This window comes from Vicugna pacos, unplaced genomic scaffold (genome assembly GCF_048564905.1).
Source record: "Vicugna pacos unplaced genomic scaffold, VicPac4 scaffold_190, whole genome shotgun sequence".
Lineage (NCBI taxonomy): Eukaryota > Metazoa > Chordata > Mammalia > Artiodactyla > Camelidae > Vicugna > Vicugna pacos.
In genome coordinates this window covers 679039-751127 of record NW_027328869.1, presented here as the reverse complement: position 1 = coordinate 751127, position 72089 = coordinate 679039, and the positions used below count along the sequence as shown (strand labels likewise).

General features: G+C 32.9%; 1 protein-coding gene and 1 pseudogene across 1 annotated transcript; both read left to right on the top strand.

Moving 5' to 3' along the window:
• The first annotated feature begins 12925 nt into the window (after positions 1 to 12925).
• Positions 12926 to 14788, top strand: LOC140695201 (heat shock transcription factor, Y-linked-like). Its single transcript, XM_072958059.1, has 2 exons — positions 12926 to 13518; positions 14471 to 14788. The coding sequence occupies exons 1-2, from the start codon at positions 12994 to 12996 to the stop codon at positions 14678 to 14680; spliced, it is 735 nt and encodes a 244-aa protein (XP_072814160.1). The 5' UTR covers positions 12926 to 12993; the 3' UTR covers positions 14681 to 14788.
• A 21211-nt stretch (positions 14789 to 35999) lies between these two features.
• On the top strand, positions 36000 to 48936 carry LOC140695205 (heat shock transcription factor, Y-linked-like; annotated as a pseudogene).
• Positions 48937 to 72089: the final 23153 nt, after the last annotated feature.

Sequence of the window (72089 nt, the reverse complement as noted above, 5' to 3'; positions counted from 1 at the left end):
AGGAGGCAAGAAAGTATAATGAAATAGAGAGAGACTCTTCAGCAAATGTTGGGGAAGCTGGACGGCAGCATGTAAATCAATGAAGCTAGAACACTCCCAATGAAGCTAGAATACCATACAAAAAAATAAACTCGATGAATCAAAGACTTAAACATAACAAAAGATACAATAATCCTCCAAGAGGAAAATATAGGCAAAAAATTATCTGACATAAGTCTTGAAAATTTTCCCATAGAAGAAATAAAAGCAAGAATAAACAAATAAGACCGAATGAAACTTACAAGCTTCTGCACAGTAAAGAAACCGAAAGTTAAACAAAAATACAACCTACCGATTGGGAAAAAAAATTGCATATGAAACAGACAAAGCCTTGATCTTCAGAGCATATAAGCAGGACACCCAACTGAATAAGAAAAAATAAACAACCCAATTTAAAAATGGGCAGAAAACATGAACAAGTGATTACCCAAAGAAGACATACAAATGACCAAAAGGCGCATCAGAAAATGCTAAATATCACTGATTATCAGAGAATTGCAAATCAAAACTACAGTGATGTATCACCTCACACCAGTAAGAATGGTCATCATTCAAAATTCCGCAAATGACAAATGCTGGAAAGGCTTTGGAGAAAAGGGGACCGTCCTTCACTGCTGGTGGCAATGAAATTTGGTGCAGAAACTGTGGAAAGCAGGATGGAGATTCCTCAAAACTTAGGAATAGGCTTACCATATGGCCCAGGACTCACACTCCTGGGCATAAATCGAGAAGGAACTCTACTTCAGGATGACACCTGCACCCCATTTTTCATAGCCAGCAATATTTACAATAGCCAAGAAATGTAAACAGCCTAAATGTCAATTGACAGTTGACTGGATAAAAAGAGGTGTTATATTTATACAATGGAATACTAGTCAGGCATATAAACTGACAACATAACATCATTTTCAGCAACATGGATGCTTCTGTAGAAATTCAGTCAAAGTGAAGTAAGCCAGAAAGAGAAAGAAAAATACCATATGACATGGCTCATCAGTGGAATCTAAAAACAAAACTAAACAAAACAAAAAAAGCACAAATACAAAACAGAAATTGACTCACAGACATAGAACACAAAGTTTTGGTTTCCATGTGGCTGGGGGTGGGAAGAGATAGACTGAGAAGTCAAAATTGTAGAATAGGTAAACAGGATTGTAGTGTATAGCACAGAGAAATATGTAAAAGATCTTACAGCAGCTGACAGAGGAAAAAATGGGACAAAAATGCATATATTTTCATAGTAACTGAAAAATTATGCTTCAGGCTGGAATTTGAGAAAAATTTGTAAAATGACTTTAAATCAATAAAAAAGTTATAAAAAGAGAAAAATATTACCCTAAATATTACAGGTGTAAATATAAATTATACAGAAAAGAAAACTATGCAAAAGAGTAGTAAAACTAAAGATTTAGTTTTATGTTTTTTGTAAGATATACAAATCAAAAAACCTGCAGCCAGGTGCATCATGAATAAAAGAGAGATGCTCCAAAGAAATAAAGTAAGAAATAAAATAAGAGAAATAAAAATTGTTACCTGAGATATACAAAAGAGGGATCATTTTGTCAACACTTACATGACAATAAACTTGTCAACTTAGAAGAAATAGACAAATGTCTAGAAAAAGACAGAGATAGGGAGAAACAAATAATTTGAACAATCTGTTTACTAGAAGAAACATAGAATATGCATTTAAAAAAATCGTTAAATAGAAGTTCAGATTTAAACAGCTCCCGTGGAGAACTGTACAAAAACAGAAAGCAGAACTTATACTCTTCAAACTATTCAAACATAGTGAAGATGTGGGAAACAACAAAATTTATTCTATGAAACTATAATCACCCTGATAGCAAAGTCAACAAACAAAGTACGGGCAAAGAGAACTTCAAGGCATTATATTTGTTAGATTTAGAAAAGAAAATTCTACAAAATATTTTTAGCAAACTAGATCCAGCAATAACTGAAATGAATCATATACCATGATCAACTTGGAATGACTGCAGGGTCACAAGATAGGATCAACATACACAAATCAATCAGTTTGACACACTGAATTATCGAAAGAAAAAGAGAAAATTACATGGTCATCCCAATAAATCCATAAAAAGCATTTCATAAAATTCAACGTTTATTCATTAAAACAGCAACAACAGCAAAAACAGCAACAACAACAACAGCAAAAACGACAGAAACGTCTTACCAAAGTAGGATTCAGGAAATATATCTCAACATAAATAAAGTCTTTAATTACAGGCCCACAGACAACATAATATGCAAAAGTGAAAAACTGAAAGCCAAATTAAGGAAAAAGACTAGGATGCTCACTCTCACCATTTGTATTAAATACAGTATGGGAAGTCCTAGCAACAGCAATTGGACAAGAATAAAGCTATTCAAGTTGGATTGAATGAAGTAAATCTGTTATTATTTTTGATGACTTGATAATCTATATAGACAACTCTAAAGATTCTCCACACCAAAACAACTAAAACTAAAAAAGACATTTAGCAAAGTAGCATGATTCATGATTAATATACAAAAACTGTCACATTTCTTTACACTAACAATTAAATATTCCAAAATTTTAAAAAATCCATATGAAATCAGATCAAAAAATGAAAAACCTATGAAAAAACCAAGATAATAAAATCAATAGGACACTGATAAAGAAATTTGAAGATGATGCAAAAATGGAAAGAAATCTCAAGGTCTTAGTTTACAAGAATTAATTTTGTTAAAATATACATACTACAAAAGATGTCTACACATATAAAGTGATTCAGATCGAACTACATGTTATTTTCCACAGAACTAAAAACAGTCCTATGATTTGTATGGGAGTGCAAAAGAACAAGAACTCCAAAAGTAACAATCAGGAAAAAAAACAAAGTTGGATTCATAATCCATAACCCTCCCAGATCTCAGACTATATTACAAAAATACAGTAATCAAAGCAGCACAATGCTGCAAAACAAACAAACATCTATATCACTAGAACAAAACACAGAGGCAGAAATAAAACGTCACACCTATGATCATCTAAACTATGACAAAGGAAACAAAAATATACCCTACCTAAAAGACAGTCTTCAGCAAGTGATGTTGAGAAAGCTAGACAGCTACATGTAAATCAATGAAATTAGAACACTCCCTCAAACTGTACAAAAATAAATTCAAAATGATTTTAATATCTGAATCTAATACATGACACAATAAAACTCCTGGAAACTAACATAGAGAAAACAAGACATATATTGTAGCAAAATTTTCATATATCACACTCCCAAGCAAAAAACAATAAAACCAAATAAACAAAAAGATCCTAATTAAACTTAAAAGCTTCTACACAGCAACATAAACAAAATGAAAAGATGAAATTCCAATTGCAGAAAACATTAGGAAACAATACAATCAACAAGAGGCTAATTTCTAAAATACACACATCGTTCATAAAAATCCATTTCAAAAATTTACAAACAACTCAGCCAAAAAATGAGCAGAAGACATTTCTCTAAAGAAGGCACACAGATTACAAACAGGAACATAACGACATGCTCACGTTGCTAATCATTATACAAAGGCAAGATAAAAATAAAATAATGTTTTACCTCACAATATTGAGAAAGGATGTCATCCAAATGTCTACAAATAATAAAGACTGGGGTGGTTGTGGAGAAATAGGGACTTACCAACGCTATTGGTGGGAATGAAAATTGGTGCAACCACTTTGGAAACTGTATCGAAGTTCCTTTAAAAAATAAAAATAGATACTACATATGACCCAACAATCCCACTCCTGGGGATATAAAACATATACCCTGAAAACAAAGAATCCTAGGGTAAAATATAAGAAGTACACTCTGACATCGGACTTAAATTGTTTCTACATATGTCTCCTCTGGCAAGGGAAGCAGAAGCAAAACTAACAAAATATGATTGTATCACTCTAAACAGATTTACACTGCAGAAAAAATGATCAATAAAATGAAAAGCCAATCAACACAATGGGAGAATATATTTTCAATTGATATTTTCAAATCAAGTGTTAATATCCAAAATATATGTCAAACTCTTTCCCCAAAACAACAACAAAAAAGACCAAACAGTCCAATTAAAAAAAGTCCATAGGAACTGAATTGATAGATCTAAATCAATTCTCTGTAGAAAACATAGAGTAGGCTAAAGAAAAAATGAAAATATTTTCAGAGTTATAAATTATTACAAAAGTCATAAACCAAAAATGAGACAAGAACTCACACTTGTCAGAAGGTTCTCATCAAAAAGAAAAGAAATAGATGTTTGTGAGATAGTGGAGAAAAAGGAACATCGTGGACACTGTTGATAGGAATGAAAAGTATTGATTACATTTCATATATACTTCAAATTTTCTTCATCCACTTTTCTGTCAAGGAATTTTGGGTATGTAGGTCCCTGTCTGAAGGCTCTAGAGAATAAGCCCATGGGCTGAACTGATAAACAAGCTGTGAGGAATGTCACATATCCAGGCTGGAGAAGAAATGGCCTAATCAATGTATCCAATATGGATGGCTGGATAGCCTATGCTGGGTAAGTTTCTCAGAGGAGGACAACCTAAGACAGGCACAGCTGCCTGGATAAGAGATGGCCTACTTAATGAAGTTCCATGGTGAACTTTAAAACAATCCTTGATAATTTAACATTCTGTGCTTACTGCAAGAGCATGGGGACATAAATTGCTTAAGATTATCAACATTGTTATAACTTAGATGATATGTGAGGCATTGTGCATGTCCCATATAAACACTTTTTCTAAGAATCAATAAACAGAGAAATACTCCGCTTTTCTCCACACAGTGTTTGTGTGTATAAGATATCGTGCCACTGACAGGGTTAATTTAATTTGATGGGAGTATCTTAAAAGGATGTTGCATTATACAGAATGCTGTTTCTGCACCTATTGAGATGATTATGTGAGTTTTATTTCTCATTCTATTGGTGTGGCATGTCACCTTTAGTGATTTGAATATTTTGAAGTATCCTTAAACCCAGGGATAAAACCCTTTACTCATGAATGTGTATGATACATTAAATGTGTTGTTGAATTCATTTTGCATGTGTTTTGTTGAGAAATTTGGCACATATATTCATCAGGGATAATATTCTATATTTTGCATATAATGTCCTTTCTAGCATTGTTATGCAAATAAAGCTGGCATCATAAAATAAGTTTAGAATCTTTCACCCCCTTCAAATTCTTGGAAGATATGGGGAAGAATTGATGAAAAATTGTCTTCAAATGTATGACAGAACTCACCAGTAAAGCCGTCTTGTAAATTTTTTCTGGTTTCAGACGTTTGGATTATTGATTTACTCATACAAACTTTTGCTATATTTAAATTTCTTATTACTTCTTGATTCAGTATTAGAAGACATATGTTTCTGGGAAATTGTCTTTTGTTCTAGGTCATTCAAATCTTTGGCTAGTGGTAATTTCCTATGATGTTTTGCATCTCTACAACATCAGTTGTAAAATCTTCTCTTTTATTTCTTATTTTATTTGAGTCTTTATTTTCTTAGCCAATCTAAACTTTTGTCCAGTTTATGTTTAAAAGAAACAGACTTTGGTATTTTTTTTTATCTTTTCAATTGTTTCTCTTGTTATTTACCTTACACTCATTCATTGAATTTTCTTCTTTATTCTTTCTGTTTTCTCCTGGATTCATGAGGTGTAAAGATAGTGTGAATATTTGTATTTTATTTATAATTAAATATTTTTTATTTCTTTATTATTTATTTATTTATTTATTTATTTATTTATTTATTTATTTACATATTTATTCATTTATTAATCATTGAAGAACTGCAATTTACAATGTGTGAATCTGTGGGTTTATCACAGTGTTCCCATACATGCATATATTTGTGTGCCTAGTAAATATTACTTCAGGATATTTAACTTACTGCCCTGTGTTATAAAAAATAATTTTGAAAAAATATATCTTTATATATAGTGGATAACATTTATAAATCTACAGCTCCCAGATTTATCCTCTTGTAGCCCTTTTCCACAGTAATTATAAATTTGTTTAGTAGATCTGCGACTGTGTTTCAGTTTTGTAGAAGAAGCCATAGTGTTCTCAACCAATTTTTTTTTAAGGTTCCACATATAGCATGTCATGTATTATTTTTCTTTCTCTTTCTGGCTTACTTCAATTAGAATGACACTTTTTGGGGACATCCGTTTTTCTATAAATGTCATTGTTTTATCATTTTTTATTGCAGAATATTATTCCATTGTGTAAATACGACATAACTTCTGAATACTGTCATCTGTTTTTGGACAATTAGATTGCTTCCATGTCGTGGCTGTTGTATATAGCCCTGCTAAGAACATTTTGGTGCCGATGTGTTTTTGAATTAGAGTTCCCTTTGATATATACCCAGAAGTGGTATTGTTGGGTTGTATGTTGTCTATATTCTTTAGAGGAATCCCCATCCTGGTTTCCACAATGAGTGAACCAAACTACATTCCTTTCAACAGTGTAGGAGGGTTCTCTTTCTCCACAGCTTCCCCAGCATTTATTGTTTGTGGAGTTTTGAATGATGGCCATTGTGACAATTGTGAGCTGATACTTCATTAATCTTTTGAATTGCCCTTCTCTGATAATGATGGTGAGCAATTTTTTTTCATATATCTTTGTGTCATTTGTATGTCTTTATTTGAGAATTGCTTCTTTAGTGCTTCTGCCCATTTTCAGATTGGGTTTCTTGTAGTTTTTTTTTTATTATTAGGTGGTATGAAGTGTTTATATTTTGGAAATTAAGCCTTTGTCAGTTGCATCACTTCTAAATATTTACTTTAATCCGGTAGGTTGTCATTTTGCTTTCTTTATGGTTAAATTTGCTGTGCAAAAGCTTATAAGTTTAATTCGGTACCATTTATTAATTTTTCTCTTACATCCATTACCTGGGTAGGCTGTTCTAGGACATCATTGCTGAGAATTATCTCAGAGTGTTTTCCGTATATTTTCTTCTACTCTGTCTTGCCTTAAATTTAAGTCTTCAAGCCATTTTGAGTTTATTCTTGTGTATGGAGTGAAGGAGTGTTCTATCTCCATTGCTCTGCATGCTGCTATCCACTTTTCCCAACACCAGTTGGTGAAGAGATGGTCTTTTCTCTCTCAAATTCTTGGCTACTCGGTCAAATATTAATTGAACATAGGCCTGTAGATTTATTCCTAGGCCCTCTATTCTGTTCCATTGGTCCATATGCCTGTTTTTGTACCAATATCATGTCATTTTGATTATTGTAGCTCTGCAATAGTGTATGGAGACCTGGTTGTTTATTCCTCCAGCCTGTTTCTTTTTCTTGAATATTGCTTTGGAAATTCTGGATCTTTTATGGCTCTGTGTAAATCTTAGGATCATTTGTTTCAGTCCCAAAAAGAAATGTTCTGCAAAATTTGATAGGTAATCACATTAAGTTTGTGGATTGCCTTGGGCAGTATTGCCATTTTAACAATATTGTTTCTTCCATTTCAAATCCATTGAGTATCTTTTCAATTCTTCTAATCTTTTTTGATTTCCTCAATCAATGTTTTCTAGTTCTCTATGTATAAGCCATTCACCTCCTTGGTCAGATTTATTCTTAAGCATTTTATAGTTTTGGGTGCAGTTATAAAAGCGGTTGTTTCTATACTTTGTTTTCCTGTTGATTGAATGTTAGTGTAAAGAAATGAAATTGGTTTTTTACATTAATCTGTGTAGCTTGACCAGTTCCTTTTTTAGCCTAAGTATTTTTTGTGAAGCTTTTACAGTTTTCTATATATAGTGTCATGTCTGCATATCGTGGCAATTTTACCTCTTCTTTTCCAGTCTGAATACTTTTATTTCTTTTTCTTGCCTGATCATTGTGGCTAGGACTTCTAAGACTATATTGAATTGAATTTGTGAGAATTGGCAACCTTGTCTTGTCTCAGCTTTTTGTGGGAAGGGTTTCAGTTTTTCACCATTGAGTAATTTGCTGGTATATGTTTGTCATAAATAGTTTTCATTATGTTGAAATATGGTCCCTCTATGCACACTGTGATAAGAACTTTTATTGCAAATAGGTGTTAAATTTTATCAAATGCTTTTTCTTTATCTACTGAGATGATCATGTTGTTTTTTTGTCCTCTCTGTTGTTGATATGGTGTATCACAATGGATTGATTGATTTGCATATGCTCAACCATCTTTGCGTTCCTGGGTTGAACCTAAATTGACCATGGTGTATAATCTTTTTTTTCATGTTGTTGGATTCTGTTTGCTAATACTTCCTTAAAGACCTTTATATCTATGTTTATCAATGATATTGGCCTATAGTATTCTTTTGGAATAGTGTCTTTGTCTAGTTTTGGTATCAAGTTGATGTTGGCTTTATGATGTGAGTTTGGGAGTACTCTCTCCATATCAATCTTTTGGAAAAGCTTGAGGAAGAGTCATATGGATTTTTCTTTCTATGTTTGGTCAAATTCCCCAGTGAAGCTAGTTGGGTCTGAATTTTTGTTTGCAGAGATTTTTTATTTTATTGATAATTCTATTCCATTTCAGGTGATCTGTCTGTTCAAATGGTCAATTACTTCTTAATGCAAAAATGGTTGGCTGAATGTTTCCAGAAACTTCTGCATTTCTTCCTGGTTATCCAGTATGTTTCCATAGAGTTGCTCATGGTATTCCCTGATGGTATTTTGCAAATTTGTTGTACTCTTTGTAGTTTCCCCATTGTCATTTTTTATGATATTTGTGTTCTCTCTCTATTCTTGTTGATGAGTCTGTCCAGAGTTTTGTCAATTTTGTTTACTATTTCAGGAGTTTGATTTTTTCTATTGATTAATCTCTACTTCAATTATTCCTTCCTTTATCTTTATTATTTCCCTCTTTCTGCTGACTTTTAGTTTTGTTTGCTCTTCTTTTCATGATTAGTTTACATAGGACTTTAGATTATTTATTTGAAAATGCTCTTCTTCTTTGAGGAGGGCATTGTCACTATGATCTTCCCTCTTAAGCATGCTTTAATTGTATTCCATAAACTTTGCATAGTGTTTTGTCATATTTCTGAAGATATTTTTTAATTTCTTATTTTACTTCATCAACTCCCCTCTTGTTTTAGTACCATGTTGTTTAATCTTCTTGCTGTCATTTTTTTCTCCCTGTTTTTCTGTGATTGATTACTACTTTCATGGTATTATACTCAGAAAAGATGCTTGAAATAATTATTATCTTCTTAAATTTTTTGAGGATTTTTCTGTGCCTGAGTACATAATCTTTCCAAGAAAATGTTTCATGTGCACTGGGAAAGAATGCATATTCTGCTTTGGGGAGAAGTACTGTTTTGAAAATATCAGCCAACTCCAATTATTTTATCTTAACTTTTAGTATCTTTGTTCCCTTATTAATTTCCTGTCTGAAAGACCAGTCTAGTGATGGTAATGGGGAGTTATATTCTCCTTCTGTGATTGTGTTCCCATCCATTTCTCCCTTTTTATCTATTAGTATTTGCTTTATGTATTTAGGTGCTCCTATATTGAGGGCATATATATTAATGAGCATAATACCCTCAGTTTTTACTGCTCCTTTAATCAGTATATCATGTCTTTGTTTATCTTTCTCTGTGGCCTTTGTTGTAAAGTCTATTTTGTGTGAAGTCAGTACTGCTAGTCCTGCTTTCTTTTCATGTCCATTTGCATGGAATATATTTTTCAATCTTCTGACTTCATTTATGTGTGTTCCTCTTACTAAAGTGGGTCTCTTGTATCTTCATTATGTAGGGTCTTGTTATGTTATCCCATTTGACAATATTTATCTTTTTAATCAGGCACTTTGTCTATTAAGAATTGTGATAATTAATGATAGACTGGTGTTTATATCCATTTTGAACTTCATTTTCCTTTTGATTTTGTATTTCCTTTTTGTTCATTTCTTTTTCTTTTGTGGCTTGATAATTTTTTTATTATCCTGGTTTCTTTTTGGATTTGTGACTTCACTGTAAGCTTTTGACTTATGGTTGACATGTTTTGTATGTATATTGACCCATTACTATATCTATTTATTTTAACTGACAGGAATACAAATTCTAACCCATCCTAAAGAGAAGAGAAACAAGAAGGAAATACTCTGTATTATACTGTTTCACTCTCTTACACTTAAAAATTTTGATGTCCTGTTTTACAACATCATGTTTATGCTATTGTAAGTCATTGTAGTTATTGCCTTTCTAATTATGCCTTTCTCTTTTCTATAACATCCTGCTTCTTTTTGTTTTAGAGTAGATCTTTCATTATTTCTTTTTCTGTTGCTAAATTCTTCTATATTTGTTTTTTCAGAAGTTATTTTTCTCTCCTTCTATTCTAAAGGATAGCCTTGCTTGATATATTATCTTAGATAACAGCTTTCTTTCATTCAGGACTTTGAATATGTCTTGCCACTGCCTTCTGCCTGTTGTAATTGTGTAGGAACGTGTTTAAAACTATAATATATGTAATTTTATGTATATGTAAAGAATAGTTAGAAATGAAGTTATCAATTGAGATGAAAACCTATACATTAAATTATAGAAAACATTGATGAAGGAAATTAAAACTGATCCAAAGAAATGAAAATATCTCTTATGTTAATGATGTGAAACTATTTGGTTGAAACAACAATACTACCCAAAGCAATCTACATTTCGTGTGATTCATGTCAAAATAACCATGAGATTTTTCCATTAAATTGAACAAATAATTTCAAAATTTATATGTACCCACAAAAAACATGAGTTGCCAAAATAATCTTGAAAATATGTATTAAATCTAATAGTGAAAAGTTCTCTGACGTTAAACAGTCCTACAAAGCTTTAGTAATTTAAATAACATGATACTGACTCAAAAACAGACACCAAACAATAGAAGAGAATAGAGCAACCAGATATAATCCCTCACACTTATGATCAATTAACCCATGAAAAAGGAAGCAAGAGTATAAAATGAAGAAAAGACATTCTCCTAAATATGTAGTGCTGGAGAGATTGAACATGAGAAATATAAATTAGAGTATTTCCTCACATTGTATACAATCCATGCACACAGAATATCTTTTATTTATTTTGTTTACTTTTATTTCTTACACCTGTAATTTATTGATCTATGTTTTGATCTTTTATTTCACTTATCAAATTTATTCCTATTTTATTCTTTTTAGTATAAATTTACACACAATTGTTTTCCCAATTTCTCTTTCTGATAATGAGTTCTTACTATATAAAATTACAACGGATATTTGTATATTGATTTTGTATTCTGCAAGTTTACTAAGTATGTTCATTATTTCTAACAGTCACTGGAGGAGTCTATGGAGTTTTCCATCTATGTATAATTATGTCATCTGTAAAAATTTTACTGCTTCTTTACAAGTTGTATGCATTTTATATTTTTTCTTGACTAGTTGTTCTGGCTCAGACTTCTAGAAGTGTAATTTAGGACTTGTGACAATGAGCTACTTTTTTTATTACTGGACCTGAGATAAAACTTTCTGTATGTTAACATTGAACTTGATTTTATTCATGGGTATTACATATATGCCTTTTACTATGTTTAGTTACATTCTATCTAAAGTGAATTTGTTTAGAATACTTTTATAGAAAACTTAAGATTAGATCTGTCAATAAATTTCCTACAGTTCTTGAGACTGTTATTACTGAATTCTCTGTTTTTAAAGGGATGGTATCACATATATTACTTTGCGTATGTTAAATAATATTTATGAATCAGAACTAAATCCCTCTTAACTATAGTTTATAATACTTATAATATGCAATGAATTCAGGTTGCTAATGTTTATTTTGAATGGAATATACACATACTGAATGAGAAATTTACATTGTAGCTTGAGTGTAGATTTATTTATTCAAAAATTTTGTCCCTCATTTTGAATTTGGTTTATGTTTAATGGATTTAATGTCTTATTTAAGAATATAAATTTTGGTTGAACTTGATTTACTACAGTTTACTGATTAGAACATAGCTATTATTTACAATTAGTGAACAAAACACTTGCCTTAAAATGCCATATTTTACTAACAATGACAACTGTTTCAGGACTGAGAAACATATTGCTTCCTAAAATGCATTACCTGGTCTTTTCCACCCCAACCCACGTATTCTCTAATTTCTTTGTATTTTGATTTATTGTTTTCCCCTAAATGGAGGTAATGCTTATTGAACCCAAGATCTTGTGCCTAAGTGTATTTATCAACATCAATTTAGAACACTTAACAGAAGCCACAAGAGTATTTATTATAAAGATGACAAGAAAATTTATTCCTTCTAGGGACTGAAAACCTCTGAGTGAAAGAATGGCAAAAATAAACATTTGTAAGAATACTGTAAGATTTTCTCTTGTGTAATTTTAAAGTAGTATACTAAACTACATTTATTTTACTTATAGCACTGAACTACAAATTAAAACAAAAATTCCCCCCTTTAGAATATCTTAAATTTGATTGATTATTTTAATCTAATTTTATTTCATAAATATTTACCATTTATATATAAACATAACAAATAAACTAATATTTATTCTGCTCATGTGTTGAATTTTGTGATTTTTTATTCTCTGTTCACAAATCTGGTATAAATTTGTGTACAAAAGGATGGAGATTGGTTTTATTTCTTAGACACCAAAATTAAATTATTTAAATAGATTTTGTGGGGATAAAATTTGCAGATCACCGTATAAAATTAAGCATCATATATGCTTCACTTTAACTGAATGAATGAGAAGTAAACACTGGCTGAATGTTACACTTGAGTTGCTAGGAGACCAGTTGATTGTGATGTCACAGCTTCTCAAGTTGAGAACCATTGTGATGGCCTCGTAGTTTATCTGTGCTCGCCCACCAAAGCAGCATTTGAAGCTGCAGTGCTCAAAATTATGCAGATTAGAAAAGTAGTTGTTGAAAATGTTATTTGAGATGGCACATGTTTCTACAGAAATTCAAGTTGTGTCTCCTAAATATGGACCAACTGCTTCAGGAATGTACAGTAGATCTCTATTGTGTGATCAAACATTCTCTGGGGACTTGGACTTGAGGTCTATGATTGAGGAAAATGTTTTTCAGACTTTGTCTGAAGAATCCCTGATAAAAAGGCCATGTTACAAACATTGTGTCTCTGAACCAGATGAAGATAATGATTTTCATTCTCTGACATATCCAAGAAAACTCTGGAAAATGGCTGGGAATGACCAATTTAAATCCATCTGTTGTGATGATAATGGAACTTCCATAGTGATGGATGAAGATGCCTTTATGAAGGAAGTTTTGGAAAGAAAGTCTCCTTTCAGAATATTTGAACCTGGAAGTATGAAAAGTTTAGTAAGACAGCTTAACCTTTATGGATTTAATAAAGTGCAGCAGAATTTTCGAAGATCTGCTTTTCTAGCTGACTTTCAGGCAGAAGAAAAAGAAGTCTCTGTTTTAAGCAAGGTATTCAGAAATTTTAGTTACCACTTGGTAACTTATATATAAAATTTTATTTTGTACATCAATCTATGGTAATATATATGTAAAATTAGATTTTGAAAATTGTACAAAACTATTAAAGCTAAAATACTTTATTTTTCAAAAAAATGAGCACAGTGTCTTATGTAGTCAAGATTATGAGAATTTGCTTACAACTATGAATCTTACCACAAATTTAAATAAAGGTATTAAAACTGCTTTTAAAAAGTGGCATTCACCATTACTGCAAATGCTAACTTCATAAATTTGATGACTATAATTCTTAAATGGTATTTTCCAAATAAGGAACTTCAAAATATCGTCAGCAATGTTCATATTTTGATGATAATATCTTTGCATAGTAAACGTGAATTCTGAGGTTTTATAGGTTAGGCTTATTGTAGTCTTGTATTTCGGTTTAAAATATTACTAAAATCTTTCTCCTTTGGTTGTAGCAGCAGTTCTATCATAATCCTAATTTTAAACTAGGCTGTCCCCTGATTTCAGTGAGAATAAAAGGAATAGTTGGGATTAAAAATGCCTCTCTGGTATCTTCATTGGCTGAAGATTTCAAAAAGAAGCACTTAAAGCAGGGGGTAATGTGGACACTCATAGTTCAGATTTTGTGGCTGACAACAGAGGAGAAAGTGCATTTTTACCTTCTGCAAATTTAAACATGCTTCTAATAAGAAAGCCCTCTACTAGCCACATAAAAGTTGATACGAATAGCCTGATCAGAGGTGATTTTTCTCCTCTATGATCAATGTCATTTAGACATCCAGAACAAATTGCAGTGGATCAATGTGCTATTTTAAATCAGTTGACCACTATCCACGGGCACTCTCAAAGCAGCTACAATGAAGCAAATGGCCGTGTTGTGAACTTCATTACAACTACAACTTCTAATTCTCAGTACAGCACCTTATCTCCCATACAGTGCAATTATTTTGGACTGATGGAGGAACCTCCTACTTTTCCAAATGGATATCACAAAATATCTGCCAGTGAAGGTCGTTTTTCTAAACTTCAACCAGGTAGCAACCCACAGTTTCCAGTGCCAGAGATAGCCAATACATCAGCTACTTCTCTTTCAAGGCCAAATCATCAACCATCTTCAGCTTATGAATGTCATCCTAATTACAACTGATCTACCAGAGGACTACCAGATTATGCAGGATAACAAAGATTAAAATTGATGTTGGCAAATGTTGACAAATATCTGCAATATTCTTATTTGAACAATAAACATAGATGTGTACCTGTATTTTCCTTATTTTTTTTAAGTAGACATAAGTGTTAAATGGGAGATTAAGTTACCATTTAAAGAAAAAAAGAGATATTTGATTCATATGATCATTTGATGGAACAATATAGGAGTAAATTTAAATAATTTCTTGTAAGAAATAAGAGAAAATGGAAGAATTTGGGAAAAGACTAAAACATGGAGAGAGGGAAAAGTACTAAGTGGCTTCTGGTTCATCCTGGAAAGTATCAAAAGTGATAAGTTAGGATATGTTGAAATAGGAGATAAATGCCGGAACCAGCCCAGGGATTATGTCATCCCTGGAATCATAAAGGACACATGATGTAGTCCCAGATGGCACATTCATCATGTGGTAGAATTTAAGAAGCAATTTTATCTATGGTGTTCTTTGTGCTGTTCTCAAAGCATTCCAATTGGTGCTTTCATTTCCTGCCCTCAAGAGTCTACACTATATCTTCTAGTCAATACTTTATGTTACTTTTATGTTCCAGCCAAATACAAGCTTATGTCCTCAGGGAGGCACTGTACGCCTTTCTAAATCTAACCCCAGAAACTCAACTTAGTTTTGTTATTTCTTTATAAATTCGGCATCTGAGTACTTTGGCATATCTTAATGTTTCACTGTATCTGTAGATACTTCCAGGCAAATGCTTGTCAACTATGTTAGCTGCAACCTCACCACTTTTGCTTCAGCTCATCCTTGTGCTTAGGGTGTTCTCATTTTACCTACTTAGACTTTCCCAGTCTCAGCACAGAAACCACCTCCTCCAGATGTTTTCTGTCTATCCCCCCTTCCTTGTCTAACTTGGATACTGGCACAGATAGCACAGCACATGCCACAGAATGCATTTTATTATTTAGTGAATGAAAAATACATGTTGACTTTAAGCAAAATATACTTTCCTGAAACAACAAAACTCTCATGGTTTTCAAACTATTTCGTTATGGTCTTTACTCTTCACCACAAACTAGCTCTTTTCATAGCCCAAGGACTAGTCACTCAAGACAGTAAGTGGATGTAGGTACAGGAGACAAAGTATTATTTTCTTCTTAATTCAAACCTCCAGAAGCCAAAAGCACTAAATTCCCATTTGCTGCATTTTTTCCTGTCTCTTCATCACCCACCCACCCCAAAATTGCTGATTCTCTTCCCCATATGAATAACTATGCTGACTTCTAATAAATTTATTTCTTAGAATCACAGCTTTGTCCAGAAGAGACAGTGCCATTGCAAACATTTAATGTAGGTTTATACACCGGCATAAATTGTGCCCCTTCTAACATTCACACAGTAAGTATCTAAGTGATACTTGCCCGTTGGTTGGAGTGGTCATATTCAGTTACCAAATTGCAATCTAAAATGTGTGGACTCAAAGGAGGTGAGAGTGGTGGAATTAAAAATTTGTCCAACTGCAAGAATACCAAATTTCTGCAGATATAAAGAAATATAAAATATTCACAGAAGACTTTGTCTATTTCCCATTAAATTAAAATAAAAGTGAAGCATTTTCAGAATGTGAAATGCTGGAAAACTTTTAGGCAGGGTCAGGGAGCCTAAGGCTTCTGCTCACAATCATGCAGCAAGTGTCATCTGATAAGACTGAAATGGCAAGTTTGAGTCCTGAAAATGTGTCACCAGTTGTGAAGAAAGCCTTTGATAATCTGGAGATTATCAAATGAGCCAGGGTATGTTCTAGCAACATGCAACCATTATGACCTTTACCAAGAGAATAAAAAGGCCCACTTGCAGCAGGAGAACTGTGTCTGCACAGCACCTGTTGTTCCTACAAGAGAAACATCAAGCTTTTAAATTTGTCAGCTCAGCTCAGATGGTGGCTATGTTTTTTTTGCATTAGCAGTCTGGGCTTCAGATGGGCTTGTTCGGCAGCTAGTTTCCAGCTCTCTTATCAGACAGTGGGTCTTAGCGTGATCATCATAACAAGGATCTATACTGATAAGTTAAAATCTACAGTTTACTTTCAAAATTAGAAATTCTAAAGAAGAATATTGTTTGTCCATCTGTAGTTTTCTACCTGGGAAAATCTAGACTATTGGCAAATGTACAAAATTTGGGTGGTGCTGTGAAAACTATTCTCTGTGCTTTGCCCACTGAATACTTCCCACTAATAACTACAAATCTGTCTACCATTTTGTGTGTGTGTGAAGACGGTTTGTTAAGAAGTAACTAAGTTTTTCTTACTTGAGTCATCAGTGAATTATTCCTCTGCATCTGGCAGAATCTCTGTGAATTAAGAGTTTCACTGAGCCACCAGGTTTTCTTCCGATCAGGGAGAGGTAGATTATATTTCTCCCAGTATACTAATTGTTAACTGTTCTTTGAATCCAGAGCTGATGCTAAGGTCAAGCCACTGAAACCTTGAATTGGACTGAGACATATATATTCTCCGGTTAACAGAGCCCAGCACAGACTGTGTCTTCTTTTTAATTTAAGCTTATGTCCAATTTTTTTTAATTCTAATTGTTGCCATAACTTATTTTGGTTTTGAACACCCCGTGACATATTTATAGAGACTGAACTACTGACTTATTCCAGTTCACTTAGAAATAGCAATAACCTTTCTTTCGTTGGACTACCTGGATTAGAGTGACCGTAGTCATCATTTTGAAAGCAGTACTCAGTGCTAATAATGCAGAACCATTACACTTCTTTGCCCAGCAACTGAGCTAGAATGTTTGTTGTGGATCTCAGTGATTATCCTCACATACCCTAATGCAACCATGAGAAAACACCACATTGTTACCCAAAATCAAGTTTTTGTCAGTATTGTATTCCTATTGCATTAAAGTTAAGAATTGTAGGAGTTCTGAGATTTTATCATACTGAGATTTTTAGCAACCTAGCATGTTCATTTTTTACCTATGCTGTCGGGGAGATGAGACCATAGGTCACAGACAGTGAAATTTATCACTCACAGCAAGAGCAGCCAGTTTTAAATTTGCACCCATTCCCTAATCTCAGATGAATACACAGAGTGAAATTTTCTCGCCCACAGAAGCAGTAGGCTGTTAACATGCAGAAAGATAAAGGCATGGTAAAACACTAATTTTATAAGTATCTTTATGTAAAATATTTTAGAATCACTTATTTATTATTATCTTTACCTAGGATAAGTATATCATGACTCAAGATTACTTGCTGCAAAAATAATCATGAGAAATTTCATGGGAAAAATTACCACTGATTTTCCATTTTTCTTCCGCTTTTATTGAGATATAATTGTCATAAAACATTGTGTAAGTTTAGGTGCACAGGATATTGATTTGATTTACAAGTATCTTGAAATTAATATCAAGGCAATTTTAGGGAGAATTCATTATATCATTTAGATACAATATAAAAGAAATACTATTTGTCTTTTGGTCTTGATGAGAAACCTTATGGTCTACTCTCTTAACAACATTCATATAGAACATAAAGCAGTATTTATTGTAATATTCATGTTACTACGGGGCATCCCTAAATCACGTTTATTTTACGGCAGTAGATTTGTAGCTCTTGAGTGCATTAATCAATTCTTTTTCCCAAACCCTACCTCTGTTAACTACAAATATAATTTTTTTCTATAAGTATGTTTGTTTTTGAAATGTACTTAAATCTATAACACTGTGTTAGTTTCTCTTACACAACATACCCTTTTATATTTTTAATATATTTCAAACTGATCACCAGAATATATCTAGTTATGATATTTTGCTATTTAAAGATATTTCATAGTCATTGACTATTCCCCATACAGTACATTTCTTGCCCCTGATTCACTTAATTTGCACCTGGAAAATTTTCTCTCTTCATTTTCCTCAGCTTTATCTTTTCCTCACTCCATTTCCCTCCTTCTTGTGAACAACCTGTTTCTTTCTATATCTATAACTCCTTTTCTGTGTTGTTATGTTCATTTGTTTAAAATTATAAATATGAGTAAAATCATTCAGCATTTGTCATTTATTTTCTGAGATATTTCACTTAGCATATTACCCTCTTTGTCTACCCATTTGTTGCAAATGACAAGAACTTATTCTTTTTATATCTGAGTAATAACCCATTGTAATTTTATGTGTGTGTGTGCATATATATATTTATATATATATATAATAATATATAATAATATATATATATTTATATATATATACACACACACACACAGGGCATATATATACAGTGTGGGTATATATATATATATAAAGTGTGTATATATATATATATATAAATATAGACAAATCTGTAGTTAATATTTGTAGATGTATATACTATAAACACACATCTTCTTTATCCATCATCTATTGATGTGCAATTAATTTGCTTCTATATCCTGTCTATTGTGAATATTGCTGCAGTGAGTATAGGGTTGAAATTATATTTACTAATTAGTGTTTTTATTTTCTTGAAATAAGTATCCAGGTATAGAAATGTTGGATTATATTTCATTTTTAATTTTTAGATCAAGCTCCATGTGGTTTTCCACAGTGGCAGCACATATTTACGTTCACTCCAGCAGTGCATCAGGGTTGTTTGTCATACATCCTCACCAACACTTATGTTTGTTATCTTTTTGATAACAGTCATCTGACAGGAGTGACGTAAACTCTCATTGTGTTTTGGTCGTGCATTTTTCTGATGGTTAGTGATTTTGATCGGTTTCATGTGCCTGTTGGTAACATTTCCCCCATTATATATTCATTTTTTGTAATGGGCCAAATGACAATAACTGTCTGATTTCATTTTAAGGCATTCTTTGTGTTCCATTATTCTGTTTGTTCTGTGCCACTACCATATTTTCTTTCTTACTGTAGATTTGTATTATAGTTTAAAATCAGGGACAGTGATAATTCCTATTTGTTCTTTCTCACAGTTGTTTGTGTTTTTAGTTTGTATTCTTTTCTTCTTTTTTTTAGTGATTTCAACTCATTTGTGTTTACATGTAAATTTTAGAATTATTTTTTGCAAGTTTCTGAAAATGCCCTTGGTATTTCAATAGGCACTGAATTTAATTTGTGTATATTCTTGGCTAATACTGTCATTTAAACAATATTTTTTCCTCATCTATGAACACAGAATATCCTTTAATGTGTTTGCATTATCTTCAATTTCTGTTATAAATACTTTATAGTGTTCTGAGTACAGGTCTTTTACCTCCTTGGCTGGATAAATTTTTGATTTTTCTTTGGTATTGCAAGTGTAAATGAGGCAGCTCCCTCACTTTCTCTATCTGTTAGCTTGTTCTTAGTGTGTAGAAATGCAAGATTTCTGTATGTTAATTTTACATTCTGAAATTTTACCAAATGCATTGATAAGCCCTAGTAGTTTTGTGGAATCATTTTTAGGATTTCTGTTTAATGTATGTCATCTGCAAACAGATTCTTTTACTCCTTTTCTGAAATAGCTATATTTTATTTACTTTTATTTTGGAAAGCTATGGCTAGAATTTCCAATACTATACGGAATAAAAGAAGTAAGAATGAGCATTCTTGTCTTCTTCCAGCTCTTATTGGAGAGGAATTCAGCTTTTAATCAGTGAGTGTCATGTTAGCTGAGTTTTTGTCATTTATGACCTTAACTGTGTTGAGGTATGATTCCGCATGCCCACTTTGAGGAGAAATATATTCATAAATAGATACTGAATTTCTCAAAATATTTTATGACTCTATTGAGATGTCCATATAATTTTTATTCTTCAATTTGTTAGTGTGGTGTGTCTGATTAATTTGTGGATATTGAATCACTTTTGCATCCATGGAATAAAGTGGACTTAACCATAATGTATAACCCTCTTAATGTACTGTTTGATTTGCTAATATTTTAGTGATGATTTTCACATCTATGCTTATCATTACTATTTAACCTGTAATTTTTTGAGGTATTTGTTCCAGTTTTAGTTGTAGTGTGATACAGAAATGTGGGGTAGGAAGCCTCCTTTCCTCTCAAAATTTTTGTAATTCTCTGAGAAGTATATGTGATAGTTCTTCTCTAAATGTTTGCAGAAATCACCTGTGAAGCTGTCAAGGCCTGGAATTTTGTTTCTTGGGAGATTTTGTTTAATTACATATTCAATTTCATAAGTGATAATCTGTTTATATTTTCTTACTTGTGCCATTCTGGAGATTAGCTCTTTCTAAGAAATAGTCCATTTCTCCTAGGGTTTTCATTTTATTGGCATATAATTTGTTGTATCTTCTTATGATGCTCTGTATTTCTATGATATAAGTTGTAACTTCTCATTTATTTCTCAGTTTATTAATCTGTATTCTCTTTTTTGCTCATGTGTCTGGTTAAAGTCTAACAACTATATTTATCTTTCAAAAGCCATTGTTTAATTTGATTAACTGTTTCTATATTTAATCTTTATCTTATTTAATTATGTCCTGTCCTTTCACCTGTCTTTCCTTTACTAACAAGTTTGTTTTAAATTTTGGTACAACTTTTGTTTGTAAGAATATATTATAAGATTGAGATGTTTCTTATTTGTATAAGAGGGATTATTTTGTTATAAGCATCCCTATTAATACTGTTTTTGTTATAACCCATGGATTTTGTTTCTGTTGTCATTTGTCTTTATATATTTTTTCTTTGATTTATACAGCAATCCATTTGTTGCTAATATTGTATGATTTATCTTCCATACTTTAGTATTTTTCTCAGGTTTTTCCCTTTAGTAAATTTCTATTCTCACAGAATCCATAAGTTTCTTCACAAAACAAAGAGAAAATAATAAAATTTATACATACATCTGAAACACCCAAATTTTCTAAAATTATTTTAAAAATGAACAAAGATGTGGTTATTACCCTCCCTGATTTTATAACATACTACAAAGCTACAGTAATCAATACATTAAAATATGGCACTTAAAGAAACACACAGATCAATGGAACAAAATAAAGAGTCCAAAAATTAACCCACACACATATGGTGAATTAGTCTACAATGAAGGATGCAAGTGTACACAGTGGAAAAAAGCAGTCTCTTCCACAAGTAGTTCTGAGAAATCTTGACAGTATATGAAAAAGAAGATGGAAGAGCACTTCCTTCCATAGTATACAAAATGAGATAATTATGGATTAATTTCCTAAATGTAAAGCCCGAAACTATACAATTTCTGACCAAGAACAGGAGCAGAACTGACTTTGAGATAAATCATAGCAATGTGTATTTTTGTTCTGTCTCCAAATTAAAAAAAAATAAAACTAACAATTACAGTTTTTAGTTTACTGGGGAAAAAATACATGTACTATGTGATATAGGGAATTTACTTCTTGTATAAATGTGAAGTGCAAAACCTTTTGCAGTGCAAAGGAAACCTTCAGCAAGACATATGATAAAAGACAGAATATAAGGAAAAATTTCAGATAATGAGAACAACAAGATGTCAATATCCATAATATATGTATAGCATATTAGTCTCACTATTTAACAAACAAAGAACCCAACTTGAAAACAGTTGAAGAATCTTCATGGAAACTTTTCAAAAATAGACATGTGGATGATTTTCATGCACATAAAATTATACATAACGTTGCTATTCATTAGGAAAACATAAATCAAAACCAGTATGAAATATAATCTCACAGCAACCAAAATGTCTATTAACAAATAGTCTACCAATGACAAAAATTAATAAAAATTTGATAAGAGGGAACCCAGGTACACTGTTGTTGGAAATATAAATTGATGTATCCACTAGTATAAAAGTGTGGACAGTGCTCAGAAAACTAGAAATAGAATCATTATATGTTGCAGCAATTCCTGTTTTTGGTATAAATCTGAAAAAAATGAAAACATTAACTTAAAGGATATATTACCCCCAAACTTCTTAACATCATCATTTATAGTAGCCAAGGAGAGAAGCACAAATCAACTGTACATCAACAGATGATTGGCTGAAGTAGATGTTAGATATAGATAACATAACATATACTTAGTCATTGTAAATTAAAAAATAAAATTCTGCCATTTGGAACAATGTGAATGGACCCAGAGAGTGTTGCACATAGGAAAATAAGTCATACAGAGAAAAACACTCTACATTGTCACTTAAATGAGGAAAATAAATATATAAGAGAAATAATCATAAAAAAACAGAAACAGAATCACATATATATGTGTAGTGTACCAAGTAGTGGTTTCCTGTGGAGAAAGGGAAAAAAGATGGAGAAGACAGAAACGTGAAAGCTACTAGTAATAAATTAGAGAAACAACAAGGCTATATTTAGAGCACAGAGAAATATTTTAATAATTTCATTGATTTTAAAGAGATTATATGGATATATTTTAGTAAAATGTGCATGTAGGTGGGAAAAATATTGAAGAAAATAACCCAGGAAAATCAAATTATTTTACAGTACTATGACATTAAGGGAGGTGATTTGTTCACTTTCTTTTGTGTTCTTATAATGTCCTTAGTAGAATTTAAGCTTTTAGTTGAAAAAGTATATACTTTTAAAAATGACATGTTTAAACTATTTTTGTCTTTCCCCTTACATCTACAGTCATTAAAACATTCAAATCTCAATAAAAATTACAACACAAAACAATACTACAGAACGCATGTGAAAAGGTGAAGTTTGGTGTAATAAAACACTCAAAGAGGCTGAACTGAGGGAAGAGCAGATTTGGTGTCTGCAACCAAGGCCCCATGACTAGGATATCTGAGTCCACAAGTTCAGAGAACCCAGTAGAAACAGGGGCTCAGTGGTTCACACAGCTTCAGCCTCCAACTGCACCAGTACTCATGGTCACAGGTAGCTAGGAGGGAGCCACAATGGAGACAGAAATTCCATCTTTCAGACCCTCAGACATTCATGACACTGTCCTAATTCCCCATTCACAGTGGTGGAGACAAGTTACATTGCAAAACTGGACATGGCAAAGACACTTGCCTGATTCCAAATACCAACCTGTCTTTACACCTTTCCTCATTGTGCTCACTGATTCTCAAGGGATATCAAATAAAAGGAAGGTTTCACCTCCCAGTGACAACAGTGGCATTAACTACCAGAGAAGTGTAAGACGTGACAATGAAAGTACATCTTTTTCCAGACAGTAGTGACTGGAAAGTGCCATTTTGAAATATTATCACAGGTAGCTCAGGTAAGTAAAATCAAAAATTGTGCCATATTGCAAACTACCAGAAAACAAAAACACGGACTCCAACTTCAAATCTGTTATTTAGTGTCATCAGAGCAATAATTTAGCAAGATCCTGACCAATCACAGTTACATTTTAAGACACACACACTCACTGAAAGACACACACATACAACGACACAGACACAGACAAACACTCACACGCACATGCACCTGAACACACACATACACACACAATGTCAACCCTGCAGCAAACAAACTTAAAGTCATGGTATATTGCCATGTAACTAATACTTAATCCAAATAGATGTCATACAGAAACTCAATACACAAAACAAAACTCAGAAAGCAGTTTAACGAGCTCAGGAATAAATGAAATGATGATAAGGAATACATTACCAAAGAGACTGAAACTATAAAATAACCAAACATTATTGGAGGACCAGGAGAACTTAATAAATGAGATGAGGAACGCAACAGAAAGCAATGGAAGTTGACTGTCTTTGTAGAAGAGAGATTAGCAAACTCAGAAATACAAAACTAGAAATTAAAGGAGAAGGGCAGAGATACAAGATATTAAAACGTGAGAAAATTCTACAATAGCCTTCAGACTTCCTCAGGAAGTGCACATTAGAGTGGAATCCTGGAGGGATAAGAAATTTAGAAGGCAGCTGATGGTTTATTTAAAGAAGTGATAGTTGATAACTTCCCGAACCTGTGTAAGGAACTGATATACAAGTCCGTGTGCCAACAAAACTCCAATAAATTTAAGACAAAGGGACCTCCTTCAAGATACATCATATGCAAATTGGCAAGTCAATGACAGAGAAAAAATTTTAAAGGCAGCCAAAAAAAATGATAATTTACAAAGGAACCCCCATTAGTCTATCAGCACATTTCTGAGCTGAAAACATAGGCCAAGATTAAATAAAATGACATTTACAAACTAATGAAATAAGAAATCACTCACCCAATAATACTTACACAGTTATCATTTAGATATAAAGTGAAAATAAAGACTTTAACAGAGAATCAAAACCTGAATGTGTTGAAAAAAACAAAACGGATACACCTTATAAGAGGGGTACAAAAGAAGTCTTCTAAGAAATATAAAATGGCAAAAATATGCAAAACATTGACCAAAATGCTAAGGAGGGACCATGAGAAACTTGCAACTGTTTCTTTGGTTATGTTTTTAAATGCTACTCTACTATATGGATTAAAGAGGGAAAAATACGAAATCAGTTGGAATAAATATTGATATTTCAAACTGGTAACATGTTTACAACAGTAAAAGAAATAATTTGAAACAGTAATCATAAATGGTAAAGAGTAACAATAAAACAATATTAAAGGAAGATGCTATCAGCAGAAAAAAGACTAATTTATACATGAGATGTTTTATATTTAATTGAAGTAGAGTAGATTACTCTATTGTGTAGTTTCAGATGTACAGCATAGTGATTCCAACTAATATGAATATTATATTGCATTATGAATTATTACAATAATTGTAACATACAATTATTTAAAGTATTGTATATAATTCCATGATCTATACAGATTAGCCTTGTTGCTTCTCTCCTTTATGTATACTACTTTGTATCTCTCAATGTCCTACCATTAAATTCTCTTTCCCTTCCCTTTTGGTAAACATAAAGTTTTCCGCATATCTTTGAGTCTGCTTAAGTTTTGTCTACCTAATCTCTTTACCTCTCCATCATGTCTCTGTCTGTCTATCTATCTATCTATCTATCTATCTATCTATCTATCTATCTATCTATCATTATGTATATATCTAATCTTTTATCTATTTATCTGTCATCTATCAATAGATAGCTATAGATAGCTGTACACAGATATTTGTTATTCTTTAAATTCCACATATAAATTTTATTATATTCTTTTGACTTTATCTAAGTTACTTCACTAAGCACAATATTTTCTAGGTCCATTCATGATACTGAAATAGCAATGTGTTATGCTTTTTCATGGATGTGTAATATTCCATTGAATATTTAAAGAAACATCATATATTCTTAAGTCCATAGTCTACTTTGGACACTTGGATTACTTCCCTGTCTTTCATAAAATAAACAATGCTGTTGTGAATATTGGTTCTTCTAAATTTAGGGTGTTTTCCACAGATTTTTCCAAGGAGAGGTAATACTGGGTCATATGGTAGTTAACTTGTTAGTTTTTAAACAAATCTCAATACTGTTTTCCATAGAAGATATACCAATTTACATTCATACCAACAGTATACAAGAGATTTGTTACCTCCACATCGTGTCCAACACTTACTATTTGTAGACTTTTTGATAATAGCCATTTGACTAGTGTGAAGTGATATCTCATTGTGGTTTTGTTTTGTAATTACCTATAAAATAGAAATGTTGAGCAATTTTATCACTTTCCTGTTACTCATCTGTATGTTTTCTTTGGAAAATTATTAAGTCAGGTACTCTGCTCTTGTTTTCGATTGGATTTTTGTTTTTCATCTTAAGTTTTGTAATCTAAATCCATGTTACATCTACTAACCTACATCTATTACCCCTGCTCATTTGCATTGTTTGCAAATATGTTCTCCAAATACACAGGCAGCGTTTTCATTTCATTGATAGTGTTCTTAGCTGTGCAGAAATTTTCAAGTTTGTTTAGGTCCCACTTGCTTATTTTTGCTCTTATTTCTTTTGTCTTAGGAGACTGATATAAGAAAATATTCCTATGAAATATATCCAATAGGGTATCACCTATATTCCCTTCTGGCAGTTTTATAGTATCAGGTCTTTCATTTAGCTCCTTAATACAGTTGGAGTTTATTTTTGCATATGATGTCAGGGAATGCTCTAATTTCACTTTTACATGTAGATGTCCAGCTTTCCCAACACCATCCATTGACGAGACTTTCTTTTCTTCATTGTGTACTCTTGCCTATTTTATCATACATTCATTGCTCATAGGTGTGTGGAAATATTTCTAGGCTCTCTATCTAATTTCATTGATTATATCTCTGTGCCAATGAAATACTGTTTTTTTACTGTAGGTTTTTAGAATAGTAAGGTATCCGGGAGGATTATACCTCCAGATTTGTTGTTTTCCGGTTCTGTGGAAAATACTGCAGCTTCGTAACAGGTATTGCACTAAATCCTTTGGTCTCCTTGTGTAGTACGGCCATGTTAATAATATTAACTCTTTGAATCCAAGACCACAGACATCTTTCCATTTCTTTGAATCATTTTTGATTTCTTTGTCAATATTTTACAATTTTCAGTGTGTAGATTTTTCGCATATATGGTTACATTTGTTCCAAGATATTCGGGGGAATGTGGTTTTAAATATTATTGCTTTCAACGTCCATTTTATGGTATCTCATGATTAATATGGAGAAATTCAAGAGACTTCTTTACATTAACCTTGTACCCTTTTCCCTTGATGAAATTATTTATTGTTCATAATAGTCAGTTTGGAGTCCTTAGGTGTTTCTATGTAGATTGTTATGCCATCAATACTGGTGACAATTTTGCCTCTTTCTTTCCATTTTGTGTTTCTTTTTCTTCTTTTTCTTTTCCTTTTCCTTTCTTCTATTACTATTGAACAGAAGTGGTGAGATTAGGAATCCTTGTCTTGTTCCCGAATTTACACAGAAGGCTTTCAGCCATTCCCCTGGGTACTATAAATTGTTATAAATGGCCTTTAGTATGTTGAGAGATGTTCCCATTGTACTCAATTTCATGAAAATTCTGATCATGATGTATGTTGAATTTTGTCTAATACTCTTTCTGTGTGTATTGAAATGGTCCTGTGAATTTTGTCCGTCCTTTATTAAATATGTTTCATGCTGATTGACTTGTGTAAGTTGAACCATCCTTGTGACTCTGGAAGGAATCCAACTGATCATCGTGTATAATCCTTTCTATGAATTGCTGGATTCATTTGTTGATGTTTTTCGAGGATTTTTGAATGTATATTCATCAGGGATTTTGGCTTAATATTTTCATTTTTTTTTGGTAGTGTCACTGATGGGTTTTGTTATCATGGTATTGTTGGCCTCATAGAGTAACTTTGGGAATTTTCTTTCCTCTTTCATTTTTTTGAAATAGTTGTGACAAAAGAGGTTTTAGTGAAGGCATTCAGGCATTTTGTTCAAGGGGTATTTTTTAAATTATAGATTTTATTTAACTTATACTGATTGCTCTTTTCAAGTTTTCAGATTTCTCTTTATTCAGTGTTGGCAGACTGAACGTTTCAAGTAATTTGTCCATTTCTTTAATTTTGTCCAGTTGGTTGACACGTAACTGCTCAGACTGCTTTCATAAACTTTGTTTGTATTTCTGTAATATCAGATATTATTTCTACTGTTTCATTTATTATTTTTTTTGGGTCCACTCTCTGTTTTTCTTGATTATCCTGGCTAAATGCTTATCAATTTGTTAATATTTTTAAGAAAAAAAAGCTGTTGATTTTATGATTTTTAATTTATTTTTAAATGTTTATTATATTTATTTTCAACCTAATCATTAAAGATTTCACGTTCTACTGCCTTTGGGTTTTGTTTGTTCTTATTTCTTGTTATTTTGGGTGTTAAACTTGGTCCTTTGTGTGAGGTTTTTCTTTTTCCTTATAGAAGGCCTGAATTTTTCTAAACTCCCTCTTAGATTTCCCTTTGCTGCATTCCATACATTTTATGAAGCTGTGTTTTCATTGTAATTTGTTTCCAGGTATGACTTTATTGCCTTTTTGATTTCATCATTGACCTTGTTTTATTTATTTTTTTAGAGGATGTGGTTTAATCTCATATTTGTGCTTTTACTGTTCTTCTTTCTATAGTTGATGCATATTTTCATAGTTTTGTGTATAGAAAAATACTTGCTGTAAACTATATTTGCTTAAAGTTCCTGAGGCTCTTTTCATGACATAATATGTGGTTAGTTCCTTAGAATACATCCTGTGCACACTTGAGAAGCTTATGTGTTCTCCTTTACTGATGCGGTGTCAAAAAGCTCATTTAGGTTCAAATGATCTAAAATGACATTAAGACCTCTGTTTCCTTACAGATATTCTTTCTGGATGATATGGCCATCAGAATAGTGAGGTTTTAAACTCATCTACTATTATTATTTATAATGAATTAAATACTTCATGTCTACTAATATTTTTCTTATAATTAGGATCTACAGAGTTTTGTCCATATATAATTTTATCAGTGTAATACTCTATTTTTACATTGATCTCTTTTTCTTTATTTAATGTCATATTTATCTTTCATTGTGAAACTTATTTTAAAACATATTTTGAATGATTTGAGCATTGCAATCTTCACTTTCTTGTCATTTCCATGAAATATCTCTTCCAATTAAAGATGCAATAAATCTGGTAGCAGAAAAGGAAGAAAGAAAAAGAAAATGCAAAACAGTTTGGGACAGGTTCCACAGGGAGGGAGCTGCAAAGAAGGACTGGCACTCATTCACTGGGTCTCCCCTCTCCAACTGAGAGGTTGGCAGGAAGAAGGGGTAGCCTCCAAGCCTTGAATCTGTACAGACAATAAGTTGAGTGACAGAAATAAGTAAACAGGCACAGACATCCAGCCCAAGATGAAGCCCAAAGGCTGGGGCAGGGCCATTCTGCACGAGTTGGGTGGAAGATGGGGATGGCAGCACTGACGCAGTCTGAGGGAGTAGATGCGGCTGTTTGCCATGGCTGTGGGTGCACAGGGCAAAACAACCTCGGCCCCCCATAAAATAACAGGGCAGATGTGCCGTTTGGGGGGAAGGGTGCATAACTTTCACTGAAAATCCACAAAAGTTTCAACGTGAAGAGACCTGAGACTCAGACACAGCCACCATACCTACTGGTGCTTTGCACCCAGGCAGCAGAGGGGACAAAGTCTGCATCCACGTCTAAGGATTTAGAAGTCTTAAGGGCCAGACGGAGACTTATCTACAGCCTGAGGCAGATAGGATCCTTCTCTCCTCGTTCCTCAGAGAACTTGCTTTACCAAGACAAACAAGGAGCTGTGTTTTGGGCCAGACCAGGGACAGGGTGGTTCCTCAGTCTTCCCCGAGCCCACATCCAGTGTGCAAACCTGAGGCAGAGTGTACAGTGTCACAGAGCAATGGAGCGACTGGCACTCTGATGGGGCGTGTGGCCTCCCACATTTTGGGCTGGAACACAGCCCCTGACCATGGTGCTGGGAGATGGCATGATGCACACTCCTGCCTGGTCAGTCTGCAACATCTGACTGCAGCATCAGGCAGGGCAGTGACAAGCAGGCCTCATTAAAGAGAGCTGCTCCAGGTTCAGTGTTGGGTGTAGGAGCGATCTGCTTGCTGACAGGCACTGGGAGAAGCACAAATGAGGGCTCCAATGGAGGGCCTCTGGAAACAGGAAGATGAGCTTCCAAAACAGGATGAATACAGAAAGGCATCACATTAAATGTACAGTCTCCTGGAGGACACAGACCACCCCTTGTTTTAATCTGTTTTTACCTGTTCCATTTTCTATTACACTCTTAATTTTTACTTCTTATTTAATTATATATAAACCCATTTTAATCCCTTTGAAATTTTTAAAAATATTTTTATTATTATTATTTTTCAAAACTCTGCTTCAACTTGCTTCTAATATTCATTATACAATGTCTTCAAAGCTTTATTTCTCCCTTTATTAAAAATTTTATCTCTCTCTCTCTATTTTCTCTTTTCCAAGTTGTATTACTACATAGGCATTAGTTAGATATACTCCTTTAGGACCAGAGTAGATGACTGATACTCCATAAACTACAGTGCCAGAGAGGTAGTAGAAAGACGAAGAAGCAGAGAAACCATTCCCAATTAATAGAACAAGAGAAATCCCCTGAAAGAATGATCAGTGAAATAGAAATCGATATCCTACTAGATCAAGATTTCAAAAATGGAGTGATCAAAGTACTGAATGAAATAAAACTGATAGTGTTTAGAGAGACAAAATATGTCAAAAATGAAATGGAAGCTATAAGGAAGAGCCGAGTAGAATAGGTAAACCCATTGACTGAGATGAGAATGATTTAAAGGTGTAGCAAAGCTGACTATATAACGCAGAATAACGAATTAGTGACTTAGAATACAGGAAAATAGAAAGCACCCAATCAGAAGAGCTACAAGAGAAACAACAAGAAACAAATGAAAAAAGCATAAGGGACTTATGGGGTAATAGAAAGCATGCCAAACTTGGCATCATAGAAGTCCCAGAAGGGGAAGAAAGACCAAAGAGGATTGCAAAGTTTTTGTAGAAATCATGACTGAGAACTTCCCAAACTTAAAGAAGGATTCAGATATCCAATACAGGAAGCTCAGTGTGTCTCAAACAGGAAGAACCAAAATACACACTTACCAAGAAATATAATTAAGATGGCCAGAGTCAAGGATAATGAAATGGTTCTAAAGACAGTAAGAGAATAGCAAAGAGTGAGTTACAAGAGAATCCCCATAAGGCTCCCAGCTGAGTTTGTTACACAAATACTACAGACCAGAATGGAGTGCAAGATATATTCAAAGTCCTGAATGAAAAAAAATGTATACCCTAGGATACTTTAACCAGCAACGCTATCCTTTTTGACAGAAGGAGACATAAAGAATTTCACGGACAAGAAAAATCTTCAAGTGATCTGCAACACTAGACACATGCTAAAATAATTATTGAAAATTCTTCTCTAAAAAGAAAAGCAGCAGGATGCTACAGAAACGTGAAACTCACAGCTTTAAAGGTGATAACACATGAATTACAAATAAAATAAATCCAAAATTTTAAAACAATACATACAAATTATTGTGAATTGGAAAGGGAGGCAGGAAATAAAGAATTTTTTTGATCTTTCTTTTTAAATTTTTTGTTCTTGGTAGGATGGGTTTGAGATCATGTTACTATCCATTTAATAAAAACAGTTATAGTAATGGTCTAATGGACTTATAAAAAAGGGAAACAAGAAGACAAATACTTATCATGGAGTCACTAAAACTAAATAAAATTCATGATAATACAAAAGAAACTTACCAACCATAAAAGGAAGATGAAAGAACAAAGAGGAAATACCAAATCATCTGCAAAGATAAGGTCAAATTGGCAATAAACCCAAGCGTATCATCAATTATTGTAAATGTTAACGGCTTAAATGCTCCAGTTGAAAGTCATAGAGTGGCAGGCTGGGTAATAAAGCAAGATCCTTCAAAATGTTGCATACAAGATGCCCACTTCACAGAGAAGGACACACATAGATTGAGAGTGAAAGGACAGAAAAGGGTATTCCATACAATTTGAAAAGCCAAAAAGCAGGTGTTGCAGAACAGATTTCAGACAAAATAGCCTTTAAAACAAAGGCCATAAAGAAAGATAAAGGACATTTTATTATGATTGAAGGAGTGATAAAATATGAATATAGCACACTTGTTAATACATATGCACCAAATAGATGAGCATCTAAGTACATAAAATAACTACTAACAGATATAAAGGGGGATTCATATTTGGAGATTTCAACACTGCATTTACATCACTGCACAGATCATCGAGACAGAAAATAAAATAGGCAACAGAGAAGTTAAATAATAGAATATGTGTAATACTAATATTACACTTGGTGGATAATTTCAGAGCATTGTACCCCCAAAAAAATAGGATATACATTCTTTTCCAGTGCACATGGAACATTTTCCTGGATTCATGATGTACTTGGACACAAAAGAAACCTCAGCAATTTTAAGAATATAGAAATTACCTCAAGTGACTTTACTGACCACAAGGCCATGAAGCTAGAAATCAACAACAGAGAAACAAATGAGAACATAAGGAAAACATGGAGATTAAACAATATGTTTGTAAAAAACCAATGGGTCAATGAAGAAATCAAAGCTGAAATGAAAAAGTTCCTTGAGACAAAATAAATTGAAAGCAAAACCACACAAATTTTAAGGGACACAGCAAAAGCAGTGCTCAGAGGGGTGTTTATAGTGATACAGGCCTTCCTTAAAAAAGAAGAACAATGAGAAAGAAACAATTTACCCAACAGCAGAATGAACTAGAAAAAGAAGAAGGAAAACCCCAAATTGCAGCGGAAAGAAAGAAATGATAAATATTGTGGAGGAAATAAATTGAATAGAGATTTAAACATCATAGGAAATAAATCAACCATTCCAAAAGATGGTTTTTTGAAAAAGTAAGTAAAATCAACAAACCTCTTTCAAAACTCAAAAGGAAGAAAAGAGAGAGAGCACAAAGTAGCAAAATAAGTTAGGAGAATGGAGAATTTACAACAAATAAAATAGAAATACAGAATATCATACGTGAATATTATGAAAAGTTTATGGAATCAGACTGGATAACCTAGAGGAAATGGACAAGTTTCTGGAAACATACTGTCCACCATGACTGAATCAAGAATAAACTGACCCCTTGAACAAGAAGAGCACTAGAAATGAAATCAAAATAGCAGTATAAAACCACCCTAAATTTAACAGTCCAGGACTGGACAGATTCACTGAGGAATTCTACCAAACATACAATGAAGAACTCATTCCAGTCTTTCTCAATCTCTTCCAGAAGATTGAAAAGTAAGGAATACTCCCAAAGTGATTCTATGAAGCCACAATCACACTGATACCACAACCAGACAAAGACACTACCAACAAAGAGAATTATAATCCAAAATCACTGATGAACACAGACGCCAAAGTCCTCACCAAAATAGTAGGAAATAGAATCCAACAACACAGAAGAAAGATTATACATCATGACCAAGTAGGGATTATGCCAGGGGCAAAGGGCTGTTTCAACATATGCAAATCAATCAATGTAATACAGCACATCAGAAAGAGAAAGGACCAAAACCACATGATCATCTCAATAGATGCAGGAAAAGCATCTGGTAAAATTCAAAACCCACATATGATAAAATATCTCACCAAAGTGGGCATAGTGGGAACATATCTCAGCAATGAAAGCTATAGATAACAAACCTACAGCTAGCATAGTACTCAATGATGAGAAAGTTAAAATCTTCCCACTAAAATGTGGGAAAAGGAAAGGTTGCACACTATCACCACTCCAACTCAATATAATCTTGGAAGACCTAGCCAGAGTAATCAAACAAGAGAGAGAAGTAAAAGGGATGCAAATTGGAAAGTAAGAGGTAAAACTCTCACTATATGCCGAAAATATGTTACTATATATAGAAAACCCTTCAAGATCCAGACAAAAATTACTATAGTTGATCAAACAATTCAGCAAGGTGGCAGGTTACAAGATTAAGGTTCAAAAATCAGTGGCATTTCTTTACGCTAATGATTAAGATAATACTATAGAGCTACAGTCAACATGACAGCACTCTATTGGTAGGAAAACAGACATATAGGCCAATGGAAAAGAATAGAGAGCCCAGAAATCAACCCACAAATTATTGGTCAATTAAACTTTGACAAAGGAGGCAAGAAAATACAATGGAATAGAGACAGACTCTTCAGCAAATGTTGGGAAAACTGGACAGCAGCATGTAAATCAATGAAGTTAGAACATTCCCAATGAGGCTAGAACACCACACACAAAAATAAACTCAGAATGGATCAAAGAATTAAACATAAAACAAGATGCAATAAAATTCCTTAAGGAAAATACAGGCAAAAGATTATCTGACATGTCTCGAAAATTTTCTCGTAGAAGAAGTAAAAGCAAGAATAAACAAATGAGACATAATGAAACTTACAAGCTACAGCACAGTAACGAAACCGGAAGCAAAACAAAAAGACAACATACGGAATGGGAAAAAATATTTGACTTTGAAACTGATAAAGGCTTGATCTTCAGAGTATATAAGCAGTTCATCCAACTGAATAAGAAAAAATAAACAACCCAATCCAAAAATGGGCAGAAAACCTAAACAAGCGATTCTCCAAGGAAGACATACAAATGATTAAAGGGCACATCAGAAAATGCTCAATATCACTGATTATCTGAGAAATGCAAATCAAAACTACAGTGATGTATCACCTCACACCAGATAGAATGGCCATCATTCAAAAATCCACAAATGTCAAATGCTTGAGAGACTGTGGACAAAAGGGAACCATCTTTCACTGCCGGTGGCAATGCAGTTTGGTGCAGCCACTGTGGAAAACAGGATGGAGATTCCTCAAAAGCCAAGGAATAGACTTACCATATGACCCAGGAATCCCACTCCTGGGCATAAATCCAGAAGGAACCCTAATTCAGGATGACACCTGCACCCCAATGTTCATAGCCAGCACTATTTACAATAGCCAAGATATGGAAACAGCCTAAATGTCCATCAACAGTTGACTGGATAAAGAAGATGTGGTATATTTATACAATAGAATACAAGCCAGCCATATAAACCGACAACATAATGCCTTTTTCAGCAATATGGATGATATTGGGGAAAATCAGTCTAAGTGAAGTAAGCCAGAAATACAAAGAAAAATACCATATGAAATGGCTCATCAGTGGAATCAAAAAGCAAAACAAAACAAAGCAAAAAAAGCACAAATAAAAAAACAGAAATAGACTTGCAGTCATAGAATATAAAATTTTGGTTTCCATATGTCTGGGGGTGGGAAGAGATAGACTGGGAGGTCAAAATTGTAGAATAGATAAGCAGGATTGTACTGTATAGCACAGGGAAATGTATAAAAGATCTTACAGCAACTCAAAAATGAAAAATGGGACATCAAATGTATATATGTTTTTTGTAACTGAAAAAGTGTTCTCTACGCTGGAATTGGAGACAACTTTGTAAAATGTATGTAAATCAATAAAAAAGTTAAAAAAAGAAAAAACATTAACCTAAATATTACAGGTGTAAATATAAATTATAGAGAAAAAAACTATGCAAAGAGTAATAAAACCAAATATTTTGTTTTATGTTTTCCTTTTGAGATAAGCAAATCAAAAAACCGCTAGCCAGGTGCATCATGAAAAAAAAGGTAGATGCTACAAAGAAATAAATTAAGAAATAAAAGAAGAGAAATAACAATTGTTACCCCAGATATACAAAAAAGTGTTCATTTGGTCAGAATTTACATGCCAATAAACTGGGCAACTTAGTAGAAATAGACATATGTCTAGAAAGAGACAGAGGTAAGGAGAAACAAATAATTTGACCAAACTGTTTACTAGAAGAAAGATAGAATCTGCATTTTAAAAAATTTTTGAATAGAAGTGTAGATTTCAACAGCTCCTGTGGAGCACAAAAATACAAACCAGAACTTATACTATTTTTTGTATTCAAACATAGTGCAGATGTGGGAAACTCCCAAATAAATTCTATGAAGTTTCATCACCCTGATAGCAAAACCAATAAAAAAAAGTACGGGCAAAGGGAACTTCAAGCCATTATATTTGATAGATTTACAAGCAAATATTCTACAAAATATTATTAGCAAACTAAATCCAGCAATACCTAAAATGAATCATACACCATGATCAACTTGGATTCATTGCAGTGTCACAAGAGAGGTTCAACATACACAAATCAATCAGTTTGATATATCACATTAACAAAAGAAAAAGAGAAAATGACATGGTCATCCCAATAAATCCATAACAAGCATTTCATAAAATTCAACATTTTTTTCATTATGACAGCAACAACATCAACAACAACAACAACAACAACAACATCAACAATGACAGAAACCTCTTAGCAAATTAGGATGCAGGAAATATATCTCAACATATCTAAAGTCATTAATTACAGACAAACAGACTACATAATATGCAAAAGTGAAAAACTGGAATCCAAATTAAGGAATAAATCAACGATGCCCACTCTCACCATTTCTATTAAACACATTATGGGAAATTCTAGCAACAGCAATCGGACAAGAAAAAAATTTTTCAAGTTGGATTGAATGAAGTAAAACTGTTATTAATTTAGATGACATGATAATCTATATAGTGATCCCTAAAGATTCTCCAAACTAAAACAACTAAAAGTAATAAACACATTTAGCAAAGTAGCATGATTCATGATTAATATACAAAAACTATCACATTTTTACACTAACAATGAAATATTCCATAATTTTAAAAGATCTATATGAATCAGACCAAAAAATGAAAAACCTATGAAAAAAACAACATAGTAAAATGATTAGAACACTGATAAAGAAACTTGAAGATGATGCAATTAAATGGAAAGAAATCTCAATGTCTTAGATTAGAGGAATTTATATTGTTAAAATATACATACTACACATTATGTCTACAGATATAAATTGATTCTGATCGAAATACATGATATTTTCCACAGAACTAAAAAGAGTCCTATGATTTGTATGGAACTGCAAAAGAACCAGAATTGCAAAAGAAACATGAGGAATAAGAACAAAGATGGAGGCATAACCAATAACCCTCCCAGATCTCAGACTATATTACAAAAATACTGTAATCAAAACAGCACAATGCTGGAAAACAACCAAACATCTATATCACTGGAATGGAACACAGATGCAAAAATAAAATATCACACGTATGGTGAACTAAACTATGACAAAGGAAATAAAAATATACAATGACTTTAAGACATTTTTCAGTAAGGGATGTTGAGAAAGGTAGAAATCTACATGTAAATCAATGAAATTAGAACACTCCCTCAAACTGTTCAAAAATAAACTCAAAATAATTTATATATCTGAATCTAAAACATGACACAATAAAACTCCTTGACTAACACAGAGAAAACAAGACATAAATTGTTGAAAAATTTTCTTATGTCACTCTCCCAAGCTGAAAACAATAAAAACAAAATAAACAAAACGGTCCTAAATAAATTTGAATGCTTCTATACAGCAAAGTAAACAAAATGAAAAGATGAATTTCCAAATGGGAGAAAACATTAGGAAACAATACAATCAACAAGAGGCTAATTTCAAAAATACACACATCTTTCATACAACTCCATTTCAAAAATCTACAAACACCTCAGTTGGAAAATGAGAAGACAATTCTCTAAAGAAGACACACAGATGACAAACAGGAAAAGAAAAACATGCTCACATTGCTAATCATAATACAAAGGCAACACAAAAATAAAACAATGTTTTACCTCCCAATATTAAGAAGTGATATCATCCAAATGTCTACAAATAATACAGACTGGGGTGGTTGTGGAGAAATAGGGACTCTCCAACGCTGTTGGTGGGAATGAAAATTGGTGAAACTACTTTGGAAACTGTATGTAAGTTCCTTTAAATAATAAAAATAGACCTATCATTTGACACAGTAATCCCACACCTGGGCGTATAAAACATAAATCCTGAAAGCATAGAATCCTAGAGTAAAATATAAGAAGTACACTCTGACATTGGACTTAATATGATTCTACATATGTCTCCATGGCAAGGGAAGCAGAAGCTAATCAAATAAAATATGATTGTATCACTCTAAACAGATTTGCACTGCAGAAGAAATGATCAATAAAATGAAAAGTCAACAAACAGAATGGGAGAATATATTTTCCAAGTGATATTTTCCAATCTAGTGTTAATATCCAAAATATATGACAAACATTGACCCCACAACAATAACAAAATCACCCAACAATGCAACTACAAAAAAGTCCATAGGAACTGAATAGATAGATCTGAATCAATTTTCTGTAGAAAACATATTTGGCTAAATGACACATGAAAATATGTTCAGAGTTATAAATTATTAGGAAAGTCATAAACCAAAAATGAGGCAAGACCTCAAACTTGTCAGAAGGCTCTCATCAAAAAGAATAGGAATAGATGTGGGTGAGATTGTGGAGAGAAAGTACACCATGGACACTGTTGATAGGAATGCAAATTATTGTTTCCATTGCATATATATATGAAATTTTCTTCATCCATTTTTCTGACAAGGGATGTTGGGTTTGTAGGCCCCTGTCTGAAGGCTCTAGAGAATAAGCCCATGGGCTGAACTGATAAACAATCTGTGAGGATTGTCACATATTGAGGCTGGGTAATATATGGCCTACTCTATGTATCAAGTATGGATGGCTGGATAGAATATGCTGGGTAAGATCCTCAATGGAGGACAACCTAAGACAGGCACAGCCGGCTGGATCAGAGATGGCCTACTTAATGAAGTTCCGTGATGAACTTTTAAACAATCCTTGATCATTTAACATCCTGTGTTTACTGCAGGAGCATGGGTACATATACAGCTTAAGATTATTAACATTGTTATAACTTAGATGATATGTGAGGTATTGTGCATGTCCCATATAAACCCTTCTTCTAAGAATCAATAAACAGAGAACTACTTCGCTTCTCTCCACACAGTGTTTGGGTGTATATGATATCGTGTCACTGACAGGGTAAATTTAATTTGTTGGGAGTATCTTTAAAGTATGTTGCATTATATACAATGCTCTTTCCTCACTTATTGAGATGATTATGTGAGTTTTATTTCTCATTCTATTAGTTTGGCATGTCACCTTTATTGATTTGAATATTTTGAAGAATCTTTAAACCCAGGGATAAATCCCTTTAGTCATGTATGTTTATGATACATTAAATGTGTTGTTGAATTCATTTTGCTTGTGATTTTTGAGAATTTTGGCACATATGTTCATCAGGGATAATATTCTATATTTTGCATATAATGTCCTTTCTACCATTGTTATGCAAATAAAGCTGGCATCATAAAACATGTTGGTAATCTTTCACCCCCTTCAAATTCTCGGAAGATTTGGGGAAGAAATGGTGAAATATTGTCTTGAAATGTATGACAGAATTCATCAGTAAAATCGTCTTGTAAATTTTTCTGGTTTGGGAAGTTTGGATTATTGATTTACTCATACACACTTTTGCTCTATTTAAGATTCTTATTGCTTCTTGATTCAGTATTGGAAGACATATGTTACTGGATATTTGTCTTTTATTCTAAGTCATTGAAATCGTTAGCTTGTGTTAATTTCTAATGAAGCTTTGCATCTCTATAACATCATTGGTAAAATCTTCTCTTTTACTTATCATTTTATTTGAGTCTTTATTTCCTTATCCAACCTAAAATTTGTCCACTTTATGTTTAAAAGAAACAGTCTTAGGTTTTTTTTTATCTTTTCAAATGTTTCTCTTGTTAATTTCCTTACTCACATTCATTCAATTTTCTTCTTTATTCTTTCTGTTTTCTCCTAGATTCTTGAAGTTAAAAGTTAAGTAGTGTGAATCTTTGTATATCATTTACTACTAAATAGTTTTTATTTAGATATTATTTATTTATTTAGTTATTTAGTTAGTTAGTTATTTATATATTTACATATTTATTAATTTATTTATCATTGAAGTACTGCCATTTACTATGTGTCAATCTGTGATGTATAGCACTGTGTTCCCGTACATGCATACATTTGTGGGCCTATTAAATGATTCTTCAAGATATGTAACTTACTGCCCTGTGTCATACACATGAAATTTTGAAAAAATCTATTTTATATATAGTGAATAACATTTATAAATCTACATCTCCCAAATATATCCTCTCACAGCCCCTTTCCACAATAATCATAAAATTGTTTAGTAGATCTGCGAGTGTGCTTCAGTTTTGTAGATGAAATCATTGTGTTCTCATCCAACTTTTTTTAAGGATCCACATGTTTCATGTCATGTATTATTTTTCTTTCTCTTTCTGGCTTACTTCAATTAGAATGACAAATATTGGGGACATACATTTTGCTGCAAATGTCATTGTTCTATCATTTTTTATTGCAGAATATTTTTCCATTGTGTAAATACGGCATAACTTCTGAATACTGTCATCTGTTGTTGGACAATTAGGTTACTTCCATGTTGTGGCTCTTGTATATAGCACTACTAAGAACATTGGGGTGCAGGTGTCTTTATGAATTAGAGTTCTCTTATAATACAATGATACATACCCAGAAGTGGGATTGTTGGATCGTATGTTAAGTCTATTTTTATTCTTTTGAGGAATCCCCACCCTGGTTTCCACAATGACTGCACCAAACCGCACTCCTTCCATCAGTGTAGGAGGGTTCCCTTTCTCCACAGCTTCCCCAGCATTTATTGCTTGTGGATTTTTGAATGATGGCCATTGTGACTATTGTGAGGTGATACTTCATTATAGTTTAAAATTGCCCTTCTGTGATAATGATAGTGAGCAATTTTTTTTCATATATCTGTGTGGCATTTGTATATCTCTATTGAAGAATTGCTTGTTTAGGGCTTCTGCCCATTGTCAGATTGGGTTTCTTGGTTTTTTTTTATTATAATTAGGTTGTATGAAGTCTTATATTTTGGCTATTAAGGCTTTGTCAGTTGCATCATTTCTAAAAATTTTCTTTAATCCTGTAGGTTTTCATTTTGCTTTGTTTATGGTTCCCTTTGCTGTGCAAAAGCTTATAAGTTTAATTAGGTAACATTAATTAATTTTGCTCTTACATCCATTACCTGGGTAGGCTGTTCTAGAATATCATTGCTGAGATTTATCTCAGAGTATTTTACCTATGTTTTCTTCTAGGAGATTTTCTGTGTCTTGCCTTACATTTAAGTCTTTAAGCCATTTTGAGTTTATTCTTGTGTATGGAGTGAAGGAGTGTTCTAAACCCATTGCTCTGATGCTGCTATCCAGTTTTCCCAACACCAGTTGGTGAAGAGATTGTCTTTTCTCTGTCGTATTCTTGGCTACTCTGTCAAAGATTACTTGAACACAGGCCTTTAGATTTATTCCTGGGCTCTCTATTCTGTTCCATTGGTCCAAATACCTGTTTCTGTACGAATGTCTTGTCATTTTGATTACTGTAGCTATGCAACAGTGTAAGGAGACCTGGTGGTTTATTTCTCCATCCTCTTTCTTTTTCTTTAATAGTGCTTTGGAAATTATGGATCTTTTATGAGTCTGTGTTAATCTTAGGATCATTTGTTTCAGTCCTTAAAAAATTTTTTGCATAATTTGATTGGAAATCACATTAAGTCTGTAGATTGCCTTGGGCAGTATGGCCATTTTAACAATATTATTTCTTCCATTTCATGTCCATTGGGTATATTTTCAATTCTTGAAATCCTTTTTGATTTCCTCTATGTTTTCTAGTTGTCCATATATAAATTATTCATCTCCTTGGTCAGATTTATTCTTAAGCATTTAATAGTTTTGGATGCAGTTATAAAAGTGGTTGTTTCTATACTTTGTTTTCCTGTTGATTAAATGGTAGTGTAAAGAAATGCAATTTGTTTTTGTACATTACTCTGGGTACGTTGCCCAGTTCCTTTTTTACCCTAAGTAATTTTTTGTGGAAGTTTTACAGTTTTCTCTATATAGTGTCATGTCTGCATATCGTGGCAATATTATCTCTTCTTTTCCAGTCTGAATACTTTTATTTCTTTTTCTTGCCTGATCATTGTGGCTAGGACTTCCAAGACTATATTGAATTGAAATTGTGAGAATTGGCAACCTTGTTGTCTAAGGTTTTTGTGGGAAGCGTTTTAGTTTTTCACCATTGAGTATTTTGCTGGCTATATATTTGTCATAAATAGCTTTCATTATGTTGAGATATGGTCTCTCTATGCCCACTGTGATAAGAAATTTTATTGCAAATAGGTGTTAAATATTATCAAACGCTTTTTCTTTATCTACTGAGATGATCATGTGGTATTTTGTCCTTTCTTTTGTTGATATGATGTATCACAATGGATTGATTGATTTGCATATGTTCAACCATCCTTGTGTTCCTGGTATGCACCTAACTTGACCATGGTACATAATCTTTTTTTACATGCTGTTGGATTCGGTTTGTTAATAATATCTTAAAGACTTTTACATCTATGTTTATCAAGGATATTGGCCTATAGTTTTCGGGTAGTGTCTTTGTGTAGTTTTGGTATCAGGTTTATGTTGGCCTTATGGTGTGAGATTGGGAGTACTCTCTCCATATCAAACTGTTGGAAAAGCCTGAGGAGGAGTGGTATGGATTTTTCTTTGTATGTTTTCTCAAATTCCCCAGTGAAGCTATTTGGGTCTGAATTTTGTTTGCAGAGATTTTTTATTTTATTGATAATTCTATTCCATTTCTGGTGATCTGTCTGTTAAAATGGTTAATTTCTTCTTAATGCAAAAATGGTTGGCTGAATGTTTCCAGAAACTTCTGCATTTCTTCCTGGTTATACAGTTTGTTTATATACAGTTGCTCATGGTATTTCCTTATGATATTTTGCAAATTTGTTGTACTCTTTGAAGTTTCTGCATTGGCATTTCTTATGTTATTTGTGTTCTCTCTCTATTCTTGTTGATGAGTCTGTCCAGAGTTTTGTCAATTTTGTTTACTTTTTCAAAAAAGAGTTTGATTTTTTCTATTTTTTAAACTCTATTTCAATTATTTCTTCTTTGATCTTTATTATTTCCCTCTTTCTGCTGACTTTTGGGTTTTTTTTTGCTCCTCTTTTCATGATCAGTGTACATAGAACGTTAGAGTATTTACTTGAAATTTCTCTTCTACTTTGAGGAGGGCCTTCTCACTATGAACTTCCCTCTTAAGCCTGCTTTATCTGTATTCCATAAACTTTGCATTGTGTTTTTAGTATCTTGATTCCCTTATTAATTTTCTGTCTGAAAGACCAGTCTAGTGATGGTAATGGGGAATAATACTCTCCTACTGTGGTTGTGTTCCCACCGATTTCTTCCTTTTTATCTATTAGTATTTCCTTTACGTATTTAGGTGCTCCTATTTTGAGTGCATATATCTTAATGAGTATAATACCCTCATTTTATATTTCTCCTTTAATCATTATATCATGTCCTTGTTTATCTTTCTCTATGGCCTTTGTTCTAATGTCTCTTTTGTGTGACATCAGTACTGCTAGTCCTGCTTTCTTGTAATGTCCATTTGTATGGAAAATATTTTTCCATCTTCTGACTTTCAATTGATGTGTGTTCTTCTTACTAAAGTGGGTCTCTTGTATGCTTCATAATGTATGGTCTTGTTATATTATCCCATCTGACAATATATATCTTTTGATTGCAGCTGTTAGTCTATTAACAATTGTGATGATTATTGATAGACTGGTGTTTATTTCCATTTTGAACTTCATTTCTCAGTTTATTTTGTATTCCCTTTTTGTTCATTTCATTTTCTTTTTGTGGCTTGATAAGCTTCCTTTTATTATCTTGGTTTCTTTTTGGCTTGTGACTTCATTGTAAGCTTTTGACGTATGGTTACCCTGTTTTGTATGTATATTTAACCGTTTCTATATCTGTTTATTTTCACTGATAAGAATACAAATTCTAACCCCTCCCACAGAGAACAGAAACAAGAAGGAAATAATCTGTATTGTCCTGTTTCACTCTCTGACACTTAAAAATTTTGATGTACTGTTTTACAATATCATGTATATTCTATTGTATGTCATTGCAGCTATTGCATTTCTAATTATGCCTTTCTCCTTTCTATAGCATCCTGCTTATTTTCTTTAGAGTAGATCTTTCATTATATCTTTTTCAGTTGTTAAATTCTTTTAGTATTTGCTTTTATGGAAGTTATTTACCTCTCCTTCTATTCTAAAGGATAGCCTTGCTTGATAAATTATCTTAGATTACAGTTTCTTTCATTCAGGATTTTGAATATGTCTTGCCACTGCCTTTTTCCTGTTGTATTTGTGTAGGAAATGTGTTTATAAATATAATGTAAATAATTATACATATATATGTAAAGAATACCTAGAAATCAAGTTAACAAATAAGATGAAAAGTTATACGTGAAAAAATAGAAAACATAGATGAAGGAAATTAAATCTGACACAAAGAAATTTAAAGATCTCTTATGTTAATGATGTGAAACTATGTGGTTGAGACAAACATACTACCCAAAGCAATCTACATTTAGTGTGATTCATGTCAAAATACTCATGAGATTTTTCCATTAAATAGAACAAATAATTTCAAAATTTGTATGTAACAACAAAGATCATGAGTTGCTAACATAATCTTGAAAAAGAGAATTAATTCTGATAGTGTAAAGTACTCTGATGTTAAACAGTCCTACAAAATGTTAGTAATTAAAAAACATGATACTGGCTCAAAACAAGACACCAATCAATAGAAGAAAATAGAGTAACCAGATATAATCCCTCACACCTATAATCAATTAACCCATGAAAAAGGAAAGAAGAGTATAAAATTAAGAAAAGACATTCTCCTCAAAAAGTAGTGCTGGGGAGACTGAACATGTGAAAGATGGAATACAGTATTTCCTCACATTGCACACAATCAATGAGCACAGAATGTCTTTTATTTATTTTGTTTACGTATATTTCTTGCACCTTTAATTTATAGATCTATGTTTAGATATTTTATTTCACTTATCAAATTTATTCATATTTTAATATTTTTGGTTTAAATCTATACAAAATTGTTTTCCTAATTTCTATTTTTGATAATGTGTTGTTAGTATATAAAAATGCAAGGGATATTTGTGTATTGATTTTGTATTCTGCAAGTTTAATAAGTTTGTTGACTATTTCTAGCAGTCACTGGAGTAGAATATGGAGTTTTTCATCTATGTATAATTATGTCATCTGTAAAAATTTTACTGCTTGTTTACAAGTGGTAGCCTTTTATATTTTTTCCTGACTAGTTGTTCTGGCTAAGACTTCTAGTAGTGTAATTTAGGACTTGTGAAAATAAGCTACTTTTTCATATTATTGGACCAGAGGAAAACCTTCCTGTATTTTAACATTGAACTTGATGTTAGTCATGGGTTTTTCATATATGGCTTTTATTATCTTTAGATATATTCTATCTAGAGCGAATTTATTAACAATTTTTTGTATACAAAAGTTAAGATCAGTTCTGTCAATACTTTTCCTACATTTTGGAGATTGTTACGTTTGTATTCTCTGTTTTTTAAGGGATGGTATCACATTTATTGATTTGCATATGTTATATGATATTTATGAATCAGGACTTAGTCAAACTTAACTATATTTTATAATACTTATAATACGCTATGAATTCAGGTTGCTAATATTTATTTAGAATGGAATATACACATACTGAAGGAAAAATTTACATTGTAGCTTGAGTGTACATTTATTTATTTAAAAATTTTATCACTCATTTTGAAATTGGCTTATGTTTAATGGAATTTATTTCTAAATAAAGAATATAACTTTTGGTAGAACTGGATTTACTACAGTTAACTGATACAGATCATAGCTATTATTTACCATTAGTGCACAAAACACTTGCCTTAAAATGCCGTATTATACTAACAATGCCAACTGTTTCAGGACTGGGAAACATATTGCTTCCTAAAATGCATTACCTGGTCTTTTCCACCCTAACCCACATATAATTATATTATTTGCTTTTTGTTTGATTGTTTATTTGACACTTAATGAAGTCACTGCATATTGAATCCAGGATATTGTGTATAAGTGTATTTATCAACATCATTTTGGAACACTTAACAGAAAGCACAAGAGTATGGATTATATAGATGACAAGAAAATTTATTCCTTCTTGGGACTGAAAAACCTCTGAGTGAAAGAATGACGAAAATAAACATTTGTAAGTGTACAATAAAAATTTTCTTTTGTAATTTTAAAGTAGTATATTAAATTACATTTGTTTTACTTATAGCACTGGATTACAATTTAAAACAAAAATTCCCTCCTTTGGAATTTCTTAAATTTGATTGATAATTTTAATCTAATTTTAATTCATAAATATTTGTCATTTATTTATAAACATAGCAAATAAACTGATATTTATTCTGCTCATATTTTGATTATAGAGCTACTTAATGTAAAGTACACAGATAAATAACTACTTCCGTTTCCAAATCAAATAATGTTTCAATTTAATTACAAATGATCATGAAATTGTTATACCTTTTCTGTAATGTTTTACACAAATTTCACTTTATTTCCAAAATTTTAACTTTTTTTTTTTATTCTGTGCATTATTTATACTCTGTTTACAAATCTGGTATAAATTTTTGTACAAAAGGAAGTAGATTGGTTTCATTTCAAACCCCAAAATTAAATTATTTAAAAAAATTTTGAGGGGAAAATATTTGCACATCACACTATAAAACTATTCATCCTATATATTTCATTTTAACTGGATGTATGAGAAGGAAACACTGGCTGAAATTTACACTTGAGTTGCTAGGAGACCAGTCATTTTGTGATGTCACAGCTACTAAGGTTAAGAACCATTTTGATGGCCTAGCAGTTTAACTGTGCAGGCCTCCTTAAGCAGCATTGAAAGCTGCAGTGCTCAAAATCATGCAAATTTGAAAAGTAGCTGTAGAAAAAGTTATTTGAGATGGCACATATTTCTTCAGAAATTCAAGATGTGTCTCCTTCACATGGATGAACTGGTTCAGGAAACTCCAGTTGATCTCTATTGTGTGATCAAACATTCTCTGGGGACTTGGACTTAAGGTGTATGATTGAAGAAAATGATTTTCAGACTTAGTCTGAAGAATCCTTGATAAAAAAACCATGTTACCCACATTGTGTCTTTGAACCAGATGAAGATAATTATTTTCGTTCTCTGACATTTCCAAGAAAACTGTGGAAAATGGCTGGGAGTGGACAATTTAAATCCCTCTGGTGTGATGATAATGGAACTGCCATAGTGATTGATGAAGATGTCTTTAATAAGGAAGTTTTGTAAAGAAAGTCCCCTTTCACAATATTTGAAACAGGGAGTATGAAAAGCTTAGTTAGACAACTTAACCTTTATGGGTTTAGTAAAGTGCGGCCGAATATTCAGTGATCATTTTTTCTAGCTGACTTCCTGGCAGAAGAAAAAGAAGTCTATGTTTTAAGCAAGGAATTCAGAAATTTTAGTTTTGACTTGGTAACTTATATATAAAATTTTATTTTCTAAATGAATCTATGGTAATATAAATGTAAAGCTAGATTTTGAAAATTGTATAAAACTTCTAAGGCCAAATTTCTTTATTTTTTCTAAAAATGAGGACAGTGTCTTAAGTATTCAAGATTATGAGAAACTTTGCTAGCAAGTATAAATCTTATCTGAAACCTAAATAAAGGTATTAAAGCTGTTTTTTAAAAGTGGCACTCACCGTTACTGCAAATCCTAACTTCTTAAATTTGATGACTATACTATTTAAATGTGTATTTTCCAAATAAGGAACTTCAAAATATCGTCAGCTATGTTCATATTTTGATGATATTATCTTTGCATAGTAAACATGAAATCTGAGGTTTTATAGGTTAGGCTTATTTTAGTCTTCTATTTTGATTTAAATATTACTAAAATCTTTCTCATTTTGTTGTAGCTGCAGATCTACCATAATCCAAATTTTAAACGAGGCTTTTCCCTGCTTTTAGAGAGAATAAATAGAAGAGTTGGGATTAAAAATGCCTCTTTGGTATCTTTATTGGCTCAAGATTTTAACAAGAAGCAATTTAAACGAGGGGGAAATGTGGTTAAAAATAATTGTGATTTTGTGCTGACACTAGTGGAGAAAGTGCATTTTTACCTTCTGCAAATTTAAACATGCCTCTAATAATAAAGCCCTCTACTAGCCACAAAATTTGTGATACAAATACCATGATCAGAGGTGATTTTTTCCTCCATCATCAGTGTCAGTTAGACCACCAGAAAACCTGCAGTGGATCAACGTGCTACTTTAAATCAGTGGACCACTTTTCACGGGCAATCTGAAAGCAGCTACACTGAAGCAAATGGCTGTGTTGTGAACTTCATTTCAACTACAATTTCTACTTCTGAGTACAGAATCTTGTCTCCCATACAGAGCAATTAATTTGGACTGATGGTTGAGCCTTCTACTTTTCCAAATATATATCACAAAATATCTGCAAATGAAGGTCATTTTTCTAAAGTTCAACAAGGGAGCAACCCACGGCTCCCAGTGCCAGTGATAGCTGATACATCAGGTACCTCTCTTTCAAGGCCAACTCATAAGCAATCTTCAGTTTATGAACGTCAGCCTAATTACAAATTATCTACCAGAGGACTACAAGATTATGCAGGATAACAAAGATTGAAATTGATTTTGGCAAATGTTGACAAATATCTGCAATTTTCTTATTTGAACAATAAACATAAATGTGTACCTGCATTTTCCTTATATTTTTTTAAAACACAGTAAAGTGTTAAATGGGAGACTAAGCTACCATTCAAAGAAGAAAAGAGATATTTGATTGATATTATCATTTGATGGAAAAATATGGGTGTAAATTTAAATAATTTCTCTAAGGAATAAGACAAAATGGAAGAATTTGGAAAAAGACTAAAACATGTAGAGAGGGAAAATTACATAGTGGTTTCTGGTTCAACCTGGAAAGTATTAAATGTGTAAGTTATGATAGGTTGGAACGGGAAATAAATACTGGAACAGGCCCAGGGATCATGGTCTCTAATTTGTCATCCCTTGTATGATAAAGGTCGCATGATGTAGTCACAGATGGAACATTCAGCTTGTGGTAGAATTTAAGAAGTAATTTTATCTATGGTCTTCTTTGTGCTGTTTTCAAAGCATTCCAATTGGAGCTTTCTTTTCCTCCCCTCAAGACTCTACACTATATTTTCAAGTGAATATTTTATGTTACATTTATGTTCCAGCCGACAAGCTTACATCCTCAGGGTGGCACTTAATGCCTTTCCAAATCTAAGCCCATAAATTCAACATAGTTTAGTAATTTCTTTATAGATCTGGCATCTGACAACCTTGGCATATCTTTATGTTTCTATGCTTCTGGAGAAACATCCAGGCAAATGCTTGTCAATCATATTATATCCAACCTCACATCTTTTGCTCCAGCTCAGCCTTGGACTTAGGATATCCTCCTTTTACCTATTTAGACATTCCCAGTCTCAGCACAGAAATAACCTCCTCCAGATAGTTTCTGTCTATCCCCCTTTCCTTGTTTTACTTGGATACCAGCACAGTAAGCACAGCACATGCCACAGGATGCATTTTAGTATTTAGTGAATGAAAAATACATGTTGACTTTAAGCAAAATCTACTTTCCTGAAACAACAAAACTCTCATGGTTTTCAAACTATTTCACTATGGTCTTTACTCTTCATCACAAACTAGCTCTTTTCATAGCCCAAGGCCTTGTCACTCAAGACAGTAATTGGAGGTAGGTACTGGAGACAAAGTATTATTTTCTTCTTAATTCATGCCTCCAGAGTCCTAAAGCTTTCCATTATCATTTGCTGGATTTTTTCCTGTCTCTTTTTCACCCACCCACCCCAAAATAGCTGATTCTCTTCCCCATGCCAATAACTATACTGCCTTCTAATTAATTTACTTCTTAGAATCAGAGGTTTATCCAGAAGAGTGATATTGCAATCATTTTATGTAGGTTTATGTACCCCACAAAACTAGTGTGCCTTCTAACATTCACACAGTAAGTATCAAAGAGGTACTAACCCCTTGGTTGTGGTGGTCATATTCAGTAACCAAATTGCAATCCAAACTGTGTGGACTACAAAGTGGTGAGGGTGGTAGAATCAAAAATGTCCAACTGTAAGAATACCAAATTTCTGCAGATATTAAGAAATATAAAATATTCATGGAAGACTTTGACTATTTCCCATTAATTTAAAATAAAAGGTGAAGCATTTTCAGAATGTGATAGGCCCTGAAATGCTGGAAAATTTGTAGGCTAGGTCAGGGAGCCTAAGGCTTCTGCTCACAATCATGCAGCCAGTGTCAGCCGATAAGACTGGAATGGAAACACTGAGTCCTGAAAATGTGTCACAAGTTGTGATGAAAGCTTTTGATAATCTGGAGAATGTGCAAATGGGCCAGGGTAAACTCTAGCATCATCATATGAATATGACCTTTACCAAGAGAAGAAAAGAGCCCACTTGCAGCAGGAGATCTGTGTCTTGACAGCAGTGGTTTTTCCTACAACAGAAACATCAAACTTTAAATTTGTCAGCTTAACTCTGATGATGGCTATGTTGTTGCTTTCATTAGCAGTCTGGGGTTCAGATGGGCTGGTTCAGCAGCTTCTTTCCAGCTCTCTTATCAGACAGTGGGTCTTACCGTGATCATCATAACATGGTTCTACGCTGATAAGTCAAAAGCTACAGTTTACTTTCAAAATTAGAAATCCTAAAGTAGAATATTGTTTGTTTGTCCATCTGTAGACTTCTACCTGGGAAAACTAGACTATTGGCAAAAGTACAAAAGTTGGCTGTTGCTTTGAACACTAGTCTCTGATCTCTGCCCACTGAATTCTTCCCACTAAATACTACAAGTCTGTCTACCACTGTATGTGTGTGAAGATGATTTGTTAAGCAGTAACTAAGTTTGTCTTATTTGAGTCATCAGTGAATTATTCCTCTGCATCTGGCAGAATCTCTGTGTATTAAGAGTTTCAATGAGCCACCAGATTTTATTCTGATCATGGGGAGGTAGATTATATTTCTCCCAGTATACTAATTGTTACATGTTCATTGACTCCCGAGGTGATGCTAGGGTCATTACACTGAACCCTTGAATTGGACTGAGGCATATAAATACTCCTGTCACCAGGGCCCAGCACATTTTTAATTTAAGCTTATGTGCAAGTATTTTTTTCTTTTAATCCTCATTGTTGACACAACTTATTTTGGCTTTGAATACCCATTGATTAATTTATAGAGACTGAACCATGATGTATTCCCGTTCAACTACACATTGCAATAACCTTTGTTTTGTTGGACTACCTGGACTAGATTGAATGTAGTCATCATTTTGAAAGCAGTCCTCAGTCCTAATAATGCAGAATATTTACATTACTTTGCCAGCACTAGAGCAAGATTGTTTCTTGTGGATCTCGGGGATTATCCTCACATCCCCTAATGCAACCATGAGAAAACACCATATTGTTATCCAAAATCAAGTCTTTGTCAGTATTGCATTCCCATCGCAAAACAGTTAAGAATTGAAGGAGTTCTGAGATTTTACCATGCTGGGATTTTTAGCAACCTAGCATGTTCCTTTCTTATTGTTTCTATTGGGGAGATGAAGGCTTTGGTCAGAGACAGTGAACATTTTCACTCACAGCATAAGCAGCCATTGTTACCTTTTGTATCCATTCCCTAATCTCAGATGAATACATAGAGTAAAATTTTGATACCTATAGATTCAGTGGGCTGTTATCATGAAGAAAGTTTAAGACATGGTAAAACACTAAAAACATTAGTATCTTTATGCATTATTTATTAGAATCATTTATTTATTAGTATCTTTACCTAGGATAAGTCTATCATGACTCAAGATTACTTGCTGCAAAAACAATCATGAGAAATGGCATGGGAAACCATGACCATTGTCTTTCCATTTTTCCTTCTGCTTTTATTGAGATGTAATTGACATAAAACATTGTGTAAGTTTAGGTGCACAGGGTAGATATTTGAGTTACATGTATCATGAAATAAATATTATAGCAACTTTAGGGAAAATTCATTGTCTCATTCAGATAAAATATTAAAGAATTCCAATTTGTCTTTTGGTTGTGATGAGAAAACTTATGGTCTACTCCCTTAACAGCATTCATATATAACATAAAGCTGTATTAATTGTATTTATCATGTTAATGGATACCATCCCTTGAACACGTTTATTTAACAGCTGGAAGTTGTATCTTTCTAGTACATTAATCTAAATTTACTTTCCCATCTCCTGCCTCTGTTAACTACAAATCTGTTTTTTTTCTATAAGTATGTTTGTTTGTTTTCAAAGTGTATTTTAATGTATAACACTGTGTTAGATTCTCTTACATAACATACTGTTTGCAAATTTTAATACATTTCAAACTGATCACAAGAATGAAACTTGTTATGATATGTTGCTATTTAAATATATTTCATAGTAATTGACTATTCCCCATACAGTACATTTCTTGTCCCTGACTCATTTAATTTGCAACTTGGAAATTTTCTCTCTTAATTTTCCTCAACTATTCCTTTTTCTTCACCACATTTCCCTAATTCTTGTGAGCAACCTGTTTCTTTCTATATCTATAACTACTTTTCTGTTTTGTTATATTCATTTGCTTTAAATTCCAAATATGAGTTAAATCATATAGCATTTGTCATTATCTGTCTGAGTTATTCACTTTGAAAATTACCCTCTTTGACTACCCATTTGTTGCAAATGAAAAGTACTTATACTTTTTAGAGCTGAGTAATAACCCATTGAAATTTTATGTGTGTGTGTGCATATATATATATAGTGTGCATATATATTTATTAGTGGGTGTATATATATATACAAATATATATAAATCTGTAGTTAATAGATGAGTAGATATATATATACTATAAACACACATTTTTTTATTAATCATTTATTTATGAGCAATAAATTTGCTTCTATATCCTGGCTATTTTAAATAATGTCACAGTGAATATAGGGTTAAATTTATCTTTTATGATTAGTGTTTTTATTATCTTGGAATAAGAACCCAGTTATGGAAATGTTGGATCATATTTCATTTTTAATTTTTAGATAAAACTCCAGAGTGTTTTCCACAGCAGCAGTACAAATTTACATTCACTCAAGCATTGCATCAGGATTCTTTTACTTACATCCTCACCAATATTTATATATGTTATCTTTTTGATCATAGTCATTCTGACAGGAGTGACATAAAATCTCGTTGTGTTATGGACTTGCATTTTTCTGAAGGTTAGTCATCTTGACCATTTTCATGTGCCTGTTTATTATCTATCTCTAACTGTATATTCATTTTTTAGTAATGGGCTAAATGACCATAACTGTCTGATTTCATTTTTAGGCATTCTGTTGTGTTCCATTATTCTGTTTGTTCCGTGCCACTACCATATTCATTACTGCAGCCTTGTAATATAGTTTAAAATCAGGGACAGTGATACTTCCTCTTTGTTCTTTGTCAAAGAAATTGTGTTTTTAGTTGGTTTGTTTTCTTTTCTTTTCTTTTTTAGTGATTTCAACACTTTTGTGTTTACATGTAAATTTAAGAATTATTTTATGTGTCTGAAAATGCCTTTTGTATTTTGATAGGCCCTGAATTTAATTTGTGTATTTTCTTGGCTAGTACTGTCATTTAAACAATATTCAATTCCTAATATATGAACAGATTATTTCCTTTCATCTGTTTGCATTATCTTCAATTTCTGTTTTAAATATTTAATAGTTTTCTGAGTACAGGTCTTTTACCTCCTTGGTTGGATAGATTTCTTGATTTTTTTTTTGTAATACAACTCTAAATGAGACAGTTCACACACTTTCTCTATCTGTTAGCTTGCTGATAGTGTGCAGAAATGCAAGATTTCTGTATGTTAATTTTACATTCTGAAATTTTACCAAATGCATTGATAAGCCCTAGTAGTTTTGTGGTGTCTTCTTTAGGATTTCTGTTTAAAGTATTTCATCTGCAAACAGATTCTTTTACTCGCTTTCTGAAATAACTATATTTTATTTACTTTTATTTTGGAAATCTATGGCTTGAATTTCCAATACTACACTGAATACCAGTGGTAAGAGTGAGCATTCTTGTCTTCTTCCTGCTCTTACAGGAGATGATTTCTGCTTTTAAACATTGAGTGTCATGTTAGCTGAGTTTTTGTCATTTATGACCTTAACTGTGTTGAGGTATGTTTCCTCATGCCCAATTTGAGTAGAAATGTAATCATAAATAGATACTGAACTAGTCAAAACATTTTATGACCCTTTTGAGGTGACCATATAATTTTTATTTTTCAATTTGCTAGTTTGGTGTATCATATTGATTAATATGTGGGTAATGAATCAGTTTTGCATACCTGGAATAAAATGGACTTAATCATACTGTATAATCCTTTTAATGTTTTGTTGGCTTTGCTAACAATTTAGTGATGATTTTTGCATTTATGCTTATCAGTAGCATTTAATCTGTAATTTTATGGTTATTTGTTCTTGTTTTAGTAGTAGTGTGATACAGAAATGTGGGCTAGGAAGCCTTCTTCCCTCTGCTAATATTTGAAATTCCCTGAAACGTATAGGTGATAGCTCTTCTCTAAATGTTTGGCAGAAGTCACCTGTGAAGTTGTCTAGGCCTGGAATTATGTTTTTTGGGAGATTTTGTTTAATTATTTATTGAATTTCATTAGTGAAAATCTGTTAAAATTATCTATTTCTCATTCCATCCTGGAGATTATGTCTTTCTAAGAAATTGTCCATTTCTTCTAGGGATTCCATTTTAATTGGCATATAATTTTTCGTATCATTTATGAGGCTTTGTGTTACTTTGATATAAGCTGTAACTTCTCATTTATTTTGTAGCTTTTTAATCTGTTCTCTCTTTTTTGCTCATGAGTCTCATTAAAGTTGATCAGTTATATTTATCTTTCAAAAGGCATTATTTAGTTTGATTAGATGTTTCTATTTTTAATCTTTATTTCATTAATTTATGTTCTGACCTTTCAGTGGTCTTTCCTTCTACTAACAAGTTTGTTTATTATTTTTCTACATATTTTGTTTGTAAGATTATGTTATAAGAGAGAGATGTTTCTAATTTGTATAAGTGGGATTATTTTCCTATAAGCATCCCTATTAATACTGCTTTTGCTATACCCCATGGACTTTGTTTTTGTTGTCATATTTCTTTATATTTTTTTCTTTGATTTATGCAGCAACCCATTGGTTGCTTAATATTGTATGATTTATCCTCCACACATTAAAACTTTTCTCAGGTTTTTCCTTTTAGCAAATTTCTGTTCTCACAGAATCCATATGTTTTTTCACAAAACAAGGAGAAAATAATAAAATTTATACAAAATTGTGAAAGACCCAAATTTTCTAAAATTATCTTCGAAAAATGAACAAATCTGTGGGTTTTATCCTCCCTGAGTTTAGAACATACTACAAAGCTACAGTAATCAAAACATCAAAATATATCACTAAAAGAGTCACATAGATCAATGGAATAAAATAAATAGTCCTAAAATAAACCCACACTCATATGTTCAGTTAGTCTACAATGAAGGAGGCAAGAGTATACAATGGAAAAAGGGCATTCTCTTCAACAAGTTGTTCTGGGAAACCTGGACAGTACATGTAAAAGAAATATGTAACAGCACTTCCTTCCATAGTATACAAAATAAGATAAAAATGGATTAATTTCCTAAATGTAAAACTTGAAACTATACAATTACTGACCAAGAACAGGAGCAGAACAGCCTTTGTGATAAATCATAGCAATATTTATTTTTGATCTATCTCCTAATTAAAAAAAAGGAAAATCAACAATAACAGACTTTAATTATACTAGGAAAAAATAGATGTACTATGTGATACAGGGATTCCACTTCTTGAATACGTGTGAAGTGCAAAACCTTTTGCAGAGCAAAGGAAACCTTCAGCAAGATTTATGACAACACACAGAATAAAAGGAAGAATTTCAGACAATTAAATCAACATTTTGTGAATATCCATAATACATAAATATAGTATATTAGAATCTATATTTTAAAAAAAGACCCCAACTTTAAATCAGTTGAAATACGTTCATTCAAACTTTTCAAAAACAGACATGTGGATGATTTTCATGCACATAAAAAGAAACATAACTTTGCTATTCATTAGGAAATCATAAATCAAAACCAGAATGAAATATAATTTCACAGAAACCAAAATGGCTATTAACAAAAGTCTTCAAATGACAAACATTAATAAGAATGTCAATAAAAGGGAACCCAGGTACACTGTTGGTGGAAATATAAATTGATGCATCCATTATTATAAAATTGTGGACAGTGCTCAGAAAACTAGAAATAGAAGCGTTATATGTTGCAGCAATTCCAGTTTTTGGTATAAAATCAGAAAAAAATGAAAACATTATCTTAAAGGATATATTACCACCAATATTCTTTACATCATCATTTATGTTATCCAAGGATAGATGCACAAATCAACTGCCCATCAACAGATGATTCCCTGAAGTAGATGTGAGGTATAGATAACATAATAAATACTTAGTCATTGTCATATTAAAAAATAATATTCTGCCATTTGGAACAATATGAATGGACCCAGAGAGTGTTGCACATAGGAAAATAACTCATAAGACATGCAGAGAAAAACACTCTATGTTGTCACTTAAATGAGGAAAATAAAGATATTAGAGAAATAATCATAAAAAACAGGAACAGAATCACATATATATGTGTATTGCACTAAGTAGTGGTTTCCTGTGTGGACAGGGAAGAAGGATGGAGAAGACAGATATGTGCAAGCTACTAGTAATACATTAGAGAACCAACAAGGCTATATTTACAGCACAGAGAAATATTTTAATAATTTAATTGATTTTAAAGAGATTATAGGGATATATTATATTAAAATTTGCATGTAGGTGGGAAAAACTTTGACGAAAAGAACCCAGGAAAATCAAAGTATTTTGTAGTACTATGGTATTAGGGGAGGTGATTTGTTCACTTTCTTCAGCTTTCTTATAATGTCCTTAGTAGAATTTAAGCTTTTAATTGAAAAAGTATTTACTTTTATATGTAACATAAGTTTAAACAATTTTTGTCTCTCCCCTTACATCTACAGTCAGTAAAAGGTTCAGATCTCAACAAAAGTAACTACAACACAAAGCAGTACTCCAGAACACATGTGAACAAGTGAAGTTTGGTGGACTAAAACAGACAAAGGTGGCTGAAGTGAAGTAAGAGCAGATTTGGTGTCTGCAACCAAGGCCCCCTGACTAGGATATCTGACTCCACAAATTCAGAGAACCCAGCAGAAACAGGGTCTCAGTGGTTCATACAGCTTCAGCCCCCAACTGCAACAGTACTCATGGTCATATGTAACTTGAGGGAGCCACAATGGAGACAGAAATTCCATCCTTGAGACACTCAGACATTCATGAAACTGTCCCTACTCCCCATTCACAGTGGTGGAGACAAGTGTCCTTGCAACACTGGACATAGCAAAGGCACTTGCCTGATTCCAAATACCCACCTGTCTTTACAAATTTTCTCAATGTGTGCACTATCAAGGGATATCAGATAAAATGTAGAGTTCAACGTCCCAGTGACAACAGTGGCATTAACTACCCGAGAAGTCTAAGAAATGACAATGAAAGCACATATTTTATCCAGACAGTATTTACTGGAAAGTGCCATTTTGAAATATTATCAGAGGTAGCTCAGGTAAGTAAAACCAAATATTGCACAATATTGCAAACTACCAGAAAACAAAAGCAAGGACTCCAACTCCCAGTCTGTTATTTAGTGTCATCAGAGCAATAATTTATCAAGACCATGACCAATCACAGTAAAATAATAGGGCATGCACACACAAAGATACACAGACACATATACCTACACAGACAAAGACACACACGCACACGCATCTGAACACACACACAAACACACAATGTCAACCCTGCAGCTAACAAACTTACAGTCATGGTATATTACCATATAACTAATAGAGAATCCAAATATGTGTCATACAGAAACACAATACAAAAAACATTACTAAGAAAGCAGGTTAGTGAGCCCAGGAATAAATGAAATGATGATAAGGTATACATTTCCAAAGAGACTGAAACTATAAAATAACCAAACATTATTGGAGGACCAGGAGAACTTAATAAATGAGATGAAGAATGCAACAGAAAGCATTGGAGTAGACTGTCTTTGTGGAAGAGAGATTAGCAAACTCAGCAATACAAAACTGGAAATGAAAGGAGATGGCAGAGATACAAGATATTAAAAAGTGGGGGAATTAAACAGTAGCCATCAGACTTCTACAGGAAGTGCACATTAGAGTGGAATCCTGGAGGGATAAGAAAGTTAGAAGGCAGCTGATGGTGTTTTAAAGAATTAATAGTTGATAACTTCCTGAACCTGTGTAAGGAACTGATATACAATTCTGTGAGCCAACAAAACACCAATAAATTTAAGAATGGGACCTCCTTCAAGATACGTCATATGCAAATTGGCAAGTCAATGACAGAGAAAATATTTTAAAGGCAGTCAAAAAAAGTTATGATAATCTACAAAGGAACCCCCATTAGGACATCAGCACATTTCTGAGCAGAAAACATAGGCCAAGTGTAAATAAAATTACATTTTTAAACTACTGTAATAAGAAGTAACTCACCCAAAAATACTTGCACAGTTATCACTTAGATATAAAGTGAAAATAAAGACTTTACCAGACAAACAAACCCTGATTATGATGAAAAAAACAAAACCGAGACACCTTATAAGAGGTGTAGAAAACATGTCTTCTAAGAAATATAAAATGGCAAATATATGCAAAACATTGACCAAAATCCTAAGGAGAAACCACAAGAAAGTTGCAACTGTTTCTTTGGTTATGTTTTTAAATGCTACTAAACTATATGGATTAAAGAGTGAAAATAGGAAATCAGGGGCAATAAATATAGATACTCCACACTGGTAAAATGTTAACAACAGTAAAAGAAATAATTTCAGTCAGTAATCATAAAAGGTAAAGAGTAAAAATAAAACAATATTAAAGGAATTTTCTATCAGTGGAAAAATGACTAAATTATACATGAGACATTTTATTTTTAATTGAAGTACACTAGATGTACTATATTGTGTAGTTTCAGATGTACAGCATAGTTATTCTTACCACTTAGTAGATTAAATTGCATTATGAATTATTACAATGATTGTAACATGCAATTGTTTTAAGCTAATATGTATAAATCCATGATGTATACAGATTATCCATGTTGCTTCCCTCCTTTATGAATACTACTTTTTATCTTTCAATTTTCTACCATTAAATTCTCTTTCCCTTCCCCTTTGGTAAACATAAATTTTTTCCCATATCTTTGAGTCTGCTTAAGTCTGGTCTATCTAATCTCTTTACCTCTTCATCATGTCTCAATCTATCTATCTATCTATTTATCTATCTATTTATCATGTATATATCTATCTATCTGTCTATCTATTTATCTATCTATCTATCATGTATTATTCTTCTATCTATTTATCTATCATCTATCAATAGATAGCTATAGATAGATGTACACAGATATTTGTTATTCTTTATATTCCACATATAAATTATACTATATACTTTTGTCTTTGTCTAAGTTACTTCACCTAGCACAATATTTACTAGGTCCATTCATGGTGCTGAAAGAGCAATGTGTTATACTTTTTTGGCTGAGTAACATTCCACTGCATATTTATAGAAACATCATATCTTCTTAAGATCATAGTCTACTGAGGACACTTGGATTGCTTCCCTGTCTTGCATATTATAAACAGTGCTGTTGTGAATATTGGTTCTCCTCAATTTAGGTTTTTTACCCAAGATTTTTTTGTAGGAGTTATATAACTGTGTCATATGGTAGTTAACTTTTAATTTTTAAAGAAATCTCCAAACTGTTTTCCATAGTAGTTCCAACAATTTACATTCCTATGAAAAGTATACAAGAGATTTGTTACCTCCACATCGTCTCCAACAATTACTATTTGTAGAGTTTTTGATAATAGCCATTTGCCCAGTTTTAAGTGATACACATTGTGGTTTTGTTTTGCAATTATCTAATAATTAGTAATGTTGAGCAATTTTATCACTTGCCTGTTACTCATCTGTAATTTTTCTTTGGAAAAATATTAACTCAGGTACTCTGCTCTTGTTTTTGATTGGGTTTTTGTTTATCACCTTGAGTTGTGTAACCTAAATCCATGTTACATCTATTAACTTTCATCTATTAACCCCTGGTCACTTGCATTATTTGCAAATATGTTTTCCAATTACACAGGCAGTATTTTCATTTGTGTCCTTAGCTGTGCAGAAATTTTCAAGTTTGTTTAGGTCCCAATTGTTTATTTTTGCTTTTATTACTTTTGCCTTAGGAGACTGATATAAGAAAATATTCCTATGATATATATCTAATAGAGTATCATCTATATTCCTTTCTTGCAGTTTTATAGTATCAGGTCTTACATTTAGGTCCTTAATAGACTTGGAGTTTATTTTTGTATATGATGTCAGAGAATGCTCTCATTTCATTCTTTTACATGTAGATGTCCAGCTATCCAAACACCATCCATTGACGAGACTGTCTCTTCTCCATTGTGTACTCTTGCCTCTTTTATCACAGATTCATTGCTCATAGGTGTGTGGAATTATTTCTAGGCTCTCTATCTGTTTTTATTGTTTATATCTCTGTGCCAATGCCATGCTGTTTTTATTACTGTAGGTTTGCAGTACATTAAGGTATCTGGGAGGGTTATAACTCCAGTTTTGTTGTTTTTTTCCCAATATCATCTTGGCAATTTTTAATTGTTTCATGTAAAACTTAGATTTATTTATTTTCTGGTTCTGTGGAAAATACTACATCTTCATAACAGGAATTGCACTAAATCTGTAGGTTTCTTTTAGTAGTACGGCCATGTTGACAATGTTAACTCTTTCAATCCAAGAGCACAAGGCATCTTTCCATTTCTTTGAATCATTTTTAAATTTCTTTGTCAATATTTTATAATTTACAGTGTTTAGATCTTTCACATAAGTGGTTACATTTATTCCAAGATACTCGGGGGAATGGGGTTTTAAATACTTTTGCTTTCAACGTCCATTTTATGGTATCTCATGATTAATGTGTAGAAATGCAAGAGACTTCTTTACATTAATCTTGTACCCTGTTCCCTTGATGAAATTATTTATTGTTCATAATAGTCAGTGTGGAGCCCTTAGGACTCTCTATGTAGAATGTTATGCCAGCCGTACTGGTGACAATTTTGCCTCTTTCTTTCCATTTTGCACTTCTTTTACTTCTTTTTCTATCCTTTTCCTTTCTTCTATTATATTGAACACAAGTGGTGAGAGTAGGAATTCTTGTGTTGTTCCCGAATTTACCCAGAAGGCTTTCAGGCTTTCCCATGTGTATTATAAATTGTAATAAATGGCCTTTAGTATGTTGAGGGGTGTTCCCATTGTTCTCACTTTTATGAGAGATTTGATGATGAATGTATGTTGAATTTTGTCAAATGCTTTTTCTTTGTGTGTTGACATGGTCTTGTGAATCTTGTCCTTCCTTTATTAGATATGTGTTATGCTGATTGACTTGTGTATGTTGAACCATCCTTGTGACTCTAGAAGGAATCCAACTGATCATCATTTATAACCCTTTCTATATATTGCTGGATTCATTTGTTGATGATTTTTGAGGATTGTTGAATGTATATTCATCAAGGATATTGGATTTTCATTTTCATTTTTTTTTAAGTAGTGTCATTGTCTAGTATTTTTATCAGGGTAAAGATGGCCTCATAGAATAAATTTGGGAATTGTCCTTCCTTCTTCATTTTTTAAAATGGTTTTGGGGAAAGAGGTTTTAGTGAAGGCATCCAGGCCTTATGTTCAAGGGTGTTTTCAAAATTATTGATTTTATCTAACTTATACTGATTGCTCTTTTCAAGTTCTCAGTTTTCTTTTTATTCAGGGTTGGCAGGCTGTACATTTCTAGAAATTTGTCTTTTTCTTTTAGGTCGTCCAGTTGGTTGTAATGTAACAGCTCATAATGCTTTCATAATCTTTTTGTATTTCTGTAATATCAGATGTTATTTCTACTGTTTCATTTCTTATATTGTTTGGGTCCAGTCTCTGTATTTCTTAATAAGCCTGACTAAATGCTTACCTGTTCGTTAATATTTTTAAGAAAAATTAAAGCTGTTGATTTTTTGATTTGTAATTTATTTTTCAACTTTTAATTTATTTATTTTCAACATAATCATTAAAAATTTCTCATTTTACTCCATTTGGGTTTTGTTCTTATTTCTTGTTGTTTTGTGTGGTGTGCTAGGTCCTTTCTATGAGGTTTTTCTTGTTCCTTGTAGAAGTCCTGATTTGTTCTCATCTTCCCTCTTAGATTTGTCTTTGCTGCATTCCATACGTTTTATGAAGCTGTGTTTTCATAGTAATTTATCTCCAGGTATGATTTCATTACCTCTTTGATTTCATCTCATCTTTGATTTTATCATTGACCTTGTTTTATTTTATTTTATTTTATTAAAGGATGTTATTTGACTTCATGTTTGTGCATTTCCTATTCTTCTTTCTAGAGTTGATGCACAGTATCCTACTTTTGTGTATGGAAAAATACTTGCTGTAATCTATATTTGCTTAAAGTCCCTAAGGCTCATTTCATGACATAATATGTGGTTAATTCCTTAGATAACATCCTGTGCACACTTGAAAAGTTTGTGTTTTCTGCTTTTCTGATGCAGTGTCTAATAGCTCAGTTATATTCAAATGATCTAATATGCTATTAAGACCTCTGTTTCCTTACAGATATTCTTTCTGGATGATCTGGTTATCAGAAAAGTGAGGTGCAAAACTCATCTACTATTATTGTTTTATAATGCATTAATTCTTTCATGTCTACTAAAATTTCTTTTTACACTTATGATCTACGGTATTGGGTCCATATATTATTTAATGAGTTTAATACCCTATTTTTTTATTGATCTCTTTTTCTTTATATAATCTCATATTTTTTCTCATTTTCACTCTTAATTTAAAACGTATTTTGTATGAGTTGAGCATTGCAATCTGCACTTACTTGTCATTTCCATGGAATAGCTTTTTCATTTTTTCCATACTATAGTCCACTTCCATAAAGTGAGACTTTCTGGGGGGGTGGCAAAGATATTGGAGTAGAAAGATGCTTGTAGCTCACACTTACCACAAAAGCACCAAGACTCACATCAACAGACCCACTCAGCAAACCAGAGAACCTACAGAAATCTGACAGAACATTGTCCTCTTCAATAGATAAAGATGTGAAAAATATGGTAGGAGAAAAGGAAGAAAGAAAGAAGAAAAGGCAAAACAGAGTGGGACAGGTCCCATAGGGAGGGAGCAGTGAAGAAGGACTGGTGCTGATTCATTGTGTCTCAACTCTCCAACTGAGTGTTAGGTAGGACAGAGGGTTAGCCTACAAGGCTTGGACCTGTATATAGTATAAGTTGAATGACAGAACTAAGTTAAACAGGTAAAGAGGATCCCTGTGACACCCAGCTGAAAATGCAGCCCTGAAGCTGGGTGCAGGGCCATGCTGCCCGGGCTGGGTGGTAGATGGGGATGGCTAAACTGTTGCAGCCCAGGGGAATGGAGTGGGCTTTGTGCCATGGCTGTGGGTGCACAGGGCAGGACAACCAGGGCCCTCCATTAAACAAGAGGGCAGATGTGCCCTTTGGGGGAAGGGTGCAATCCCCATCTCTGAAAATCCACAAATGCTTCTAGGTGAAGAGAGCTGGGATTCAGACACAGCCACCATAGCCTCTGGAGCTTTGCACCCAGGTGACAGTGGGGGCATAACCTGCATCTACTCCTAAGGACTTAGCAGCCTCAAGGGCCAGTCAGAGACTTGTCTACAGCCTGAGGCAAATAGGATCCTACTGTCCTGGTTCCTCAGGGAACTTGTCTGCCAAGACATACAAGGAGCTGGGTTTTAGCCCAGACCAGGGACACAGCTGTTCCTCATTCTTCCATAAGCCCACTTCTGGTGGGCAAACCTGAGACAGAGCGTACAGTGGCACAGAGGAGCAGAGTGATCAGCAACCTGAGGGGGTGGACGGCCCCTCAAATTTTGAGCTGGAATGCAGCCCCTAACCATGGTGCAGGGAGATGGCATGATGCACACTCCTGCCTGGTCAGTCTGCAACATCTCACTGCAACATCGGGCAGGGCAGTGACAAGCAGCCCACAGTAAAGAGAGCTGCTCCAGGTGCAGCGTTGTGTGCAGGAGCGATCTGCTTGCAGATAGGCACTGGGAGCAACACAAATGAAGGCTCCAATGGAGGGCCTCTGGAAACAGAAAGATGAGCTTCCAAAACAGGATGAATACAGAAAGACTTCACATTAAATGTACACAGTTTCTAGGAGGACACAGAAGACCCCTTGTTTTAATCTGTTTTTACCTGTTCCATTTTCTATTACTCTCTTAATTTTTACTTCTTATTCGATTATAAATAACCCCATTTTAATCCCTTTGAAGTTTTGATAAATATTTTTATTATTATTATTATTTTTCAAATCTCTGCTTCAACTTGCTTTCTAATATTCATTATACAATGTCTTCTAAGCTTTATTTCTCCCTTTTATTAAAATTCTTTATCTCTCTCTCTCTTTTTTCTCTTTTCCAAGTTGTATTACTACATAGGCATTAGTTAGATATACTACTTTAGGACCAAAGTAGATATCTGATACTCCATAAACTACAGTGCCAGAGAGGTAGCAGAAAGATGAAGAAGTAGAGAAACCATTCCCAATTAAAAGAACAAGAGAAATCCCCTGAAAGAATGATCAGTGAAATAGAAATCAATATCCTACTAGATCAAGATTTCAAAAACGGAGTGATCAAAATACTGAATGAAATAAAACAGATAAAGTTTAGAGATACAAAATATGTCAAAAATGAAATGGAATCTGTAAAGAAGAGCCAAGTAGAACAGGTAAACCCATTGACTGAGATGAGGAAAGATTTAAAGGTTTAGCAAAGGAGAATATATAACACAGAATAATGAATTAGTGACTTAGAATACAGGACAATAGAAAGCACCCAATCAGAAGAGTAACAAGAGAAACAAGAAACAAATGAAAAAAGCATAAGGGACCTATGGGTAATAGAAAGCATGCCAATCTTGGCATGATACAAGTCCCAGAAGGTGAAGAAAGATCAAAGGGGATTGCAAAGTTTTTGTAGAAATCATGACTGAAAACGTCCCAAACTTAAAGAAGGAATCAGATATCCAATACAGGAAGCTCAGTGTGTCTGAAAAAGGAAGAACTCAAATACACCGATACCAAGACATATAATTAAGATGGCCAGAGTCAAAGAGAAAGAAATGATTCTAAAGACAGCAAGAGAATAGCAAAGAGTGAGTTACAAGGGAATCCCCATAAGGCTCCCAGCTGATTTCACTACACAAATACTACAGGCCAGAAGGGAGTGCAAGATATATTCAAAGTCCTGAATGAAAAAAATGATATATCCTAGGATACTTTAACCAGCAATGCTATTCTTTTTGGTAGAAGGAGACATAAAGAATTTCGCAGACAAGAAAAATCTTCAAGAGATCAGCAAAACTAGAACCATGCTAAAAGAATTATTGAAATTTCTTCTCTAAAAAATAAGTAGCAGGATTCTACAGAAATGTGAAACTCACAGCTTTAAAGGTGATAACTCATGAATTACAAATAAAATAAATCCAAAATTTTAATACAAGACATACAAATCATTGAGAATGGGAGAGGGAGGCAGGAAATAAAGAATTTTTTTTGGTCTTTTTTTTAATTTTTTCTTCTCGGTAGGATGGGTTTGAGATCATGTTACTATCCATTTAATAAAAGCAGTTATAGTAATGGTCTAATGGACTTATAAAAAACGGAAACAAGAAGACAAATACTTATCAGGGAGTCACTAAACTAAATAAAATTTATGATAATACAAAAGAAACTTACCAAACCATAAAAGGAAGATGAAAGTAACAAAGAGGAAATACCAAATCATCTGCAAATATAATGTCAAATTGGCAATAAACCCAAGTGTATCATGAATTATTTTAAATGTTAGTGGCCTAAATGCTCCAGTTGAAAGTCATAGAGTGGCAGGCTGGATAAAAAAGCAAGATCCTTCAATATTTTGCATACAAGAGACCCTCTTCAGAGAGAAGGACACACATAGATTGAGAGTGAAAGGACGGAAAACTGTATTCCATACAATTTGAAAAGCCAAAAAGCAGGTGTTGCAGAACTGATTTCACACAAAGTAGCATTTAAAACAAAGACCATAAATAAAGATAAAGAAGGACATTTTATTATGATTGAAGGAGTGATACATTATGAGGATAGCACACTCATTAATACATATGCACCAAATAGATGAGCACCTAAGTACATAAAGTAATTACTAACAGATATAAAGGGGGATTCATATTTGGAGATTTCAACACTGCATTTACATCACTGCACAGATCATCAAGACAGAAAGTAAAATTGGCAACAGAGAAGTTAAATAACAGAATATGTGTAATAGTAATATTACACTTGGTGGATATTTTCAGAGCATTGCAACCACCACAAAATAGGATATACATTCTTTTCCAGTGCACATGGAACATTTTCCAGGATTCATGATGTACTTGGGCACAAGAGAAACCTCAGCAATTTTAAGAAGATAGAAATTACCCCAAGCATCTTTACTGATCACAATGCCATGAAGCTACAAATCAACAACAGAGAAACAAAGGAGAATAAAAGGTAAACATGGAGATGAAACAATATGTTATTCAAAAACCAATGGGTCAATGAAGAAATCAAAGCTGAAATGAAAATGTACCTTGAGACAAAGGAAAATGCAAGCAAAACCAAACAACATTTATGGGACACAGTAAAAGCAGTGCTGAGAGAGGGCTTTATAGTGATACAGACATTCCTCAAAAAAGAAGAACAACCCCAAAAAAACAATTTAAACCACCAGCAGAATGAACTAGAAAAAGAAGAAGAAAAAACCCCAAAGGCAGCAGAAGGAAGGCAATCATAAATATTGGGGAGGAAATAAGTAAAATAGAGATTAAAAAGTCCATAGTAAAAAATGAACCAATCCAAAAGCTGGTTTTTCCAAAAGGTAAGTATAATCGGAAAACCTCTAGCCAAACTCAAAAAGAAGTAAAGAGAGTTAGCACAAATTACCAAAATAAGAAAGGAGAATGGAGAATTTACAACAAATAAAATAGAAATATAGAATATCATGTGAGATTATTATGAAAAGAATATGGAGCCAAACTGTATAACCTAGATGAGATGGACAAGTTTCTGGAAACATAGTGTCCACCTAGACTAAATCAAGAAGAAACTGACCCCTTGAACAAGCAGAGCACTAGAAATGAAATCAAAATAGCAATATAAAACCACCCTACATATAACAGTCCAGGACCTGATGGATTCACAAAAGAATTCTACCAAACATAGAAGAAGAACTCATACCAGTCCTCAAAATCTTCCAGATGATTGAAAAGAAGAAATACTCCCAAAGTGATTCTATGAAGCCAAAATCACCCTGATACCAAAACCAGGCAAAGACACTACCAAAAAAGAGGATTATAGGTCAATATTGCTGATGAAAAGAGACATCATAATCCTCACCAAAATAGTTGCAAAAAGAATCCAACAACACAGATAAAAGATAATACATCATGACCAAGTGAGGATCATGCCAGGGACACAGGGGTGGTTCAACATACGCAAATCAATCAATGTAATACAGCACATCAACAAGAGAAAGGACCAAAACCACATGATCATCTCAATAGATGCTGGAAAAGCATTTCATAAAATTCAACACCCACGTACAATAAAAATTCTCACCAAAGTGGGCATAGATGGAATATATCTCAACATCGTGAATGCTATAGATAACAAACCTACAGCAAACATACTACTCAATGGTGAGTAAGTCAAATACTTTCCACTAAAATCTGGGACAGTAAAAGAATTCACACTATCATGACTCCCACTCAAGATAGTCTTGGAAGTCCTAGCCACAGCAATCAAACAAGAGAGAGAAGTAAAAGGGATGCAAATTGGAAAGGAAGAGGTAAAAGTCTCACTATATGCAGATCATATGTTACTATATATAGAAAATCCTACATGATCCAGACAAAATTTACTACATATGATCAAAGAATTAATCATGTAGAAGGTTACCAGATTAAGGATCAAAAATCAGTGGCATTTCTTTAAGCTAATGATTCAGATAATACTATGGAGCTATAGTCAACATGACAGCACTGTATTAGCAGAAAAACATACATATAGGTCAATGGAACAGAACAGAGAGCTCAGAAATGAACCCAAAAACGTTTGGTCAATTAATCTTAGACAAAGGAGGCAAGAAATTACAATGGAATAGAGACAGTCTCTTCAGCAACTGGTGTTGGGAAAACTGGACAGCAGCATGTAATTCAATGAAGCTAGAACACTCCCAATGGAGTTAGAACACCATACACAAAAATAAACTCAAAATAGATAAAACACTTAAACATAAGACTAGGTACAATAAACCTCCAAGAGGAAAATATAGGCAAAACGTTATCTGACATATTTCTCAAAAATTTTCTCGTAGAAGAAATAAAAGCAAAAATAAAAAAGTGAAACCTAATGAAACTTACAATCCTCTGCACAGTAAAGAAACCAGAACTAAAACAAAAAGATAACCTACGGAATGGGAAAAAAATTTGCATATGAAACCATCAAAGGCTTGATTACCAGAGTATATAATCAGCTCATCCAACTGAATAAGAAAAAATAAACAACCAATCTAAAATTGGGCAAAAGACCTAAACAAGCAATTCTCCAAGGAAGACATACAAATGATCAAAAGGCACATCAGAAAATGCTCAATATCACTGATTATCAGAGAATTGCAAATCAAAACTGCAATGAGGTATCACCTCACACCAGTCAGAATGGCAAACATTCAAAAATCCACAAATGACAAATGCTGGAGAGGCTGTAATAATAAGGGAAATGTCCTTCACTGCTGGTGGCAATGCAGTTTGGTGCAACCACTGTGGAAAACAGGATGGAGATTCCTCAAAACCCTAGGAATAGACATACCATATATCCCAGGAATCCCACTTTAGGGAATAAATCCATAAGGAACCCTACTTCAGGATGACACCTGCAACCCAATGTTCATATCCGGCATTATTCATAATAGCCAAGACATTTAAACAGCCTAAATGTCCATTGATATTTGACTGGATAAAGAGGTGGTATATTTATACAATGGAATAGTAGTCAGTCTTATAAACTGACAACATAATGCCATTTTCAGCAACATGGACGGTCCTGGAGAAAATCAGTCTAAGTGAACTAAGCCAGAAAGAGAAAGAAAAGTACCATATGAGAAGGCTCATGTGTGGAATCTAAAAACAAAACCAATCCAAACAAAGAATACATAAATAAAGAAAAGAAATAGACTTGCAGGCAGAGAATAGAAAATTTTGGTTGCCAAGGGGTGGGGTGTGGGAAGAGATAGGCTGGGAGGTCAAAACTGTAGAATAGATAAACAGGATTGTACTTTATAGCACAGGGAAATATATAAAAGTTCTTACGGCAGCTCAAAGGGGATAAAATGGGACAACAAATGTATATAATTTCATTGTACCTAAAAAGTTGTTCTCTACAATGGAATTTGAGACGACATTGTAAAATGATTAAAAATATTTAAAAAAAGAAAAAAACATGATCCTAAATATTACAGGAGTAAATATAAATTAGAGAGAAAAAACAACTATGCAAAGAGTAGTAAAACCAAAGATTTTGTTATTTGTTTCATTTTAATATAAGGAAAATCAAAAAACCTCTACCCAGGTGCATCATGAAGAAAAGAGAGATGCTCCAAAGAAATAAAGTAAGAAATAAAAGAAGAGAAATAACAATTGTTACATCAGATATACAAAAAAGGGATCATTTTGTCAACACTTACATGCCAATAAACTGGACAATTTAGAAGAAATAGACAAATATCTAGAAATAGGGATAAGGAGAAACAATTAATTTGAACAAACTGTTTACTAGAAGAAAGTTAGAATCTGCATTCAAAAAAAAGTTTAAAAATACTGCAGATTTAAACAGCTTCTGTGGAGAACTGTACAAAAAGAAAAAGCAGAACTTATACTCTTTAACCTATACAAAAAAAGTGAAGATGTGGGAAACTCCCAAATTAATTCTATGAAGTTTTCATCACCCTGATAACAAAGCAAAGAAACAAAGTACAAGCAAAGGGAATTTCAAGCCAATATCTTTGATATAGATGCAAAAATTCAAAAAAATACTATTAGAAAAGTAAATCCAGTAGTACCTAAAATGAATCATACAACATGATCAACTTTAATTCATTGCAGGGTCATAAGAGAGGTTGAAATTACATGAAATCAATCAGATTGATACACCACATTAACCCAAGGATAAGGGAAAATGATGCGGTCATCCCAATAAATCGATAAAAAACATTTCATAAACTTTAACTTTTATTCATTAAAAAGCTGCAACAACAATAACAACAACAAGAAAAACAGAATCAATAAAACAGAAAACCCTTACCAAAGGAGGATTCAGGAAATATATCTCAACATAACTAAAGTGTTTAATTACAGACACACAGACAACATAATATGCAAAAATGAATAAATGAAAGTCAAATTAAGGAATAAATCAAGGGTGCCCACTCTCACCATTTCTATTAAACACAGTATGGGAAGTCCTAGCGACAGCAATCGGACAAGAAAAACGTTATTCAAGTTGGACTGAAAGAAGTAAATGTGTTATTAATTTAGATGACATGATAATCTATATAGAGAACTCTAAAGATTCTCCACACCAAAACAATTAAAACTAATAAAGACATTTAGCAAAGTGGCATGATTCATGATTAATATACAAGAACTGTCACATTAATTTACACTAACAATGAAATACTCCATAATTTTAAAAGATCCATATGAAATCAGATCAAAAAATTAATAACCTATGAAAAAACCAAGATAAAAAATCAATATGACACTGATAAAGAAATTTGAAGATGATGCAAACAAATGGAAAGAAATCTCAAGGTCTTAGTTTAGAGGAATAAATATTGTTAAAATATACATTCTACAAATGATGTCTACAGATATACAGTGATTCAGATCGAACTACATGATATTTTCCACAGAACTAAAAACAGTCATATGATTTGTACAGAACTGCAAATGAATCAGAACTGCAAAAGAAACAATGAGGATAAAGAACAAAGTTGGAGGCAAAACCCACATCCCTCCCAGATCTCAGACTATATGACAAAAACAGTAATCAAAACAGCACAATGCTGGAAAACAAACAACTCTATCACTGGAACAGAACACAGAGGCAGAAATAAAACATCACACCTATGGTCATCTAAACTGTGACAAAGGAAACAAATATATACAATGTCTAAAAGACACTCTTCAGCAAGTTATGTTGAGAAAGCTAGACAGCTACATGTAAATTAATGAAATTAGAACATTCGCTCACACTGTACAAAAATAAACTCAAAATGCTTTAAATATCTGAATCTAACACATGACACAATAAAACTCCTGGAAACTAACATAGGCAAAACAAGACATAAATTGTAGCGAAATTTTC

Bases quoted from the DNA above. Each gene is read 5' to 3' on its own strand.
- LOC140695201 (XM_072958059.1), top strand. From the start codon at position 12,994: ATGTTATTTGAGATGGCACATGTTTCTACAGAAATTCAAGTTGTGTCT. The intron at 13,519-14,470 runs GTATTCAGAAAT...TCTCCCATACAG, and splicing joins AAGTCTCTGTTTTAAGCAAG to TGCAATTATTTTGGACTGAT.